Below are 70,333 nucleotides of genomic sequence, written 5' to 3' on the forward strand. Positions count from 1 at the left end.
CACCGGACATGTTGAGGTACATGTCCGCTTAGCTACCCTCATCCTCTTCATCCTCGGTGTAGGTTCTTGGAACGTTTGAGCCACTACCGCCAGGAATAATCTACTCCATTATATACCTTTCATCCCCTTTGGTTCCTATCTCAACTAATAATGACATTAGTTATACACACATGCAATCATAGATAAGATTGTCTCAAGTAGTACAATTAATGTATAAACATGAAATCATACAACAACAACCATGAAATAAAAGAAACTTGTGAAATCTACACATCAAACCATACATTAAATTAAACACATGAATTGAAATATACAATAAATTATATACAATAAACTTTCTAGAATAGAAAAATACACACAAAACCATACATTAAATTATATACACATGAATTAAAATATACACATGAAACCATACATTAAATTAAACACATGAATTGAGATATATATTAAATTATTTACAATAAATTTTCTAGAACTGAAATATACACATGAAACCATACATTAAATTATATACACATGAATTAAAATATACAATAAATTGCAATATACAATCTACTAAATATACATATGGTTGAAATATACACATTTAAACTAATTTTCTAAGTATATACTGATTTATACAATTTTTCTAAGTATTTAAACTAAGTTGTACAATTTTTCTATAAGTATCTAAACTAATTTGTACTAATTTTTCTAAGTATTTAAACCAATTTGTACAATTTTTCTAAGTATTTAAACTAGGTTATACTTATTTTCTAAGGAATTATTCTAATTTATACAATTTACACATTAAACTAACTAAAAAACGCGGCTCGCGTCAGCAAGCTGCGATTGTGGGGGTGGGGGGACGTACCTCGCAGCATGGCAGGGGGGCCGGTGCTGGGGTAGAGCGGTGGACGGTGGGGCGGGGGGCCGGTGCGCGGGGCTAGGGGACGGTGGGGTAGTGCCGCGAGATTGAGATCGATGATGATGACAATGGCCGGCGGCGGCGCATGGCCGGGCGTCGTCCGGGTGACGGACGGGCTCGCGCGCGGCGCCTTGTGGTGGCGAAGAAGCTGGCGGGTCAGGAGAGGAGGAGGGCGGCGGGCCGGGAGGGTGCCGTCGGGGAGCCAGGACGCGCGCGAAATGTGGCGGCCGCCGGGGGCGAGGGGGATGGCACCGGGGAGCCGGGGCGCGGAGAAGACAGCAGCAGTGCTGCGCCCAGGGAGTGATGATGACAGCGGAGGAGATGACAGCGGCGACGGAGGCAACGAGGAGGGCCAAGATCGGAGAGGAGGTGGTGGTGGCGCCTGGTCGGTGTGTGGGGGCGCGTGAGGGGATGCTGGGAGAGGGCGTCGGGGGTGCCGTGGCGCGCGGAGGCAAGGGGTGATGACGACATCGAGGAGGACGGCATGGACGAGGCGGGCCGTAGGTGGTGGTGACAACGGGACGACGGCTGGGAGATGGAGGAGATGAGGCAGCAGCTGTGAAATCTTCTAAGTCCGGGAGGAGAAGGAAGGTGCGGATATTTATACCCCACTTTTAGTCTCGGTTGGTAATACCACCTGAGACTAAAGGGTCTTTAGTCCCGGGTGGTATTACCAACCGGAACTAAAGGGGGGTCTTTAGTCCCGGATCGTTTTACCACCTGGGACTAAAGGGGTTCCCACGCGCGAGAGATGAAAATGGACCCCTCTAGTCCCGGGTGGTATTATAAACCGGGATTAAATTATATTCTCCCTTTTCACTTCCCACGCTATACCAACAGTTCGGTTAATGTGGCAGAACCGCCCAACTTAAACAGGCTTAAGTGCGTCTAATTGCTGTCAGAACAGCTATTATCCAAAACGCACTTAAAACAATGTAAGTCCAGTAGTCCGTCAAGGGTTGTATTCACAGAACTCCTTGAAAACCTCCACGGTGTGTTCCATAGCCATACATTAGGATCGCTTCCACGATAGGATAGCATCAACAAACATTACATTTTTACATACATACTAGAGGTACAATTTATTACAAACCATAGATTGAAAGAAACTTAACAGTGCAAGTTAAACCATTACTAAGAGTTTAAAATATAAACCAGTCCAGGGCAAGTAATTAAACATCGAAGTTTATTCTGGGGTATCATGAGACTCATAAGATACCCTAGTTCTTCGGAGCTTCCTCCTCGGTGGGTCCCTCCTAGGTTTTTGAAAACATCAACAAAGGATCCCCTGAGTACGAAGTACTCAGCAAGTCTGACCCGTCTAACCAATATAAATATTTTTTATACTGTATGATAGCTTTATGGTGTATTGGCTGACTCATATTTTGCAGAAAGAGCTTACTATAAGTGAAACCTTAGTTTTATCTTTTACTTCAGATTGAGTTCGTTACCTGACCAGTCTAGATGATGAAAATATTTTAGCAACCAGATGCAACTAAGTTATACAACATATTTATTCAAAGCAAACGGTTCCCTTCTCTTCATTACACTACGATGCTCAAACAATGATCAAGTGCATTCATATTCAAGAATTGCGGCGATCCGGACCGATTTACATCCTGCAGGAGATACCCGACCACCAGCTATGTACAACTATCCGGGTTGCACATAACGACCTTTCGATTAGCTATACCCAACGATCGGAAATATGACTACTCGAACCCAGGGATGCACCCCCACATGGGACCCCACATCCAGCATGATCTCCAATGTGAGTTTTAGGCTACGCCCCTACCCTTCCACTGCACGCCAAGCACGGGTACGAAATATTTCCGATCAGAGAGCCAACTAACCTACCGGGCTTGCTGGTTCCCATATGGCAGTAAGTAACCAGGTAATATCACTTGATCACTGGTTAAAACAACGAATGGTCCTTAATCAAATTAATCGAGGAGACGGAACTACGGAACTCAAGACTCCTTTCTTGAGTCCATCCAAGCTTCCATCCACTATCTTCCAAAACAGGTCATTTCCTTGATATACATATGTATGACAAGTTACCTTAGGTTGCTGAGTACTATAGGTACTCAAAAAGGATTTAAACTTCCTTTATTTATCCCATTTTAGACTTGTCTTTTTATTTTTGAAAAGCATTTGAATTAATTTCTAATGTAAAAGAAAACGCAGAATTATAGATTAACATTTGTTCAGAATTAAATCAAAGCATTATTCAAAATTTTATTTATTTATAAAGCTTAAGCATTTACTTAAATATTTTAAGGAAAAGCATTAAATAAATACTTAATACTTATATTTTATTTAAATACGTAAGCCTTTTCTTTTATTTTTGAAAAAAATCATAATTATTTTCTCATCTTAAACTTCTAATTACTATAGATTATGGTTGATTTGTAATTAGAAAAGCATTATTTCATATTTTATGTATTTTGGAATTATTAAGTATTTGTTTAGTACCTTTAATTAAAGGCACTAAATAAACACCCAAAAATTTTCTATATACAATTAAGTTTTAGCAATTTTAATGTATAAAGGAGATTAAAACAAACCTAGCAAAATTTATTTCACTATTTTTGGGTACTTCTACGAATTTTGGTGAATTAAATGGTGTAACAGGTAATTAAATCTATTTCTAAAATCGAAAATTCCAAACCTTGTCCCAATAACCTGTGGAACGTTTCCTACCGGCCCTCCCCTACCCACTCTCACAAACACGTGGGGCCAGCCGGCCAGGCCTTCCTGCCTGACACCAAAACAAGGCGCCAGGGCGGGCAGACCAGCGGCTCGCCGGCAACGGGGCCAGGCCGGGGAGCACCCCAAGGCCTGGGTGCACCCGTGGGTGGCACTAGCCCACCCGGAGGCGGCTTGAGCCGGGCCCTCCATGGGCGGCGGCGGCCATGGCTGGTGGCCGGCCGGCTCTAGGCCCGGCGGCGGTGCAAAACGACCGGCGGCGGCACCCTACGGCCTCTACAAGGCCTAGATAAGCCCCGCAACCTAAGGAATCGAGCAAAAGGGGCAGCACAGAGAAACCTACTAGAGGATAGTGGGGGTGGCCGGCGGATTAAAACGGTGGCGATTCGGAGCTTGACGGCGAGGAATTGGAAACCGGATGGGCATGGGGCGTCGCAGTGGGGCTAGCAGAGCTTCTGGCGGGCGGATTCGCGAAGAGGAGCGGCAGAGCGAGGGTGTTGGCCAGCGGCGGTGCTGCTCGCTCGAGCTTCTACTCGCGATGGTGGTGAAAAAGACAGCAGGGTTAAATCGATAGGCACGGGAGCGTAGATATTCAAGCGTTCACCGCGTGCATGGAGGCCACATCGACGAGCTGCAGGTGTGCGTGGCGTGGATGTGGCCGGCGGGCAGAAGTGCCGGCGGCCGGCACGTCTCTGCTCCTCTGCTCGTTTCCCTCTTTCTTCTTCTTCTTTTCCTCCGAATTTCAGACCTCAAAATCGACAAATCCGAATCTAATCTCTTGAATATCCCTTAAGAAATTTTGTAGAGTAATCCAAGCACTTCAATTGATAGATTGGCCTCTACCCGAGATGAGCACCCTAACACCGAGATTTTGAAGCTCGAAGTTCGGCCAAAATTTCCTGTAACTCAACCTCGACGGTTCAGCTTCATCAGGTTCCAAAATAGGGACTTCTGCCCTAATTTGAGCTCGATTTTAATTAGTCAAACTTGTTCCATGCAGCTTGAACCTTGCCTATCCTTATTCTACAACTAACAAAGATTCCATTTTGCACAAGAACCCATGTAACTTTTACACTGGATTTTTCTGAAATTTTCTCCAAACATTGCTAATCGATGCTATTTTTCAGACTTAAGATTATTTCGGCGAGAAGGCTGAAATATGCTCATTTGCTGATTTTGGGCTTCATTTTAAATATTAACCTTCCACTTTATCTAGACAACAATATTTCATTTTCCTTCTCCATAGACCATATTTCACTAATGTCCAAAAACATCTGTTTACTTACAAGAAAAATTCTCCAGAAATTGGTTCCAAAGTTGTGTACTCAATATTATTTTCAGATTCACATGTTTTCGGATGATGCATAGTAACTTTGTCGATTCCATCTTCGATTATATTTCTGAGAGCTTTATGACTTGATTTAGACTTCAAGGTTCATTCCCTTGAGTTCTGAATACTCTCAAGACTCGATTTCATATTTTTATCAAATTTGTCTAAATCTGCAACTCCAATTTGCAGATTTGGTCAAATTCGGCTTAAATTTGACTTTGGCTCAAATCAACTTCCTTCAATCCGAATTTCACCATTTGCTCATTAATGTCATACTTAAGTTGTCATTAACACTGGGTGTTACAGTTAAATTGATTTGGTTTTTTTTTCATATGTTCTAAATTGATTTTGTACTTTTATTATCCAATAAAAATCGTAATATTTGATATTCTGAACATGGAAAAATATATTAAATTATCAAATAATTATTTTTACACTTTATTGATAAAAACTCTTGTAATAAATAATTTGATCATGAAAAATTGTATCCAATTGTTTTCAACCTCATAATAATTTTGAACTTGTTCTTGATGGAAGTCCTAATTTCCTCCCCTTTGCATTTCCCGCACAACCTCACAATAATTTGATCGAAGAATAATAATGTGATGAGCCAAAAACTCACATAAAGGATGATCATATCTAGTGCATTACATAAATGAGTTTTTCACATCACTAAAATATAATAGAAAGGTTCTGATATATGACCGAAGCATTACATAAAGGTTGACCATGGAGTATTACAATGTTCCTTGGTCATGATCGCGGCGTAAGTACGGAGCCTCTTTTTTGGCTAGCATGATGCTTAGGTCAACTTCGACAGCGAATGGAGGCATGCCATCAAACTGATTATAATTATCTTACTAGTTGGTTTTGTCCTTGACTCCCACAATTTTTCTTTACCTAGAGGAACTATGTGGCGTTATGGCTCCCATGGTTTTTCTTTATCTTCTAATTTTTTCTTAGGTTTGCTAGACATGTCCTTCACATAGAAAACCTAATGCACGTCATTGGCAAGGACGAATGGTTCATCATTGTATCCAGTCTTGGTTAGGTCCACTATTATCATTCCATACTGATCTTTCGTTACGCCACCTCCAGTCAGCTTCACCCACTGGCAACGAAATAGAGGGATGTTCAGCGGTCCATATTCGAGTTCCCAGATCTCCTCTATGAAACGATAATACGAGTCCTTCCTTCCGTTGTTGTCTATGTCATCTATACGGACACCACTATTTTGGTTGGTGCTTTTTGGTCTTGGGCTCTCATGTAAAATGTATAACCATTTATCTCGTAACCTTGGAATTTCACGAATGTGCTAGAAGGTCCCCTAGCTAACCAAGCGAGTTGTTCATGAATCGCGGAGTTACCCATAAGGTGTTGACGCAACCAAGCGGGAAAAATATCTATGTGATGATGTATAATCCAAGCATTGGATTTCGTCAGGTGCTTGTGTTCCTCGATATATTGAGCCACAAAGGATGATTGTTGTAGAACCGTGAAGTGTGATTTATGGAACAAATCACTATCATTGCTCAAACTTGATTTCCTTCCAAGGGTGCCCTTTCCCCGTAGCCTCCCCTCGTGGCGTGATACTGGAACCCCAATCGAATTAATTGAGTCAATAAAATCAACATAAAACTCAATGACCTCCTCTGTTCCATATCCCTTGACGATGCTTCCTTCTGGACGGGCATGATTAAGAACATAGTTTTTTAGGATTGACATGAACCTCTCGAAAGGCCACATATTGTGCAGGAATACTAGACCGAAAATAGTAATCTCTTTGACTAGGTGAACCAGGAGGTGCATCATAATATTGAAGAAGGATGGTGAAAATACCAACTCAAAGCTGACAAGACATTGTACCACATCATTTTGTACCTGTAGTAGCTTGGTGGGATCGATTGCCTTCTGCAAAATCGCATTGAGAAACGCGCATAGTTTTACGAGTGCCAATCGTACATTCTCTGGTAGAATATCCCTTAGTGCAACCGAAAGCAACTGGGTCATCAACATGTGGCAGTCATTGGACCTTTAGATTTATGAACTTCTTTTCTTTCATATTTATTGTTCCCTTTATATTCGAGGACTACCCAGACGGAATCTTGATACTATTCATGCAATCAAACATGCTATCCTTCTCTTCCTTACTGAGAGTATAACTGGCAGGACGTAAGTAGTGTTGTCATTTATCTCTCTTTTTCAGATGTAGGTCATCTCGTTGCTTGATACATTTCAGGTTCTGTCGTGCTTCCAATGTATCTTTTGAGTTCCTGTAACAACCCAGGAAGCCTAGCACATTCATGCAAAGATTCTTCATCAAGTGCATCACGTCTATTGCGTTGCGGACCTCTAGGATTTTCCAATAAGATAGCTCCCAAAACATAGACTTCTTCTTTCACATGGGTGCACTTCCATTATTGTCGTTTGGAATGGGTTCGCTACCAAGACCCTTTCTAAAGACTACCCTTACATCCTTTATCGTCTCAAATACACGCTTTCCATTACGGTGTGCATGTTTTTTTACGATGCTCTAGCACCCCTTTGAAATGCATCTCTTTCTTTCTTAACGGGTGGTTAGTAGAAGAAATCAATGATGACCCATATACACGACCTTTCTACAATGTTTCAAATACATGTTGTCTGTGTCACCTAAATAGTAGGCGTAGGCCTGATATCCCTTGTTTGTCTGTCCTAAAAGGTTACTTAGCACAGGCCAATCATTGATGGTTATGAACAACAATGCCCGTAGGTCAAAAATCTCTTGTTTATCCTCAGCCACACACGTACACCTTCTTCCTTCCAGAGAAGTAAAAGTTTATCAACCAATGGTCTTAGTTATACGTCAATGTCGTTGCCGGGTTGTTTTAGGCCTTGGATAAGCACATGCATCATAATGAACTTCCACTTCATGCACAGCCAAGGAGGAAGTTTGAACATATATAGGGTCACAAGACGAGTACTATAACTACTAAACTCACCGAATGGATTGAATCCATCAGTACTTAAATCAAACCTTTGTTCCTTACATCCCTTTCAAAGTCGGGGAATGCTTTATTAATTGATCTCCATTGGGCCCCATCGGCGAGGTGTCTCAGCATGTCATCTTGCTTACATTCTTCTTTGTGCCATCACATGAACTTAGCATTCGTCTTGTTTCTGAACAAACGCTTCAAACATGGTATTATAGAAAAATACCACATCACCTTCACGGGAAGTCTCTTCTTGGGAGGCTGCCCCTCAACATCACTAGGATTATCTTATCTCATCTTATACCGCAGCACTCCACACACTGGACAAGCATCCAGTTTCTCGTATTCATCACCACGATAGAGGATACAATCATTAGGGCATGCGTGGATCTTCTGAACCTCCAATCCCAGAGGGTAAACAACTTGTTTAGCTTCATATATTGTGGATGACAATTCAATATTCTCATGAAGCATGTTCTTTACAATTTTCAATATCCCTTGAAATGTCTTATCGGACACACCATTTTTTGACTTCTATTGCAACATTTCCAGTGTGGTACCCAGCTTTTTATGCCCCTGCTTGCAATCTAGATACAACATTTTTTTATGATCATTTATCATACGCAGCAACTTTTCAGATTCCTTCTCAGTTTCACAGTCTTTCTGTGCATCCCGTAGCACCTGATCAAGATCATCAATAGGTCTATCTTCTACAAACTCTTCTTCGTTAGGCTCGCCCATTGTCGTATCTGCAAAGGCTTGGCCTGCACCCCAGTCCAGAATGTTGTTATCATCCTCCTCTTCTTTGTCATCTTCCATTATAACTCCTCTTTCGTCATGCTTGGTCCAAACTAAATAGTTAGGCATGAAACCGTAACTAAACAAGTGGCTGTGAAGTGTCCGCTAGTAAGAGTAGTCCTTGTTACTGCATTGGAAGTATGGACAACATATGAATCCCTTTTCTGGTTCGTTGGCTTTGGTCACTTCGAGAAAATAATGCAATCTATCAACGAACTCCTTGGTCCATTGGTCCACGTTGTACATCCATTGTCAGTCCATTGCATCGCATTACTGGGAAAATGGACATAGGACTTTGTATTACATAAAGAACTTGATCAATATTAGGTAGGGAAAAATAGAGTAAATGTGTTTATAATATCTAGTCCTTACAATAAACATGAAAGAAATATAATTATTGATAATTTACATCAATCAACCTTCATAAAGATTAAAATAATTCACATAAAAATTACACCAATCAACCTTCGTATCATTCACTAGGCCGACAAAAGAAAATTGCTAGAATTCGGGAACAAGACAATAAAGATATATATACACTAAAGATTACAGACGCTCCATAGCGGACTTCACGGAGTCAAGAATCCTAAAATAATGGTACAACATAGCAGAGTGTTCTCCCTCCAAGCCATCTTTGCACATGACTCAATCTTTTTCGAAGTCTATAGAGAGTCACCTCCGCTCCTCAAGTACCGGAAAATAATGGTAGAACAAAAGACCTTCGAGTTTGTATAGCTGAATATCATAAAGAAATCTCGAAATAATTGTCTAAACATTTTTTGGAACAAGTGCCACATTTTTATAATAGAAATATGGTAGCTTGTCAGGCAAAAGACCTCAATAAAAAGCCGATGGGTCAAGGTAGTAAACAAATCTCTGACTGAACAGACTATTGAGCCACCATACTTCTAATATGAAAATATGGCTCCAGAAGATATTTGGAAAACTATTTCAAGATACTTTTACGAGATTCAGCCATGGACTCGAAGTTCTTCTATTTTACCATTATTTTAGGATTGTTAACTCTGTGAAGTCCACTATGGAGCGTCTGTAGTCTTTAGTGTATATTTGTTGTCACGTTCCACAATTCATTAAGTTGATCGGTGCAATTTTCATGTCACTCTAATTTAACACGCAGACTATCCAAAAAACTATAGCAATGACAAAATTCTATTTATTGCACCTATAATTTATTTACCTCAATTTTATTGCAAGGACTAAATATTAAAAACATATTTACTTTATTTTTTTCCATACCTAATATTGATCAAGTTCTTTATCTAATACGAATCATATATAACAAGCAAGTTATCCATCAAATTTTAGCTCAAAAACATGTATAAATAAAAAATCCTCTCCGTTCTCCTTCATTTTAAAGAACTTATTTTTCTCTACCTTTAAAGCATAAAACAAAGTATAATAACAATAAATGAAGGGAGGATGAAATAGCTAACCTTTACAACACTTTGGATGAGTGAAATCCTAAGAAATGAGGAGAAAAATCGGGCAGCACTTCCCTAAGCTTGCTTGCTCGCCATGGAGAAGGAGCCCGAGCTCTCGGTCTGATAAGTGGTTTGGGCTCAGGAGATTTTTATAGGGTGGGTGTTAAAGGCCACTTATTTAGTCCTGGTTAGTGTTACCAACCGGGACTAAATGAGAGGTCTTTGGTTGGTTTTTACAACCGAGACTAAACATCCCACCAAATTCCCTCATCCATCCTAGCTATTATAACCGTGACTAAAGGGGATTCTTTAGTCCCGATTGATATTACTGACCGGGACTAAAACTCCCGTCGGATGTGGCTATTGGTGGTGGCCGTTTATCCTGGATCAAAAACGAACCTGCTTAGTGCACAGCCCCTGCGAGTGCGTAAGAATGCCGAGGCCGGCAGCGATGGCCGTGGCTCAGAACTTCAAATTCGAGCTCCTGCAGGTTGTCGAGAGCTGAGGATCGGAGCCAGGTGTCAACTGTTGCTGGACAGTATTGGAGGTCTTTCACAGGGATGGAGAAGCGCCGGCCCGGACCAGGGTGCACACCAAGGATCCAAGATATCAAGCTGGATAGTGCCTCCTCGTAGACACCGACGTTACTGAGATCGAGGTTGAGCGGCGCGGAGAGCCAGAGACGGCGCCACCGTGAGGCAAGGGCTTTGGTGCCGGCGCCGTCCTTGGTGGGGAGGAGGGAGATGATCTCGCCGAGGATTTCGTCAGGGAGTCTGCTGATGTAGTCGACGCCGTCGTCCGCCTCTCCTCCCCCAGTGGCGCGAGGCAGCGGTTCTTGGCCGTGCGATTTCTTCGGCTCACTTGTAGGTCCGTGATGCGGCGGCGCGTTCTTTCCAACCAGCGCCGACGGCGGCAGATGCATCTCGTGCGGTGATACAGTTAGGATTCCACCGGCCGGTTCTTACCTCACGTGTGCCTCCGTTCTCCTCTTCTTCGCAAGGGCCATCCGCCGCGTCCATCTCCACGCCCGGCGGTCCGGATGGCAGTATGGCACGGCCCTGCCTTCCTTCCATATCGTGGTTTGGTCTGGACGAGGACTCGATGCTTGTTCTGAGTGGTGACCCATCACAGGCCCAGGAAGCAACGCCCTTTCCAGCCCAGCCCACAACAGCCGCGGCAAGAAAAAGGCTCAAACTAGCGAGACACGGGGCCCGTTCTGGCCCAGGAAGGGGCCATAAAGCAAACCCTTTTGCCAGCCCAGAACGACCACCGCGTGGTGTGACCGCGTCCCTCCTAGGTCAGTGCTGCGCCATCGCACTGATCCGCTCCAATTTTTTCCCGTTTCCCTCTCCACGATTCAAATTCGCCCCCTTCCAAGTCCCAACGCCCAAACCGCCGCACCCCCCCCCCCCCCCCCCCCCCCCCCCGTCTCCTTCCCCGCACCCATGGCGCCCGCCGCGGCCGTCGCTGGCGCTGGCGCCGGCGCCGGAGAGTCCGCCCGCCTCGCGCGCGAGGTCGCCCGGGTGCTGGACGATTGCCGCGCCTCCCACGCCGTGCCCCAGCGGAAGGTGCGGGAGCTCGCCGCGCTCCGCGCCTCCTCCGGGGGCGGCGGCGGCCGCTTCCTCCCCGCCTTCTGCGTCGCCATCACGCCTCTCTTCGACATCGCCCGCCGATTCGAGGGATCCGACCGCGCCGCCCGCTTCGTTGCCGCCTTCGCGTCGGCGTCCGCCTCTGCGGCCGACGGTGGCGGGGACGGGTTCCTCGAGGGGTTCCTTCGATTCCTCATCGTCGCGTCCGCGGCCGCGCATCGCCCCGCGCGCTTACGCGCATGTCAAATCATCTCCGAGGTGAGCTAAGGAAAATTAGCTGAAACTTTGTCTCCATTTTCGTTTTTTTTTTCTCACTAGAGATGGGAGAACTTATATTAGTGAAAATTAGTTTCCTTTAGTACGCTATATAGTTGTTTAGACGCTCAAAGCGGGGTTGCTGTTGTGTTTAATTGTGCTCTGCTTTAATTGAGTTAGGTTCAGCTCTCTTGTGCAATATGCTCCAAGAAATTGCTAATCTGGATGTTTCCCTTGTAGCTAATCCTTTGATTTATTCAGCCTGCATCTTGAAAGTAAAATTCTGATCTAGCTACAAAGATGTCTTTAACTTGACCAGTGCTTCATTCGTATGGTGTTAAGTTGTCCCAGACTGTGAATACTTTCTTCTTGCAGATTATAATGCGGTTACCAGATGATGCTGAAGTAAGCGATGAGATTTGGGATGAAGTGATTGATGGCATGAAGGTTCGGGTTCAGGATAAAATCCCTGCGATTCGTTCCTTTGCTGTGCGTGCATTATCCCGTTTTGCGGGTGATGGAGAGGATGGTGGAATTGTTGATCTCTTTCTGGAGACCCTAGACAATGAACAAAATGCTGTATGTTAGTTCATTCTTAACAACTTCCCAGTTATTAATATTGGATTTGTTCTTGTTGCATCTGATTGTGGTGTTGTTTCATTTTTTAAGGAGGTCAGAAAGACAATTGTATTGTCTCTTCCACCATCAAATGCTACATTGGAGAGTGTTATTGAATCAACACTTGACGTTAGTGAATCAGTTAGAAGAGCAGCATATTCTGTGCTGTCAACTAAATTTCCTCTGCAGAGCCTTAGGTGAGTAGTCATGTACATTTGGAGTGGATCAGACTAATGCTTATGAAACTATGTATGAAATTCACATTTTTACTGTGTGAGTGAATTTATGGTTTTTTGTATTGGTTTCAGCATCAAGCAAAGGACTACTCTCCTTCACAGGGGCCTCTCTGATAGGTCTGCTTCAGTAAACAATGGGTGCCTGAAGATGCTGAAGGATGAGTGGCTTGTTAAGTACTGTGGAGGAGATGCAATTGCCCTTCTCAGGTTTCTTGATGTTGAGACATACGAATCGGTCGGGGAATCTGTGATGGCAGTGCTTCTGAAAGAGGGTGCTTTGCGAGTGCAAGATGGGCAGAGTATTAGGCAGTACTTCACTGCAAATGGTGAGAATGAAGGTAAATCTGAACGAAAGAACAAGCCCTTTAACTCTATTTCTCCCTAATCTTCCTCCCAGCCTATCTCCTACTCTCCAATTGATCTTTTTGCAGAATTTGTTGATCAACTTATGTTCAGTGTGAAATATGAATTGCTGACAAAGGATAAAGCAATTAACTCCAATGAAATAAACAAACCTGAACGACAAGTCCATGCAATTACTGTGTTTTCTTAATTTTCGTGGTTTGGAAATACTAAACAAATCAAGTTATCTCTGGCTATTCCTCCTTTTTCTGCTTGGTTGATATTGGCATCCTGATAACATTTTTCAGAAGAACAACTTTCCAATATTCAACTCATGGATGCTGAGGTTGCTCTTTACTGGAAAATAATGTGCAAGCATTTGCAAGCTGAAGCTCAGGTGACACCAGACTATCTCTGCTTACTATGCAGCATTTTTATGGAATTGCCAGAAGAGTCAGATCATTAACATAGCATTGTTGCCTACTGTTCAATGTTGATAAACACGAAGTATAACTTTTCTTTTGCTGAATTTGACCTTCCATTTTGCGACAATTTTGTATGCCAAAGTGTGGCAGCACTAATTATCTCTAGGATGCTTGGCATAGCAAAGAAGTTACTTATTTTAGTGGACATGAGTAGAAGAAACGATCATGTGGAAATATCATTGATCTTATGTTAAGTTTGCCCAACATGTTGTGATATTTCATAACTAGTGCTATTTCACAACAGTAGCAGCTGATTAGGTGCAAAAGCTGAACAATGTGAGTTGATTACTTTCTTGCTGAAGTGAATTGCCTCTAGGATTTTATTGTTAGGCATCCATTATATACATGATTTCAGACTGAGTGATTTAACAAGAAGATGCTTGGGTGAATGCTGGCGAAAAGCATGTACACAAAAAAAGGAAGCCAAAATCTTCTCTCTTTTTTTCTTCTTTTGAAACCCATTATCAGGCTTTTGCTTTTGATATTCATATCTATATACTATTGCAAAGCTATTTCACTGTTTGATTCACATACCTGAGTCATGTTATTTGTCTCTCCATTAGAATTAGTATTTTGTCCCTAAAGGTTCTTCCTCGGTTCCTCCCAGGCTCCCAGTATATCTCAGTATCTCCTTTCACCTAAAGGTTCATCCTCCCCCTCCTTTCCAGCCAGCTGACCATGCCTTTTTTATGGTTATCCACCTGATAGGATTGTTGGATGTAATCTTGAGCAGGCATGGAAAGATGTATTCTGGTAATTTTTCATAGGATCTATCGAAATTATGGAAGCTTTTTTTGCTATTGATATTGGCTTATTCCTGGGGTGCCAATACTATTCTTTAAAGTTAAAATAAACACCACTACTTTATTTGTTACATCAGTATTTTTTGTGCAGGTCAAAGGCTCAGAGGCTGCAACAACTACAGGTGCAGAAGCAGCAGTATATGCTTCTGAGGCTTCTGATAAGAATGATCTTCTAGACAATATCCTTCCTAGCACAATTACTGATTATGTTGATTTGGTAAAAGCACACCTTTCTGCTGGTAAGCAAGAGTTATTGTGGGCTGACTTTTTCACTAGATAAGATAGAAGTCAAGCATTCTTTGTATGTACTGGCTAATTCTATTGCTTACTTGGCCCATCTCAGGACCAAATTATCAGTTTGCATCAAGGCAACTATTGTTGCTTGGTGAAATGCTGGAGTTTTCTGATACAATGAACCGAAAGATTGCCAGTTCTTTTCTGCATGAGCTTCTGGTCAGGCCTCTTGAACATGAAGTTGATGATGATGGGAACCAGATTGCAATTGGAGACGGTGTGAGTCTTGGAGGAGACAAAGAGTGGGCAAAAGCAGTGGCAGAGTTGGCCAAAAAGGTTCATTCTTCTGTCGGTGAATTTGAAATGGTGGTTTCCACTGTTGTTGAAGAGCTGGCTAGACCTTGCAGGGAGAGAACAGCAGACTTCATGCAGTGGATGCATTGTCTTGCTGTGACAGGTCTTCTTCTTGAGAATACTTCTACCCTACGGAATCTGCAGGTTACGGCAATTGATCCTTCAGAACTGCTTCACTCTTTGTTGATTCCTGCTGTAAGTCCAACTGCTCTACAGTCCTCTGCGTATACCAGATGCTCCCTTACATTCTAATATTATTCAACTCTTGTATATAGTACATTTGCTCTTAAGGCTATTGCATTGAGATGAATGTTTGAAGTTTCTGTCGTTGATCTTGTCTCTTGCAGGCAAAGCAAAATCATGTTGATGTACAAAGGGCCACTTTAAGATGCCTTTGTCTTCTCGGATTGTTAGAGAGTAGACCTAATGCAGAGTTGGTGAAGCAGCTGCGCTTATCTTTCATCAATGGACCTGACCTGGTTAGTGCCATGGCATGCAAGGCCTTGATTGATCTTGTAACTTGGCATGGTCCACAAGAAATAGATCGGGCCATTGGAATTGAATTGCCAGATCCTAGCTATGAAAAGTCTCAGTTCGCTCAAGTTGATCTTTCTGATATGGATGGTGATGATCTAAACATTAGCGTTCTTGACATTCTATTTTCTGGTTTCCATAAAGATGACTGGGAATTCAGCCTCGAGGGTGATAACCATGATAATGTCCCAACCATACTAGGTGAAGGTTTTGCTAAAATTCTTCTTCTTAGTGAGAATTTTCCAAGCATACCTTCTGATCTGCATACTGTTATTTTATCTCAACTCATTAGATTGTATTTCTCGGAGGAAACTAAAGAACTTGAAAGGTTGGTTGCTCATTTGTCCTCTGTTGTTTCAAGGCATTTGTTTGATGCTTATTCTCACGTGTATATTTTTCGGTCCAGGTTGAAACAATGTCTGTCTGTGTTCTTTCAGCACTATCCTGCACTTTCAGACAAACACAAGGCAAGTTGATAAATCGTACAATACATCAGCCTGAAACTATTTTATGTAACTTAATCCCAGATTAAATTTACTGACTGAAACTTCCTTTTCAGAGTTCTGTCTCCAGTGCTTTTGTACCAGCCATGAAGGCCATGTGGCCTGGTTTATATGGTAATTCTGGGGGTAGTTCGCATGTTATTTCAAAGAAGCGGAAACTTGCAGTCCAAGCTTCTCGTTTTATGGTGCAAATGGTGCAAACCCAATTACTCTCAACAGAAAGTACGGACCAAGCTTCTAAGAGTCCTGAAAGTGCTTCACGTTCAGCTGATGTTTCAAGCAATTTTGACGTCGGCGAGGAAGGGCTTGCTATCCGTATAGCAGCAGAGGTATGGTTAAAAATCTAGAAACAAAAACATTTTTCTACTATTGCAGGACACTGAGCTAAACATTCTCACAGCTTTGTTTAAAAGTTATGTCAAAAAAGTTTTAGAGAAAAACTGACAACAAATGCTGGGAATGTTCTAGGTAGCCAGTTGCCCAGATAAGAAGACCGCAGCTGGGAAAGCATATGCTTTGGCATTGTGCAAGGTTGCTGTGCTTCTAAGATTTCGGCAATCAGAACAGAAGGCCATCAAGTGCATGAGAGGCCTGGTTAATTCATTGGCTGCTTCAGTGGCTTCTGATAAGGAGCTCATGAAGGAGCTAGCTCAAATGGCAGCACGGCTTAGATCGCTTGATGCCTCCCCAGATGAAGAATTGCCAAAAGATGAAGCCGAGGCCATATTCAGTAAGTCTGATGAATAATAAGAACCTACATACCATGTCGATGCAACTTCACATTTTCATAAGCTTGCATTTCTAATTGTTCACCTGACACCTTATTTTTGTTGTTCCACAGAGAAACTAGGATTAGATGGCAGCTTCAAGTTGGACACCAATCAAGCAGTGCCTCCAACACCAGCAGCACGGTCAGTCCGGCCTCCGGCTCCCTCCAGGAGAAGGGCAAGACGGGCACCATCCTCTAGCGATGAAAGTGACACGGATGGTGAAGTTAACTTGCCTGCAGCATCGGTGAGCAGGGTTCCAACCACTCCCAGCATGACAGCTACACGTTCCCAGAGAGCAAGCAAGACTGCCGCTTTGAGCAAGATGTCAGCGAAGCCTGCTCCCGTTGCTGCTTCCAGCGATGAATCGGACGACCAGTCTGATGTGACGAGTGACGAGGATTCCTGCGAGGAATCGTCGTAGATGGTTGTCTCAGGAGCCGAAGCTTCGGTTCTTGACCGGAAGAACCCAGCAGTGGCTATTTCTAGTAGGGTGGTGATGTATTGTAATCTCATTATGTATGACATTGTGACTTGTGCTAGTAATCACCATATAATTATGCAATTGACATTTTCATTATTTGAGCTATTAGGCACTACATATCTATGGTTATCTTAACTTTACAAAGTTTTCCAGAGAAGAGGGCTGGATTACTTTTCACTCTTGGAATTTCAAGTTTTCCTTGCTTTATAAAGAGAAACACGGCAGGATATTAAAAAAACCATTGTCCCAAACATCCTTATCCAACTTATAAATCTTAGGACGACCCACATCTCTAAATGAAGTGAAAACTACGGCATTCAGGTTAAGCTTTAACCAATCCATAGTGCAGGAAGGTTCATGTGATCTTCGTCGCTTTTTCCCTATTCAAACGACATTTTCTTGCTCATTTGCATGCATAGTTAGTACCTTTCAGTAAACCTTGGAGAGGTATGTTTGTACACTAAATGAAGTATTTAACAAGTTATTGTTTCCTAAAGGCAACATGTGGCATGATTATAATAGAGTAAATTTCACCGGCAGTCTTTAAACTTGTCCTGAGTTCTCATCTTGGTCTTGATACTCTCAAAATATACAAAAGGGTCCATAAACTTGTCTTGAGCTATCATCCCGATCCTTAAACTTATCCCGAGTGCCCATAGTCCCGATACTCTCAAAATGCACATAGCAATCCTTAGGGTGCGTTTGGTAGAGATCTAGATTCACAAAGAAACATTTTGGATCCAGATTCTCTCTAGAAACGTTTCTTAGGAGAAACAGAATCACTTCCTGAATTGTTTGGCTATTATGAAAAGAGGACAATGTGGTGGAATAGTAGCCTTGGACATGTAATACTTTGTTCTTGGGTAATAACAAGGTCAAATAAGAGTACGAAAAAAACGCCATCTCGCCTCCAGAAGACATGCCGGCCCCGGAAGACGTCCTGATTGCCAAAGCCACAGCTTCAAGGGCTTGGGTGGCTTAAAGCTCGGAGGCATCAGGAGCAGCAGCGTTGAGAGGGATAGCGTCCAAGATTTCAGATGGGGGCGGATTCTCCACCGAAGTTGCCTCAGGAAGAGATCCGGGTACATCAGGCTCGGGGGCTTGCTCAGCGGCATCACTCATCGAGTCGGGTACGTCATGCAACAAAGCAGCGACAAATGATGCAACCCTTGTTTCTGACACCGAAGCCGGATTTTCTTCTGCCGGGCCATAGCAGGCACGGGGGCTGGATCTTCACCCGAGTGGCTAGCGCCATGATTGCAGACTTCGAACCTGATGCACAAAGGCTAAGGCCCGAAGAGGTCCTGCACAGCACAAAGTGTCAGTGACAGAAGATAACCAAGTACTTAACTTAGAATTAGTACTCATACAACAACAAAATGCTTACCTTGTGGATCACCACAGTTTTGGCGACGGTTTCCCCACCAAGCGTAGCGGCTGGACAGTGGGGGCAGACTCTCCTAGCGAGGCACGTGGAGGTACCTCCTGACTACCACCAACCAGGGTAGTCCTGTCTTCTTCCTGCGCGGGTACTTCAGTACTGGCAGGGTTAACTTCAGCAACGGGGAGTTCTTGATTATCTCCGACTTCAACGACCTCCTTGGGGGCTGGAACTTCCGACGAGACGACACCAGCAGCCGCCTCCGTCGCCTCGACTACATCACCGACTACCTGCAAATACAACAAAGGCTTGATTAGTAGCCATGAGATCAACATACATATACAATCATACTCGCACCTCAGGGTTTTGCCCTTCCTTGAAGGTTATTACCGGCGGAGGCGCGTGCTCGACGATGCGAAGACTCCTCGAAGCGTGCGCCTTGGCAACTGTTCATCTCTTCCTCAGCGGTGGGGCCAAATTAGCCTCAAGCTCATCTTTCGTAGGACGCTTTGATGAGACAGAGGATGCCTCGGCCTCGCCCGAGGCACGATGCTGCACAACAAAATCCTCATCGGCATCAGTATCTGAGCTGCTGAGGGACTCGGTTTCTTCCTCCTCCTCCTCCTGGGTGGGCCCCAATACAGCCACATTCCGCCCAAACAACCGCGGCGCGCTTTCAATATCATCAGCGTCAGGCGGAGGAGGGGGTGAAAAGAACACGAGCACATCCTCGTGCACGAAGGGAGACCAGTCGGAACAAGAAGATCAACAACGAATAGGTACTCGGGGGCTACGTCCATGGGTACTTATTGCTCTTGGCGGGTGGGAGGAGTTGAATGCCGAGACTATTTGGGGGATCTCACTGGCGTTCTTGAACATGCGTTTCAGCCTCGCCATCACTTCGTCGGTGGAGATCTCCTCAGGTGACATCCTCGACGGATCATTAAGGCCTGAGTACTCGTAACCCCATGTGTGGCGGAGTTGCAGGGGTTGTATTCGCCTCTTCAGGAAACTGAAGGCCACTCCAATGCCTATCAGTCCTTGCTCCTTCAGATGGGCGATCTTGGATAAAAGCTCGGGTACCTAGAGACTGCTCCCGAATGTTGGCTCATCAATCCACCTATTGTTCCACTCCGGGCGGTGGCCAATTACCTTTGGCAGCTTCGGTTCATGGTCTTCAATGTAGAATCACCTCTCCTTCCACCCGGAGTGTGACTCGATCATTTGGTAGTCCAAATACAGACTACTACTTTTCTCCCGGATCTGAATGCCGGCGCCTCCGACTACTTCAGTGTGCTCCATTCTTGGATGCGGCTTCACCCAGAATATCTTACGGAACAACTGGAAGTAGGGCTGAATCCCCAAGAAAGCCTCACACAAATGCATGAAGATAGAGATGTGGAGGATGCCATTTGGTTTGAAAGTTTGTAGTAATGTAGAAGACCCCGAAGAAAATCAGATGAGGGGACAACAAAACCCCGCTCAACAAAGTGCGCAAAAGTTACTGTCTCGTTAGGGTGCGCCTCAAATGGCCACGCATTACTGTAGGCACACCTCCAGCCTACGACTGCTTGGTCCTTTAGTAGTTTCGCTGACACCAGGGCTTGGATCTCCTCCTCCTTCAAAGTGGACCTCTTCCAAGCCAAGGCATGATTCGGCGGTGTGGACTGGTTCGTCTTCCCGTACTTGGGTGGAGGCAGCTATGGCTCCTTCCCCTTTTTGGATCCCTTCTTGGAACCCTCAGCACCCTTGGCACTAGCAGCTTTCTTCCCCATCCGATTGTTGTAGGCCTCTTCACGCGCATATGCTCGGGGGCTCGACAGGGGGGAAGCGGCGTTAACGATCTAAGATTGGATTGCAGCGATGCTCGAGGGTAGGGTTTTCAGCAAAGGCGAATAGCAGATGCAAATGGCAGAGTAAATGGGAAAGGTAACTTCTCCCGTATATTTATAACAGAGGCGGAGTAAACAGAGGTAATGGCCCGATGTTTTTGCCCCTGCCCGCAAAATTTGCATCTGGCCGTCAGTTACCGAAATTTTCACAAGACATAATGTTACTGTTGGCAAACGGTCACGGTGACTATTGGTTAACCCTTATATCTCCTGAAACTAGTTGGGTAACGGCTCGGGGGCTGTGTGCCACATGCCTGTTAGCAGGAAAGTTTTTTTCAAAGTTCAAGGAAAAGACAAGATCCAGATTGGCCCTCAGCCTGATTCTTCGATTCAACCTAAGGCTCGGGGGCTACTCCATATGGAGTGCGATTTTCATCGCACTTCCATATATAAATTTAAGGATAGATATTGAAGACAGTGTCGGATGAAGCTTGAGCACATTCTAGCCGCATGGCAGTACTCGAGTTACTTGAAGGCTCAACTTCAACAGAGTACTCAAAAGAGCACCAAAAACTAGTCGGATGAAGCCTGTGAAGGTACTCGGGACTGCTGCATTTGACTAAAACGTACTCGGTTATTGTACATACATCTATATGCCCACCAGAGGGTTTGGACAGATCCGCATATAGGGCTGCGCACCGAGACGTGTCAGACATGAAGACTACGCTGCCCTGCAGCGTAGTCTACGTGGAGGACAGGGACTAGTCGAGGACTCGGAAAACTACTCGTAACAGTTAGTCGAATCCGACTAGTATTCCTGTAAGATAACCAACCTGTAACCTTGCTCCCCTGATATATAAGGGCAGGCAGGGACCCCCTCAAAACAAGTTCAATCCAATACAAGAAAATAACACACAAGACGTAGGGTATTATGTGATCTAGCAGCCCGAACCTATCTAAATTTCGTGCCTACGTACACCATCGAATTTCTGATTTCGGCGACACCCATCAACTAAAACTCTATCCCGGGTACTCCCCTGGGTAGGTTGCTGGGTTTAAACACCAACAATTACAACCTACTTTTGTTCATGATCCCACCTTGTTTATCCCGGGTACTCCCCCTTGGTAGGTTGCCGGGTTTAAACGCAGATCCGTTGTTATTGATGAATCCTAGGGGGAACAGATCAAGTAGTAGGAGAAGCTAATTCCTTGAGAGCGTTGGTGTCCAGAAGGCTTGACCAAGACCTAGAGAAGAAGGGTTCAATGTCTACGCTACAAGGAACAAAACCAGAAGTGGCGTGTCAAGCAAGCCGATAAAGGCAAAGAGGTACTGACTGAAATTAATATGGTTTTCATCTTACATGCTGAATTTGGGATTTATCATAGCGATGAAGAGGAGGTTGCCCAATTGGTGCTACCGGCTCAGCAAGCTGTATTTGAGAAGCAAGAAGAGGAAAGACACCATCACCTCAAGCCTTTGTACCTAAAGGGTCATGTTGATGGTCGACCAATGACCAAGCTGCTGGTTGATGGTGGTGCTATTGTCAATATAATGCCATATGCTACTTACCGCAAGCTTGGGAAGACTCCGGAACATTTGATCAAGACTAACATGATCCTAAAAGACTTTGAGGGGCAAAGGTCAGAAACTAAAGGGATCCTAAACGTCGAATTGATGATTCGTAGCAAAACTCTGCTTACTACCTTTTTTGTCATCGATGGCAAAAATTCATATAATCTTCTTTTGGGATGAGATTGGATTCATGCAAATTGTTGTATTCCATCCATGATGCATCAGCTGCTAATTCAGTGGGATGGAGATATGGTGGAAATCGTGCTAGTCGATGAAACTGCTACTATTGTTGCAGCCGATGTTCCTTTCTAGGAATCTGACAAAGTACGATGCCTATCTGGAAAAGTCTAGGAAAAAGATGAGTTCATCGATGCTGCAAGATTCTTGTTCTAGACAAGTTCAATAGATGATGAGGAAATATAGATGCAAACGTTTATGTCGGCTGGTTTGTTAGTTTGTAATTTAGAGGCAATAAGTCAAAGCCGACAGTATGTAAAAGCTGATGAACAACTCATCGCCTTAGATAGCCAATATCTGTTGATATCATCTTTAGCAAAATATATATATATATATATATATATATATATATATTATTCAAAAAAGATTGAAAGCGTTTCATATTGGTACAAAAATTACCTCTCCATCGGACGATGTGTAATCAGGATAGAGCCTTTTGCAATAATGCACCACTGCACGGTTCATCAAATGGCTCTTCCATTCATTCCACCATTGATCAAAGGATTTAGATGATACATCGGTACCAGCCCAATCCGGCAAGTCAAATGAGGGCACCGATGAAGTCAAGGCAGTCAAACTTTCATATTCCAAACTGCTGGTGACCATGTCCCTTGCCTTTACTTTGTCAATGAAAAACAGGCCGATTGGAACTTGACCAAATCTCATCTGACAAAAAAACTGAAGGGTGATAGAATTCATAAGAAGGCTTGTGGGATCGGTCATTGGCAAAGCCAGTTGGGAGAATGCAAGGAGCTACAGCTGATTTGGAAGCCAGTGTGTAACTCCGATGGCTGGTCTTTGGAAAGGCAGGATTCAGCTGATCAGTAAGTTCATATGTGCACCTAGTTATGTCATCCTCCTTGAAGCCACAATAGAAGAGTTTGAAGAACTGGGATGTCTCTGGTGTCAATAGAGAGCAACCTGTGACACTTGATGATGCCTCTCCATAAGACTCACATTGGCGTCGGGATTCTTCTCCTCTTTCAGCAAAATTACCAAGGAAAGTGTAGGAAGAAAGGTCTGTTCCTTGACCCCTGGCCATATAGACGGTGATCCAGAGCTGAATAAACCACCATGGGCGTCCAGTGCCAATGGCTTCACCGGTTCGTAGCCTGACTGATGTCCGATGCATCAAACGGTATATGGTCCCAAGCAGGAATTTTTTGAGGGGGAGTTTATTGTCCTGAGCTAAATGTTTGGCAAATACTAGCATATTTGCCATAGGGACTGCAATGGATCCACAGAAGATGAATTTTTCCAACCACATATTCAGGAAGAGGGCATGTTCTTCGTCAATGATTCTGCCAGTTTTTTGGTTGTATGATGTGATGTATCCGGACCATCCATTCATATTCTTTTATTTGACCCTATAAGAAGGTTTAGCCCTTAGGATGAAAGGGTCAATAGATCTATATTTTGGTATATGTTTTGTTTTGGCCGCAGGGGAAAATCCATGAAGAAGAGGCAGCAGCAAGCGATGAGAGCAAGACAAAGGAGATGAAGGGCGCGTTTGGATCCAGCGGCAATCCTCGCCTAGCCTTGCTTGCACAGAAGTCGGAGCAACAAATGCATTTGGTTTGCTTGACGTGTTGCCTAGGGGCCTGTGCAAGCAAGTTTTTCCTTGCCGAAGCAAGCGAGCTGGAACGGCTCTCCGGTGCCGGCAAGGCAAGCCTTGCCTGGCAAAGCGAGGTTAGGCAAAGCTCTGTCTAAAACCAAATGTGCCCGAAGATGGCAACAATGAGGAGGAGCTTGGGCAATGCTTTCATCAAGCGTACATGATCAAATTCAGAAGCTCAGAACAAAATAAACCTCCAGAGCATTGGCACATGAACACACAAGTAGGCTACATTCAATACATGGAGATATTAAAAGCACCACGAAGGATTACAAAAGATGACATCAAGCTGCATGTACACTTTGGATTCTCACACAGAGGACCATGGCTTCGCATGAACATGATCTAGGTGAGGAGTCTAGCTATATGACTATAACTAAAGCACTTTTCGGGAGGCAAACCGTCTTTTTATTTATTGTTTATGTTAAGATGAAAGTCTATATCATGCTCTTTAATCAAAACCATCAAGTAACTTTGTACCATTGCTCTAACAAATTTTGCAACCACATGTTGTATGCTTTAAATAATATTGAGGGAGCACTTTGTTATTTGATCTTAGAAAACTTATAGACCTTTTTTTGTGTGCTATTAGTGTTTAGAATCTTTTTTATTTGTATCTTTTTTTAGAGAGAATTATGAAGTATGGCACCATCCCTTTGATTCTAAACTTATGGCCAGTTAATTTAGGCTAACTTATATCTTTTGTTAGAACACCATCATCTTTAATCTAGGCTAACTTGCATTGCATTGCATGATTTATTTTGTTTTATAACCTTTTGTTAAAACCCTTTTCCAGCAATGCATTCCTATCAACCTGCCAAATACCAAAGCCAACAGAGGTAGGGTTAGCTTGTGTTGATCAGCTTGCTGCACCATTCAGATTGGCCAAGTCTACTCCTATCCCCTATTCTAACTAAAAATTTTAACAAGCCTACCTAATACCTTTAGTCATCCTAAAACCTTAGGTTTTGTTTTTCATAAAAGTAACCCTTGTTTTTTTTATTTTGAAAGCACCTTAGATAGAATTTCTATACCTGATTTATCTCTTCAAAATTCTTGTTTTAAGCCAAAAATATAGGATACCAATGAACCTACCCTAAGCCTTGTTAGTTTGGTTGTTGGGGCTTTTTTATGAATGATTTTCTTATTGACATTTCTTGACTTCTTATGAAGTGGCTAGCCTTGCTTTGTCATTCTAAGCAATTCTTTTTGACTCAATTAATTGTAGAACAACATCGATAGTCTTTTCGACCATGCTAATCCCTGTTTTTTATAATCCTTTTTGCATTTGCATTTGTTCCTTCATGCAATTCTTTTTGACTCAATTAATTATAGAACAACATCGATAGTCTTTTCGACCATGCTAATCCCTATTTTTTATAATCCTTTTTGCATTTGCATTTGTTCCTTCATGCATACGTAGCTTAGCTTTCTCCTAAAACTTTAAGATAAGCCTTCTATATGATTGTGTTGATGCTCTGCAGAGTTTTCTTCGTGGTAAATTAGGTGTAAACATGGTGTTTATACCTAGTTTACGATCATCATGCTAGCTTTTCATATTGTGTCCATATTGCATTGGTTGGTTTATAAGCTTTGCAATGTCCTTTATTTTTGTTGTGTTGAAAATAGTTATTGATCTTAGGATAAGCATGGTGTTTGACCTTAATTAAGAATTTTTTATGGCTATGGAGATTTTCAGCAACCTAGTTGTAAGCGTGGTGTTTACAACTTGGTGTAAACATTGTCTTTGTTTATGATCCTACCTATAATTTACATTCACACTTGCACTCACATACACTCATTAGGTTTTTATTTTTATTTTACTGGATTAGCTATGCCACAATTTAAAGTCTTAGGGAAGTTGTCGGTTTGTTGGCAATTGCTTCTACTCCCGACAGTTACCCCGAGGGTAGTATATGCACTTGAATTATTTTGCAGGTATGGTGAAGCACTTTCATGAAAGGAAAAGAGAAGAAATTGAAGGACAATAAATGCGACAAAAGTGAAGAAGTATAAAGACAAGCTTCGGACACATAGCACAAGGATTTCAACGATCGTAGAATGCTTCATCTTCTTCTTCTATGACTAGCACAACGCTAAGCATAGGGGAGGACTTGGCGGATGACACAAGGATCACGGTGGCCAGAAGATGCTCATTTTTCTTCTTCTATGCTAAGCACAATGCTTAAGCATGGGAGGCTGTGCTACACTTCATTACAAGCATCGAAAGGACGGTAAATTCTTCCTCAACCTTCTCTTTGTCCATCTCTTTCTAAATGCCTGTGTATATAAGCCTCCAACCATATACTCGATGCAACCTTTGTATATATCTCCCTATAATAACATGGCTACTAGGAGTACAACCTAGTTTTTATTTTCAATAAATCATGATCACCATCACCTTGTGCTCACCATGATATTAATAATTTTGGTATAATCTTGCTTATGGAAAAATGATGAAGGTTGTCGCTTTATTTTACCTACATAATGTTGTATATGACTTGATTAATTGCTCTCTTTTTAAACTGTTTAAGTACCGGTTCTTTTAATTGTGAAGTTTAAATGACTAAATTATAGACCCACAAACTTTATGTTGCTCCTTAATTTAAGTTTTCTGATGACTTGATAACTTGATTTGTTTTTATTTAAAATTACTTCATATTCTATCTACATTTGTGAATCTCTTGCAAAGTTGTACCTACCAGAGCCTATATACATGCATGATCTTTCATGATAAAATCTTTAGATTGCAAACTTATATTTTGATGAGTTGGGTTAAAATTCATTTATGTGGTATGAGACTTAGAAGCTGACCATCTCCTTTGTGCAAACCTTTTTCTTGCTAACCTTTCTATCCATGCATTGTGAGTTTCTACACTAGAAATTTCACAAACTTCACTGGGCATCCAACCTAAACCCAAATTATCATTTTTATAACTACCTCCTTGACCACAACCTATTATTGAGTATGGAAAAATATTTTGACAAATATTCAAAAGATTAATCAGTGCATTTTTAAGAAAATCAAGACCTGGAGGCGTCCACTAGTACGGAGAATAAAAAGTGAAGAAACAGAGGCCAGAAGGGGTCAGGCCGATCGGCCTGAGGTGTTTCCCCCTCTATTCCCTTTGAAATTTGGCATGGAAGTCCCTCTAGAGGAATAAAATAATTTTTTATAGAAGATCAAAAATTTTGGTACTTACATCAGCAGATTATCTTTCTTCCTTTTCATGCTCGAGGACGAGCATCGTCTAAGCATAGGGGAGGAGTCATCCCATTATTTTTTATTATTGCTGAGTAAAGTACTATGTTGCAAAAAGCTCTGAGGAGCAAAAAGAAAAAAATGAGGAAAAAGAAAGAAAGAAGAAAGAACAGAAAAAGGAATGAAAAAGAAATATATATATATATATATATATAATGGAGAAAAAAATAAAATGCTCCTCAATTCTTCGAGCCTCATTAAAGTTCCTAGTGCTTTCAAGATGAAGGATTGATCCATACTTAATTTCTAACCATGTGCAATCCGATTATGAGAACTTCACTTGTGTCTCGCGATCACCCTTTGCCCTATCACATGTCCACTATCTAAACATTTTTGTTTCATCCCTCTCCCTCTCCAACATTTATTTTCCATGGCGTTTTTAACAAGTTTCAGTAATCCCAATAGATCTCTCTCTTAGTTTGACTATTTCAGAGATAATATTTTGCTAGAATTGTTTCTACCTACCAAGCACCACATAAGCCTTCCATTTTTATATATGAGTAGAATAGGTTGAAAATAATCAAGTATAGGCTTGAGTGACTTGATGAGATGAGTGTTCATTTGCAAGAGAATTTCACTTATATTGGATTTGCATCTTTTTGAAAAATTCTTCACGATGGAACAAGATAAAGGTCTGACATTCACTTAAGCCCTCGTTTGGTTCTTCCCCCCTAAACTTTAGCTCCTGTCACATTGAATGTTTAGATACTAATTAGAAGTATTAAACATAGACTTTTTACAAAACCCATTGCACAGATGGAGGCTAAACGGCGAGACGAATCTATTAAGCCTAATTAGTCCATGATTTGATAATGTGCTGCTACAGTAACCATTTGCTAATGATGGATTAATTAGCCTTAATAGATTCGTCTCGCCGTTTAGCCTCCACCTATGTAATTAGTTTTATAATTAACTCATATTTAGTCCTTCTAATTAACCTCCGAATATTCGATGTGACACGGACTAAACTTTAGCTCAAGAAACCAAACACCCCCTAAGTTCAAGAGCATTGTATTTATTTTTATTGTGACATGTTATTTATTGCTAGTCCATCTTCCATGATGAAAAAGTAGCCAGTTACAACTTGAACTTTAAATGCTAAATACTTAAGAGAGCAATGTGTCTTGTTATATATAACTGAATGCAGGGATGACATCGAAGGACAATGCTGATTTCTTGATTAAACAAGTATCCTAGACCTGCTCTAAGACGAGCAAGGTTTAAGTATGGAGGGATTATCGACGCTCGTTATTGACACACTTTTAGTATCATTTAAGTGGTGTTTTCATACATATTCTTATAGTAACCCGCCACTTGCCACCTGAAATAACCCCATTTCTACATATGCATTGTATTTGGAGGATATTCTGTTTTCATAGGAAATTGAACTATATTGGAGCATAATTGAACAATCCCCTGGACAAGCAACAACCCAGAGAAAGACGAAGGCTAACGGACCCAAAAAGGGCCTAGACCGATCGGCCTATAGAGGCCCAAACTGATCGGCCTAGGGTCGTCCTCAGGGCCCCGATCATGCTCACTTTTGGCAAGCACTCCTCCAACATTATTTAAGGGCTAAGTTTCTGAAGATATGGCAAGATGAGTTCGGGATCAAAGAGTATCAAGCAGAGATTTGGAAAGTTATCAAAGATCAATCTCATCCCGAAGCTATCGACGTGCTAGGCCCACATGCAAGTAAAAATAAGTTTTCAAAACATCAGAGGAGACTTGGCGATGAAGTTGGGCGCGAGGGGATAAAAGGAAGGGCATGGCCGATCAGCCTGGAAACCTCCCCTCCCCCAAACTGATCGGCCTGGGGCCTTCCTTGCTCCCCTCACCTTCCTATTCAACAACGTGTGTTCCAGACTATAAGTATGCCCAAAATTCATCGGCACATGGAATCCATCCAGCAAAACTCGACGAAACCAAAGGCATACAACAGAGGGAGTTGAGGGCCGCTGCAAGTCTTCGGAGTTGTCTAGGAGATGGCTTAGGCCAGACCTAGCCGCCATGGCCTCCCTGCACGGTTGTGCAATAGTGGAGATCAGGAGCAGGAGAAGATCGTCGATTGTATGTACTCGGAGGTGATGATCTAAATACATCTATAATATAAGCAGTGTTCTTCATGTCATCCGATCTGTTAGCAACTCAATGCCTCCTTTTATACTTTTTGTCTATCGTGGATATGCCTGTTCCTAGTCTAGATCCGGGTTAGACTATCTAGCATGCTTGGTGTAATTATGGTGATTAGCTCTAGTATGTTCATGCCCTTAAACTTCCTGCGTTGATAGGGGGATCATGACAGGGTCTGCTTCCGTGTAGAGTGGAGGTTTTTGAGATGTTGACCGGAGGCAGTATTTTAAAGATTGGTTTAGATGAGATGCATGATATGCTTGCTTATTAGCTAGATCTACAACCTTGTTACCCATGGTTATGCTATCTCATATGAATCTGTGGATGTGATCAATCTATGCTCTATCATTCATATCTATTATGTTTACCTTTATATGCAATTGATGCTTCATGTTAGGATTAGATCTGTTAATTTAGATAGAAAACTCTAGTTAGTTTGCTGCCGATCCCCGAATTGATAAACCTTGGATAGAATACTCTAAAAAAAGCTACGATGATACATACGCTCGTGGTTCACAACTTGGCGTGTTAATTACCGTCAACAGGTTCTTTTGATGTGAGGAGCGGGTTGACCCGTGACCCTTGTTTATCTCTGACGGGGCAGAGGGGCAGCAACAGAGGCGCTCCGAACCGCACCCTTTGCAGGCTGAGTGATACTCACAATAATCTGTTGCTACTAAAGTTAGCGGTTAGAATACAGAAAGCTAACTAGACTTGATTTTTACTTATGCTCAAAATAATCTATAAAGTACTGTTGATTTTGGCACTTTGGCAGTACCTATTTTGTATGCATATGCCTAGTGAATAAAATCGTTCGTATTGCTTTGGTGTGTGTATATATATATATTCCTTTGGTACCTCCAGCGAGGTGTAATTTTAACAAAGGACAATTTAGCAAAGCGAAGATGGTCTAGAGTAAAAAATGTTGTTTCTGCAATTGTAATGAAACAATTAAACATCTCTTTTTTAACTGTCAACATGAGAAGACTATTTGGATGATTGTTCATATAGCTACTGGGTTAAATGCACCTAAATTAGTATCTCATATGCTTTGAAACTGGTTAACGAGCATAAGCCTACTGATTTTCGTGGAGGTCGTAGCTCTTATATGGGCTATTTGGTGTATGCGTAACGATTTAGTTTTTGAGAAAAAAACGATTTACCTCTTTTGTGCAGGCTGTTTTTAGGGAAGCATATTGGTTGCAATTTTTGTCTCTATTGCAGCGTGAGAAATCTAAGGGAAACTATCCGTTTAGCAAGCAAAGCGTTGGAGATTCTCGCTTTGGATATCTTTATCAAAAATGGATGTGAATGGATGGAGAAGCAATACTAGACTTTACTTTTAATTTGTTTCCCTTTATATGCGTACATCTTTTCTTTTTTCAATCAGCTTTTAAGCTGAGAAAACTATAAATGTGCTATGTGCGGTCGGAAAAAAATGCAGGCATGTATTCTGATGCGTGTGTTATTAGAATCTTGTTCCTCGAAACTAAACTAGTTGTGGTAATTAAAATACCACAAAAGGTAGCACGACTATTTTTGCATGTTTTATTTTAGTTCAAAGTATCCTTGATTGAAATTTGATGTTTTGTAGTTTAGTAGATACATTATGTGCGTGTTGTGTTTTGAGATGACTGTATTTTCTGCTCTAATAATTTTATTCTAGCTATTTATTACTTGTTACATCAAAATTAAAGCTACGTGCATGGCGCAGCTGCTTACCGTCAGCCAGAATGAAGTTTGTGTAAATGTGTTACAAGAGAAACTAGTAGCAGAATATAGTAATGTATTATTAGAATGTCAATATAATGCTCAACGCATTATTATTTATTTTGTTATGTTATATGAAATAAAGGAATAAGTGATGCTGAAATGTCAATGTTCTTGCTATGAGGATAAGGGAATTACTTCCTATCGGTAGGCTATAGTTCATTATTTGGTTGATGATATTAAATACATGTGGCGCTATATGTTTATGTGCGTCCATGTAGAGAGCGTGCGGAATTATCCACAATTTCAAGAATTTTTTGTGGTAATGAATAGAAGTTTTTGCATCTTTTGGAAGAAAAAAGAAAACCAAATTCTTAGTCTTCTTTCTAGTGGGATGTGTACTATGTTACCATTATATACATCGTCCATGCTTATTATTAAGGTTTTGAATCAAGACTCTCTTTTTTTAATGGAATTATACATTTATACTTTTGTGGCTTACTCGGGCTTGTTTGGAACAAAGAAATTCAAATAAGAGGAATGGGAAAAAAACGCAGGAATACGATGGAGTGAAAAGTGACAAATTACAGGATTACAAAATACAAAACACATGAATGTAAAATTTAAGCTGTTTGGATTGCAGGAATTCATAAACACAGGAATAATAAACGTAGGCTAATAGAAATATTGATTAGATTGTGTTGATAACATTAACACGACTGAACAGTCAAAGGTACTTTTGTTACCACGCAGAAAAACAAATGATGTAATTCCATTGCCCCTCTTACACGTGGGCCCTACGGTTATTTTGCCATCTGCAAGCCTGAAGCCACCCATCGTTCTTATCCACACACACGCTCACACCATCGTCGTCATCCTCCCTGAAACAACTAGCTCAGGCGACAGGCGCCATGACCTCAAAGGTCAGCGGAGCACAGTCGGAGGCCAGCAGCCCAGCATCAAGTGGCGAGCTCTCGACCTCTTCGAGCACGCTTGAAGCCGCTCTCCTCTCCTTCGCCAACCAAAGCTCCACCCCCAAATCAAGAGAAATGGGTTTCTCTCTTACTGGGCGGAGTTTTTTTTTTTTGTCTTTTCCTTTATTTCCTTTTATTGCTCAAATGAAGCTTTCCTCCCGAAGGCTCAAGCTGTGTGTGGCGAGGAGGAAGAGCACACCTGGTAAACTTGATTAGCATGTGAGAATGCGAGCGAGCGTTGCAGGAAATTTTTCCCTGAGCTCGGAGCACATTTTTTCTTTCCTCCAAAAGTACAGTCTCCCTTGCCGTTCCTCTGGAAAGTATATCTTCAATTCCTTCGTTCCAAACGTGTAGCTCGTCTTCCTTTCCTATGGAAGTGAAAACTTCATTTTCCCTACGTTTTTCCTCCATTCCAAAAAGGGTCGAAATTGTGCTCATTTCGTTTTGTGAGGACAAGCTTTTAATCAACAATTAAACTATTGATGCATAATTTGTGAAAATAAACTAGCGTCATTAGAATGGTGTTGGAATAGACACTTGCTAATAATTATAATTTTATATAACATAAATAAAATACAAATAGAGTAATTACCGGTCAAAGCCTTTTCAACAAAATATGATTTGTAAAAAATGAAGGATTTTTGGATGGATAAATCTACTGTCCTGTTTTATATTAGCGCTATTATCTGGACTAGTACATTTATCCTCCATCCAAATATGACAGCTAAAATAGCATACGAAGAAGTACAGGTCTGGGTCGTCAAAACAGAAATGATAGCGTTAGGATTAAGCAGATTGGTCAGCAGGGACCGCAGCACAGCGTGACTCAAAGCAAGTCTCCCTATTTTGCCCCTAAGAAATAACGGCACACTTTACTTACTTCCTTGACACAAAGCACCGCGAAAAGTAGCCGGCAAGTTATTGCAAACTGCAAAGCGCGTGGGAGAAAAGAACCAGGGCTAGAACTCGCCGGTAAAGAATCATCAATTGAGAAAAGATTCAGGCAAAAATAGAGGGATTAGATTCGAGTTGTGCCCTCCAAATTAAGCATCCTCTCGGCAGCTGCGTCCTGCATGTTCGAGGCCGCACCAATAGAAACCCCCTAGTGTGGTAACGAGGAATCTGAGCCGGTCGATAAAACTTACTAAAAAGCCACACACATGCTGTCTACACGGATGACGCGAGGACGGCGCTTGTCAAGCCACAGCGAAAAACAAGCCTGATGATGTTCTCTCCAATTGGGGCCGCATGCAAAACCAGTGTCATGCTGTGTAGCTGGCTGCGTACTGAGATCTGCGTGCGATTCACGGCGTCGTAAGCAAAGAGACCTTCCAACCGAAGCAATTGAAAACAGGGACACAGCTGTCGATCGAGAGGGTTGCTGTGAAACGACGCCGTGTGTAACGCCTTCGCTTGCCGGCTAGCGATCGCATCCGGCCCTCCTGCGCACGCGTTATCTATAAATAGTTGTCGCACACCCGCACCTCGCCCTCCATCTCCCTTCCTCTAGCCTCCACACCAACAGCTAGAGTCGCGACCGAGCTCGCTCGTGGTCGGTCTTCAGTTCTTCGTCCTTGAGCCTCTGCGGTTGGTTTGGTCTCGGCAGAGGTCTTGCGCAGAGTCGCAGACATGCAGCCCGCCGGAAACACCACCACCACGACGACGACGACGGAGATCTGGCAGTGGCAGTGCGCCGTGTGCCGAGCTGACTGGAAGATGCTGCGCCAGGTGACCACTCGCTGCCCGCACGGCCACGGCTGCCGCTGCTGCCAGGGTAGTATTCCTCCGCCATCTGCAGGAAACCCTCCACTTCCTCATCACCATCACCACCACCACCACCACCATCGCCGTCACCATCATCTTCCTCAACAGGAGGTTAGTTTTGAGAAAACTTTGTAGCTTCCATCTAACTAGAGTACTAGACTTTAGATTTACAACAGGATATGTCGTTTATTAACAAGAAAATTAACAAGCTTGCCACACTCGTACTTATGTTATTGCATTGCAGGGCACCAGCTGGGCTTTGGCTGCTGACGCTGACGAGGGATCCAAATCCAAGAACGCCGGGCGCAACACCACTACTCTGAGCCCTGCCCCTCCCGCCGTGGCGCAGGTCTGCTGGGTTCCGGACCCGCACCTGATGGTGCAGCAGCTCAGGGAGTTCGAGCACCTCAACGACGAGGTGGTCGCGCTCAGGGTGCAGCTCCAGGAGTACGCGGCGGAGATCGAGAGGAGCATCAGCAGGAGGGACGACGACGCCGGGACGGACTGGTTCCTCACCCTCCCGACCAGCGTCAGGGACGTCCTCGTCATGGCCAAGGACACCATCGAGTCATTCATCGCCATGTCCACTACTGCTCCGGCGAATTAAGCAGCAGCTGTAGTTATATATATACAAATGTTGTGGTTACTCGTTCGACATTAACGACCATCTCTCCTGTGTGCGAGTATGTAACTATGTGAGGCTTTGTCATGCTTGGTTATCTCTGGTACTAGGTGAATTTGCAGGTATTCTGTAGTCTGGTATGAGTATAGTGTGAGAGGATATTGTTGGTGGTGTCGATCAAAGCTATGAGGATATTGTTGGAACGGGCTGTAAACCAGTCGTCACACTGGACTTGCTTGCTATGAGAATATAGCCCCTGACCTGGGCTGCCTTGTTGGGTTCGTAAAATAGGAATACATGGGTTTCATTCAGTCTCGCATACTCGGTTTTGTAACATTTGGCAACACCTCCAACCTGTCACTAACCATTTTGGCTGACGCGCAGTAAAAAATTCTCCAGCAAATTTTACCAGACTGAGCACCACGGTAAGAATTATAGACAGCATGAAAGCAATAACAGCAAAAACCCAACAGTTGAAAACTAGGTTCGTCAATCAGTTACAGCCAGTTCCGATATCATGGGACTAACTCCGTACAAGAAATTAACTGCAGTTGAAATCTAATCCTCCAGCAGAGACAATGAAAGCATGACAGACGTGCACACATCTGACAGGATACCAGCAGACAGAAAACAAGCGTAGCTTCAACCGAGTTCCGACTTCCACGTGCCACGATGATGACGGATTGCCCCATCTTAGTCAACATTCATCGCACCAGAATGGTAGTTGTCAAGCTCCTTGTCCAATTGGTCGGCTGATTTCTCAACATTTCCCTTGCGCACATAGCCACGTCCACGGCCCCTGCCAAAGCTACTACGCCCACGCCCGCGAACTTGTCTTCCCCCTCTTTGAGTAAAACCCCCGCGCACTTGTCCTCCCCCTCTTTGAGCAAAACCTCCACGCTTCCACCTGAACATGACAATGATTACGAAAAGCATGGATTGTGGATGTTAAATCTTGCATTCTACTATGAACAATAGATGCAGGTGTTTTTGTTGACAAGACAAATTAAGTACTTCCGAACATCATACAGTTGTTGTAGTTCAGACGTTCAGGTCACATTGGATGTAGTTGCTGGTTACACGTCCCCGGTAAATACCACAAGAATGTTCCATTAATACAAGACAGACAGACAGGAGCGTACCACACATGGGGAAAAATAAATATCAAATCTGCCACAACCACACATGATTTCAAATATGTTTAAAAATACTCTCGCTTAAACACAACTAACAGTTGACTACTTGTTTGACATGGTTATTTCAGTAAAACATTTTTGGTCACAGGAGGAAAGTCGCGCTATTTGTAATCCTAATAAGCAATAACAAAATATCTAGTCATGAGAGCATACCCGGGAAGTGAATTAGATGAGCCAGCTGTACCTCGACCAAACCCATTCCCACCAGGCCTGAAAAGAAATGTGTCCCAGAAAAAAAGAAAAGGAAGAAAGTTAGAATTCCTACAACATGCCTGGTGAATCCAACCAGCAAAGGCCTCCTTTCGGCCACACGCTGCCAAAGAAGAGCCATACCCATACATCATTACAACTTCTCTCTGTCCTCTTCCCCTTGCACCAGGAACAACACTAATCCGGGGTGTGGCAGCAGCAGAAAGACCCAAATCTGCTCCTATCACTTCAATCTTCATCGCCTTCCCATCAAGGCGCACATTATTATATCGTTTCAGTGCCGCAAGAGCTTCGCTTCTCCTGGTGAATATCACCTCAGCAGAACCCTGTTTGAGAATATCCACGAACAAACCAGTGAACAAATTTAGTACAGATAGCATGTTTCTGTTTTTGTTAAGCAATCAGAACACCAATATATTATAATTATTAATTACAATATGCCAGGAAACAGAAGACAACAACATAAACCAAATTTAAAAAAAAACAGCTGAAATAAGAAAGATACACTTGAAGCCTTGCAGGAACCTCTAGAGAAACAATGGAACCAAAGGCCATTTTGAATGGCTAGTATGGTGCACCAGACTAAATTCAAGTAGGTTATAAATACCCAACATTTCAGCTAGGTATCCGCCTAGCACCTAGGTATTTTTCCTATTTTTTCTCCAATTTTGTGTGTAACATAGAACATTTCCTATTTTCTCCATTTTCCTACATCAATATGGCAAAAGTACAATTTATCACCAACCATTTTTTTGAAACATCGGTAAAATTGTCATAAAACTACAGACCTAGAATAAAAGTACTTCAAAAACTACATATTTAAAAAAATTGTATCACAAAAGTGTTTAGTGTGTAAGGTATCACAAAATTTCAAGTTCCACCCAGCCAAAATATGTATTTATATGATACATTGCACACTCAGTTTGTAATTTTGTGGTATTATTTATCAAATGTGTAGTTTTGTGATACTTTGGCATGTTCTATCAGTTTTGCAATACAACTTCTTAATTCTGTGGTTTTGTGATACAACTTCTTAATTTTGTAGTTTTGCAAATTTTACTCTGTACCTTAATTACAAAACACACATTTGTGCTGCAGAAAAAGAATCAAGCAAGCTTTAGAGAACTCACAGTTGGGTGTCTATTATTGTCATAGTGAACAGCACAGTGCTTCAAATGACCCATTTCTGAAAAAAGCTCCTGAAGCAATATTGTTGATAGACAAACATCAGGCTTCAGAAATGCTGAACATGGATGGGACTGTCAGATATCATAGTACGAAGATGAGGATCCAGCTACCTTTATATCTTCCCTGGTCACCCCATAGTGCAAGTTTGAAATGTACAACTTTGTACCAGATTCTATCCCAGAAAGCCCAGCTGCCACCATGCTATCCTCAAACAGATCATGCCTCCACACAAAATCCTTTGCTTTATTGAATGACTGATATTCCATAACATGCATGACCAAATTGTGACGAGAAAGTATTAGCATAAAATCACAAACTTATCAATCCACGGCACCTGATGAGGCAATTAGCATCAGCAAAATCATAAAACCCTATACCATTGCATAGAATGGTGCTATTTCTGTATAAATCAAAGGCCTTATCCAAAGATTAATATGTGGCCCATGAGCATGCTGACAATGAGTACGGACAATGTTTTCAGTTTGAACTTTGAAGCATTAGCCAGCACAAACCAACATATATCTCGCCGCCCAACAAACTCAGCAGAAAAGAGCCAGTTCTTTGATCATTCAAAATGTGAAACCTGTTGGATCCTCTCTGAAGCTCCACAATTAAAAGGTAGCAGGTATGGTCTGAATTGAAACATTGGGCTGTCCCCTTTTAATAAGTTTATAGCCACTTCTTGTCAGGTACCTACTGTAGTTTGGATTCTTGAAGGTATACAGAAAAACAGTGATAGTTTTGTGCTTGCCTTGGCAATAGCAAACGATGAGGATCGAGTATTAACACCAAGTGGCCTTCGTGAAGGCACCCCAAGTCCCCTTCCACGGAAGGTGCCAGTACCACGCCCACGCCATGATCCACGGGCCAATCTTTGACCATCACCTCTGCCTCGACCCCCTCCTTGTCCCCTGCCTCTTCCCCTTCCCCTCCCATTTCTGCTCTTAATCAAATCATCGAGTGGAACGTCCAAAGATGTTGCCATTCAAACAAAAATTTTAAGGCCCAAAGTTAAGAACAAAACCCTGCACAGGAGAAAACAATTTCAGAAAGTTGATTGTTCAGTTGAACACAGTAGACCAGGCAAGCACACACATGCACAGACAGATAATTGCAGCCTTAAAGTTACCTCCGTTTTTCACTTCTTTGGTATAATTAAGAGATTAATACTATGTCCAAAAGCATGCAACCAAGTGTTTTGCAGTTTAAAGGAAGTTTCCTACATTGGACTTTATACGATTAAGATACATGAGTCTTTTAGTTGTCACCTTATTCTTCAACACTTATCATCATGTTTCTTAAAAACTTTTCTCCGACTTTCCACATATAAACAATTCTATGAGCCAATCACAAGCTCCCAAGTTACCATTTATGAAGGCAAATACAGCATCATGAAAAAATCTCAGTAATGTTAAAATATTGCAGTATCAGGCACCCTCAAAGCATAGAAGTAAAATGGAAAAGGAGTATTTGAATGAAAAAAAAACAGGCTTATTACAATAACCTTTCCAATCCTCTACAGTACCCATTCTATGTTCTCTAATCTGAACACAGAAACAAAATGAAAGCACTCCAAACAAAGAATTACATTATGCAAATGCAATAGCATCTACATTGGTATAGGGGCAAATTTCTCCAGACAATGTAAGTTAAACTCAAATAATACAAGGGAGCTAATCACTCCTTTGGTCTGTGGCGTGTGTCGTCGTTAGGCAGTTAGGGCCTAAATCCTAACATCTTTCTTTCTTCTATTAATGAAAAGATATGCAGCTCTCATGCATGTTCGAGCAGAAAAAAGGGGAGCCAATCACAGTCGGCAGGGTGGCATGATGAAACCATATCTACTTGCTAGCAATGACAGAACCTCATATCACCTAAACTTTGCAGCCTTAACATCATGAGAACCTAGATCACACTGCAATTCACACAAATGCAACCAACCCTAAAAAGTCACACAGCTTGTCTAAGGAGCTAACTAAGCCTGTTCGGCGGATACGCTTCTTTTCCACTAAGGGCCACGCCCGAATTTCATTACTCCATGAAGCAACGAAATTACAGATTTTGTTCAGTAGAACACACGGTTCAGAAAATACGCTTCTACTGGTGAAGTGTGAAATGTCTGACACTCCCTTGTACCGTACAGCCAAAATGCCATAGGTTTTGAACTTTACTTTAGGTCTCGACTTGAAATTTAGTAATATATGCAAGTGAAATGTTTTTTCATGTAGTACTTACCAGCAAAACAAGTTTTGATTAAAACTCAAGTCAGTGAATCTCAACAGAAACAACTACTTCTGTCTTGTGCACTCCTAAGGACATGTTCAAATAAAATACTCAACAGTAATCACTACCTATCATTGACGTAAAACATGACCGACTCCAAATCCCCATGGGCACAAAAGAATGATTTGCATCAAAGCATCAACACACACCAATCTGGCATGTAATTACCGCTAATTGCTCCTTCAAAAATTTTGCGGTTCTACTAGTACCTACAAATCAATGATGGTTCGGCCATGCTGAAATCAATCAAGGTAAAAAAAAAAAAGCAAAAGAGATTCACACACACCTGGGGGTGACAGGACACTGGGGATCTGGACGGGCCGGTGGTGATTTCGTTAGCCGGCGAGGGAGGCCGATGGATCGTTCGCAGAGGCTCCTGGGGCAACAGCGCAAAGTTTAATTCCGGTGGCGGGGTGACTCAACCCAACGCAGGTCAGCTCCGCAGCCGCGGCCGCCAGCAGCGAGACGAGATCCCAGCAGCCCTAATCGCCTGACTGCCTGAGGGCTCGCGCGGCGGCGCGCTGGTCGGGGACGCGGTTAGGAACGAGGTGCGACCCGCTGGATGGGCTCGGGATCGGCCAGTTCTCTGAGGACGCGGCGAGATGGGCTTCTGCCGGCGACTCGGCGAGTCGTCTTCTCGCCTCGTTCGACTCGAGGAGAGAGGAAAGAGGATAGAGGAGAGGACGGCTTCGGTGTGGGGCCAGGGGATTAGGTTCTTTTTTTTGCGTGGTTTTCCTCCGCCGGGTGGGTCCACTTATAAATGAGGACGCGCAGCTCGAGGAAAAGAATCCAAAATGTGAACCTAGGCCCAACGAGCGTCCTCATCTACTACTGTGCCTGCGCTGCCACGGTGGGCTGCCAGCCCATCTTGTAAAGGCCCAGCATGCGAAGACCAAGAAAGCCTTGGGCTTTCTCTCTCCTAGCAGCCAGCAGCGTGCGTATGCACGGACCAGCTTCTCTGCGATCATGGATGCGACAGGTTTCCGACGACCCCAGTGGATGCGCACGTGCCGAAAAGGCGGCCAGTTCCGCGTCGAACGAACCTGGCACTGACATCAGCATCTAGTGGAAGTTTCTCGCCTTGGCTTCGAAGGAACCCGTGGGGCCGCGCGCCCAGCTTCCTACCGCGGCTCTCACCACTCCACACTATGAAAGCGCTCCTGGCTTTTGCTCGTACTTTGCTTGATGCTTTTGTTCTCTCTGCCGGCCTAATCTCCCTCGTACCGGCTCCACATCCCATCGACATGCCCGTATCTGGCTGTCTTCCAAATGAAGCTCCACACGACCGGAGCGACCGAGCATTTCCCAAATATGTACCGGAGCTTCTTTTTCTCTGATCGAATGCTTCATCAACAGCAGTGACTAAAAATGCAGAGTTTACATGCGCCTGTGGCCTGTACATCGAATGCCCTGTCCGTTTAATCCACGAACTCTCGAGGAATTAATCCGTGTTCAGAATTGCGACAGCGACGGCACTAATGAAGCATTGAGGCTAGAGAGTTGTTGGGAATGCCGGTCGCCATCAGCTTCCACATGCTGCACGCGTACGCTTGCCCACGAGGTACCTGTCAGTCAATCCCCTGGTGCCCTGCTGCAATGCGATTACAACCTTGAAAACTACTGGAAGCAACACGCTAGAGATAAGATTGGACGCAGCGATTCAACCGTTTGACCTGATGTCGCTGTCTCCTACTACCCAACCCAACTCCCTCTCGTTTTCGTCATGGCATGCATCTGCACGATAATCCCCCATCGATCAATAATGCAATGCCACGGTGGCACCGAAAGCATCCAAACGGCGGCCGCCAACTGTGTCTGACGGTGCACAAGAATGGGGCCAGTTCATTCTACTTCACAGGAGGCACATTCTCAATTCGCATTAAGCTTACTCGATCAAATACTCTACTACTGATAATCAGTCATCAGTAATAGAAAAAAGAAAGTCAGCAGCTGGAACAGCGACGAGTCCGGGTCAGAAGCTCAGAGCAGCCCGCGCGGCTTCTCAGGCCAGCAAGTGGCAAGTGGAAAGGATGATTGGCTGCAGCGCTATGCACCTACCAAGCATGTGCATTACTGTCAACCACTGGCACAACTGCTCAGCACCGTTGTTTAAGACCAAATCGTTATCCTTGACCTTGCACGATCCGGGTGCACAACCGACCAGTTTGTCCACAATAGAGCTGGGATTTGAACAAATCTTAGTTGAACTCTTGTTGTATTCGTGCTTGGAAACAAATCTGGATGGTACTCTTCCTCCTGCCAGAACAAATTTCGATGGTATCCTGTCAAGGGCATACGCCCGTAGAAAGGAAACTGCTGTATGCCTTCGTTGACCGAGATGGATGCTGGATGCTACCGGCCTACTGCCCTCTCGTTATCTCACATAGCATCTGATTCCGTATTTTCCAAAGAAGTCCTTGTTTACTTCCCAAGTTGGGAGGTGCCAAATTGGCATTTTGCTATAAATGCGACACTGTAGCGTTTCGTTTGTATTTGTGAATTATTATCCAAATATTGATTAATTAGGCTCAAAAGATTCGTCTCGCAAAGTACAACAAAACTGTGCAATTAGTTTTTGATTTCGTCTACATTTAGTACTCCATGCATGTACCGCAAGTTTGATGTGATGGGGAATCTTCTTTTTGCATAGTGTCAAAGTTGGGAGTTTGGAGGGAAGTAAACAAGGGCGAAAGAGATCTGCACCCTTATTTTATTTTATTGGAGTCAGTTTGATCAAAATTATAGAGAGAATTACGAAGATTTATAGCACCCTCTATTCCAAATTATAAGTCATTTTATCTCTATCGGAGAGTCAAACTATTTTATATTTGATCAAAATTATAAAGAGTATTATAAAAATTTATGGCACCAAATATATATGCTATGAAAATATATTTAATGAAAAAATATAATGGTAATATGTTATCTTATATAAGTATATGTTATTACTTTATTGTATAAATTTAGTAAAATTTGACATACTTTGACTCTTCGTGGAATGGAATGGAAGTTGGAACGAGATGGAAGTTGGAATGAGAACGAAGGGAGTACCGTTTTACGCGGTCCGGATCTCACCGTCCACCGGCTTCCGGCGGCCGGACGGCTGCTGATGCGTCCCGCGGCCGCCGCGCCGCCGCGTGACTGGCCGCGTCGATCCGAAAGCGCCGCGAAGGAAAGCGAAGGGCCCCATGCACCGCTGCCCCGCGGGCGCAGCGCACGCGGTGGTCACAAGACAGCAAAGCACGCCGGCCCCACCAGGAGGCCACCACTCCAGCTCGCGGGGCTCGTGGGATCCGGAAGAAACAAGGCCACAAAATCATTTTTTATAATCTAAAGACAACTCCCAAAAAGACGCCCAGTCCAAACCCGCAGCCCCCAGCAGCAGGCCAGCAGCCGGACTCGGAGGCAGCCGAGGAGGCGACCGGCTGACCGCAGCGCGGAGAGCCAGAGACAAGGAGCGCGCAGGCGCGGCGCAGCCGCCACAGTCCGCACCGGACCCCGTGGACTAGGCGAGCGCGCGGGGGAGCCTCGCGGGCGGCGGGCGGCGATGTCGGTGAGCTGCGGGCTGGAGTGGGTGGTGTGCCTGGGGTGCACGCGGTGGGCGTGGAAGCGGCTCACCTACATCGGCGCCTACGACAGCGAGACGTGGCCGGCGGCGGCCCCCGCCGAGTTCGAGCCCGTCCCACGCCTCTGCCGCGTCGTGCTCGCCAACTACGACCCAGACCTCAGCAACCCCAAGTTCGCGCCGCCGGGACGCGGGTACGCCGACGTCGACCCCAAGGGCATCGTCAAGCGCGCCACCTACGACGACGTCGGCAACCGGTGCCCGCCATACCTCATCTACGTCGACGAGGCGCACAAGGAGATCATCCTCGCCGTGCGCGGCCTCAACCTCGTCCGCAACGCGGACTACAAGGTGATGATTGGATTGGAATCACCGGGGAGGCTGTTTTTTACTTTCGAGGGAGAGAGGCGAGACTTGACGGATCTTCTTCGCCGGTGCAGGTGCTCATGGACAACAAGCTCGGGATGCAGATGTTCGACGGCGGCTACGTGCACCACGGCCTGCTCAAGGCCGCCCAGTACATCCTGGAGCGGGAGACGGAGACGCTGCGGGACCTGCTGCGGCGCTACGGCCCCGAGTACAAGCTCATCTTCACCGGCCACTCACTTGGCTCCGGCATCGCTGCGCTCATGACCGTGCTCGTCGTCAACAACCGCAAGGAGTTCGACAATATACCCAGGAGCCGAATCAAGTGCTACGCGCTCGCGCCCGCCAGGTGTATGTCGCTCAACCTCGCCGTCAAGTACGCAGACGTCGTCAGCTCCGTCGTGCTCCAGGTACGGGGTGCCGTTCCGTGTTAGGTTGTTGATTTCGGTGCTTTTCATGAACTATCGCCCTGTTGGAATGGTTTGGGAGAGCCTATGGGGAGCAATTTTGTCAAATGTGCCTTGCTTGTTGCCTGATTGGGAATGTTTGAGAAGGGTGAACTAGTTTGATTGTACAGAACGGTAGGAATCCCATCATTTAATTTGGCTGCAGTCGTGCTCTGAAGAAAGGTTGTTCAGAGGGGGTTAAGTGCTCTCTGCCGATCATGAAATGCAATGTTTAGTTTGAGGAGCAGCAGAGCTTGTTCCCGTAAATCGTACACAGTTTTCCTCATTTCCTGAGTAGACAATTAATTTGTTTTATGCAGGAAGTCAGGTTTTTGTATATGAAGAAACTTCGCTAGCACGCTTGTCCATAGTATATAATTTGTATGTGCTGCAACTGCTAATATTGGTTGTTGCTCTGTTGTTGTCTTGTATATTCTGAATAAGTGAATATAAACTCAACCCATCCTGTGTTGTCAGTTTAACTGTGAAGTCTTTGACTAACTTTAACTGTCTTTTCCAGGATGACTTTTTGCCAAGAACACCAACGCCGCTAGAGTACATTTTTGGGTCTATCTTCTGGTAACCTGACCTGATTCACTTTCTCCAGATGCTTATGCAGTTTGCTTTCGTTCATTAAAAATACTGCATGTATGATCGAATTTTTCACCAGGCCTTTATACTTTGGACAGCTTGCCCTGCTTGCTATTCCTCATTTGCTTGAGAGATACATTTAAACAAGACAAGCGAAAATTTAAGGATCCAAGAAGATTGTATGCTCCTGGGCGAATGTATCATATCGTTGAGAGGAAATTTTGCAGGTAATTGGTGTCTTTAGATAGTACCTGCTATTTACTGTTTTTTCTGTTTATATAGTAACTAGCATAAATAATAACCGACTCTTCTAGTATAAGGAAGCTCTAAATCCTTACACCACTGTGTTTCCCTTTCCCATGATTTAAGCAAGGAATTTTAATCTTTTGTTTTTTCTAGCAGAAGCAGCAAAGCTTTAGTCTGCTCATGCATTAGAGCATGGATTTTCACAGCTAACGAGAATTGAGGAATATGAACTTCATGTATTCTTAGATATATTGTTTGAATGCCAGCCGGGTTTGAAGCTTTAGTATCTTTTATAGGACAAAAATCAGAGGGATGTCTTTCCCTCTGGTCGAGTCCTATTTGTCATTTGAATAGATGATGAAGCATACCCTTGTTTTCCTCAACTTTCTTGTTTGTAGTTTCTGCTGATCAATGATAACAAGATAAAGTGGACTAGGAATCTAATAAAAAATGAGGTAGGGTTCAGAAACCTAGTACAGATAGGGTATCTGAAAAATGTGGTCTGCATATACATGTATAGCCAGAGAAAATCATAAGAAATCTTGCAGATGTTTCCTTAGAATTTCTTCATTGTTGCGCACAAAAGTTATCTTTTCACATGTCTAATCACTACATTACTACTCATATGTAGATGCGGAAGGTTCCCGCCTGAGGTCAGAACTGCTATTCCTGTGGAAGGACGATTTGAGCATGTTGTGCTATCATGCAGTACCACTTCTGATCATGCCATTGCTTGGATCGAGCGAGAATCACAAAAGGCTTTAGAGGTATACACATGTTATACTACGTGTTTGCTGGTTTATTTTCACAATTTTCCATAAGCCTTCTTTTTTTGCACACTGTAGTGTCATATTGACGGCGTGTCTGATTGCTAAATCTAGGTGGTCTTATACTTATGTTTGATATGTCAATAATTATACTAGTTTACCAGAAACAGAAGGGAAGATCCCTTCTGTATATACATAGATATCTAGTTTTCTTGCATTCACCTCTCTTGTACTAGAAACCGAAGTTGTGTTTTCTATGTAACATTCAAGAGGCCTTGGGAGTTGGGATCTTTCGTTGATCAATTAAGATGGAACGGACATGCTGTCAAAGGTCTCAAAACCATTACTCCCTTTCTGTTCAAGTAATGCAAAATGCTGCTAGAGGTGAGCTGAGAAGTGATTGCCCAGAGATTGTATCATATAAATATGGATCTAGCAGGTTTAATCAAGTTTCATGACACTACTGGCCAAATGGTGCTGTGCTCGTATGCCCTAGTTGTGTGATTTTCAGATGTGGTTTCCACTCAGAAAACTGGGCCAGCACTCAAAGTTTTTGCCGTCCTTTTGGGGAAAAAAAACACAAATGGCGCTGTGTTGTTGTAATAATGTACTTATCACATGTTCATACTTCACACCAAAGCAGCCACAAGCTCACAGCAATGAATGGACTAGTCTGATGTAGGTTTGGACCTATGGTTAGGTCAAAGCTTGCTGCCTCTTCCTCCAAAATTTCCTGAGCTCCTGACTAATATTAAGTTTCCACTTGCTAATTCCTAAGTAGCACATAGTAAGTCAGGCGCCTTTGGATGGTGGCTAGTAGCCTTGTAAGATTTAATTTTGTATGTGATTTTTTGAATACTCCAAAATTAGCCATACATGGTAATTTTGTAAGGAACCATCATAATTCATAAGTTGCAGCCTTCTTTCATAAGAAAGATCACATGCAGGATAAGCCTGAATTAATCTCCTCATTATATGCGTTAGCATTACAGTATAACTGCTTGATAAATGAAAAGGATGTGCAAAATCCTGTCAAATGTTAGGTTTGGTTCCATAGGTCTGCAAGTCAACAGTGCAAAAATTTTACTTGGAATATTTTTAATAGATTTATGCGGTTACTGCCCATCTTTCCTTTTTTTTTTTTGCTTCTGTTATTTCTCTTTTCTGCATATTTTTCTGTGTTATGATTTGCATGGAAGATGCTCTATCTTTTCCTAGTACTGAATTGACTTGGAAGAAAACGGAAAATTTGTTTGCAAACAAAAATTTCAGAAATGCACATCTGCTGGAACTTGCCATTGGTTTTTGCACCGATTTGTTTAGTTCGACATAGTGAATATTTGTTTATGACTGCATGTCTACATTTATATATTTGTCGCAGCTAATGAAGGAAAGTGAGAATGCAATGGCTCCACCTCCACAACAAAAGATGGAGAGGTTGCAAAGTTTTGAGGAGGAGCACAAGAGTGCCCTCCAGAGAGCGAAGACATTGGATGTTCCTCATGCTGCTGATCTGTCAGAAGAGGAAATTCAGGAGGATGGTAGCACTGCACCACCCTCTGATACTCATAGCGAGACGACTATGGAACCGAAATCTGCAGGAAGAAGCAGCTGGGACGAACTGATGGAGAAGCTTTTCACCAGGGATGAAGATGGGAAACTCGTCGTGAAGAAGGACATGGCGAAGGAGATTGTTGTTGAGTAATGATGATTATAAGACTACTCTGCACATGGTAGTTCATTCTTTTGGCTGGATGTACAAAGGAGTAAGTTGTGGCCGCGATACATCTATACTATTTTGTTTTTTGCTAGTCTGTTGAAACGTCTTTTTGAGGTCCATTCATTTTTCAGTATAGAGAAGAGGGGTAGTGCAAAGGGCTATATAGTTCGCATTTGTGTAGAGGCTTCATCTATGTGCATTCTTGGACCTTTGAAGTCTTGTAAATTTATCAATACAGGCTTTGTACTAGTTTGTACATTGTTCTCTGTAATGGATCGCAAGTTAAGAATTTATTTGGGAAGTTAAAATTGTTGCATGATAATTGATTACACCATCATGCTTTGTTCCAATTCTACAGTCCATCAATAATGGATCACAACCCATAAGTGCAATCTATTTTTTTCATTTTAGTTTGTTTTTTAATCTTTTTATCCCAATCTCTATAACAAATCATTCTTATTGCATTATGATTATAAACATGTGCACATTCTTCAACATTTTCTAAACTTAATTCACCAATCTGTGAAGCATTAACATTTTAGATAAAAACTAGTTCAACATTTTATGTATAAATTTAGAAATTAATCTATAATTATATTTTCAGTGATGGCCTGTAGGCTAGAACTGACTGTACAGTTAGCAGTTATTGAAGATTTGAAGTCGATTCATGGCTAGAGCTAATGTTAATTCTTGACATAGGACTAATTTTGATACGTTCTGTCCGTCAGTTTTACAAAGGACTGATTGTGATAATGCTACTATGTCTTGATAAATTTAGCACATCCGACTGCGATATAAATAAGTATAAATTATACATGTGGTTTTTATTATAGTAATTAGTAGTGGACCAGACCTATGGTTCGACCGGTAAAAGATTAAACCAGAGTATAACGGTTTGGTTCGATTAAGAGACCATTCCTGCAATCGGACCGTTAAAACCGGATGAACCGGCGGGTTTTTTTTGAACCGCCGAACCGGACGGTTTTATCTCTTGCCTGGATTTGCTCTGGTCTCTCCCACGTTGGTCCAACCAAATGCCCAGCCCAAGCACCCTTCGGCTCCGCTCCGCTCAGTTGCTCGCACACGCACGGTCACACGGCGGCGGGCGGCGCATCCGGATTCACGAGCAGAAGGGCGGCGGGCTGGCGGCGCATCGCATCGCGATCAGGCGACGAGGCCGCCGTTTCTCCTCCCGCGTCCCATGCGGCCCTGTTCTTCGCCGGCAGAGGGCCTGTCGTCCCTCAGTCCCTGATTCCGTAGCTAGCATTCATTTCCCGTCAGCATCCCTCTAATGCAACGGCGGCACGGCGCGCGCGTGCAGAATGCTTTCCCACTCCCTTTCCACCAGACCTTGCAGAGGCTGCCTGTAAAATAATCTAGGTCTTGTTTAGTTTACCCCAAATTTCAACTTTGACACTATGAAAAAAGAAGATTCACCGTCACATCAAATTTGCGGTATATGTATGGAGTACTAAATGTAGACAAAATTAAAAACTAATTGCACAGTTTTGTTGTACTTTGCGAGACGAATCTTTTGAGTCTAATTAGTCAATATTTGAACAATAATTCACAAATACAAACGAAACACTACAATGTTGCTACAGTAATTTTGGCACCTCAAAGTTGAGCAACTAAACGAGACCCTAATGGACATGACTAGCTAGTAGCACACGCTTTGTTTGGAGATGCAAGCTAGCCAGCTAGGCAGCCCCTCCAGCCCAGTCCCAGCCTCGGCAACAAACTCATCCGTTCCCGTTCTTCACCAGCAGCAGGCCGAGGGCAAAGGTGAGTATCCAAATCCCATACTCAACGATTCCATTTGTACATTGTTGGGCTGCTTGTGTGGATTGGACAATCGAGTGGAGGTCCAGCCAGAGTTGGATCTTGGCAAGATAGAAATTTTTTATTAGTTATGATATTCTAGTGATATATTTGCCGTGCTACTCTGGACTCTGAAGAAAGCCAGTAGTATTTATGTCAACTTGGAAATTTGAATGGAGCCGTTATGGCCATATATTTTTGTTATTTATGTGAACTATATTGCTAATTATCAATTATAAGTGTATATGGCACCGGTACAAAGTTTTTGTGACCGGTTCAATTCAACTGTCTAAAATTATTGAACAAGTGGTTCAACCGGTTCCTAACGGCTGAACGAATGAATCACTAAACCGATACCCTCACCAGTTCAGTGACCGGTTCCTAATTGGGTTGTCTGAACTGTGATGTCTGAACGTCATGACTTGAGGTTTAGTATCATGGAGGACGATAAAAAGATCGACATGGTTGATTTGTGGGTCTATGTTATAACAGGCTAGAATAATCGGATACACTGGAAATTTATAAATATAACTTTCTAGAAAAAAAATACAAAAGTTATAAAGCAAATACAATGATACTTTACTTTTACTTTTATTTTTTGGCTTCCAAAATCATTACCGGCAGCACCATGACACCATCTTCGCTGACTTGAGAATTACATGCCGCCCAGATGGATGGCAAACCATGGACGCAACGGTGGCCCAAAATGCCAGGACGAACGAGGCAGCACTGACCGCGTAGAGGACCGGATCATCTGCTATCACATCGTTACCTTCCGGTGGCATACCACCTGCTCCTGAACCATGAGACGACGAGCATCCGTCTCCCTGTGACATGTCGTGGAGATTACTATTGCCTTGGTAGCTGTCCGTGGTGAATGAGCCAAACTGGCCAGAGTTTGGTATGCATCCTGACAAGTTGTTGTATGCCACGGAGAACACCTCCAACGTCCATAGTTTGGTTAGCTGCAATGGAATTGATCCAGTCAACTCGTTGTGTGACAGGTCCAAGCTTTCGATCTCACTCATGTTTGCAAAGCTCACAGGGATTTGGCCACTGAAGAAATTGTTGGACAGATTGAGGGACTTGATATGGCTCAGATTCCCGAGCTCCCGTGGAATTTCCCCAGACAGCATGTTCCCAGATAGGTCGATGCCAGACATCAAATCAGAGAAGTAGAAACCATCATATGTGTATTGATTCCCTTTTGTACCAAAGGTGAAGCCTCTTGTGTCTTTGACCAGTATGTAACTCTCCACTATAAGTTTGATAAGAAAGAAAAGACCGGTCACTTCCACTGTTTTATGGTCACAAAAGATTGTGCCAATACATGGTGACAATGAACCTGACAGCTTGTTATGTGACAAGTCAATTATCCTAGGGCAGAGCTTACACAAGTTGGGAGTGACCTGCCCTTCAAACTCATTCCAACCCAAGGAAAGTACAGTAATGTTATCAAGATGATCTAACCAGCTGAGGTTACCAGTCAACTTATTGTATCTCATATCCAGTTTCATAAGATTTGGTGTGCTGAAAATACCATGAGAGATATCTCCTGACAAGGAATTCCCGGACAGGTTAAGTGAACTCAGAGATGTACTGCTGCATCTTGGAATTGGCCCGTTAAAGTTGTTATCTGAAAGATCCAAAATCTCAATGCTTGTCAAGTTGCAAATCTTTGGATGAATGTTGCCGGTAATACGGTTCCCGGAAAGATTCAGGACTCCTAATCTAGATAGATTCCAAAATGAAGGGTCGAGTTCACCAGACAGCCTGTTATCATACAAACTCATGATTACCAAGCTTCCTGATAAAAGACGAGGCAGTGCTCCTTCAAATCTGTTGTTGCCTAGGTGCAATGCAAAACCGACAGACAAATTATTCATCCCACCAAACACCAAACCTCCAAGCTGGTTGTTTGAGATACTGAAGATCCACAGGTCAGGGAAATCAGTGAACACACAAGGCGGCAATTCACCAGAAAAATTGTTGTTTGACAGGTCGAGAAGTCGCATACGATTGATGTGGCATAATGACATTGGTATTTGTCCATAGAAGTTATTGTTATAAAAATCCAGAGTGGACAAGGATGGAAACATTGAGCCAAAGCCCACGGGTAACTGCCCTGTTATACGGTTGTTAGATATGGTCATAGCTTGCAGAGCAGTTTGGGGGTGCCCTGTTGGAAGTAGTGATCCGGTTAATGAGTTATTGCCAAGGTTTAGGTTAACCAGAGTTGCTTCTTTTGTAAACAGCCAGTTTGGCATGCTTCCTGACAGGTTATTGTTGGACAAATCAAGCTCCTCTAAATGAAGCTGTGTGCGTAGAAAGTGTGGTTCTTCAATCATGTCTCTGTCAACATCACAACCTGAGATTGCTAGCTGTTTCAGTTGGAATGGAGGTACCCATCCAGGTATATTCACATGAACAGCTAATTTAGTGTTCCCAGACAGGTCAATCTCTTCGAGTTTAGTGAGGTTACGCAGCCAAAATAATGATAATTTGCCGCTCAGATTATTCTCAGAAAAGCGAAGACTCTTGAGAGACAAAGAAAGATTTGAAGATGGACTTATAGGGATAGGTCCTTCAAACAGGTTTCCGGAGAGATCCAACCGTTCAATATGTGGAAGTGAAAACAAGAATGCCGAAAGGTTCCCACTAAATTGATTTGAACTCAAATGCAGTTCCCTTATGTTTCTGAGGTATCGAAATGCTGTTGAAAATATGAAGATCATGAAACAATTCTGAGGTATCGATTTCAAAATTCGGACTCAAATTTGCAGGAAATGGTCGTTTTTGTACCTTGTTCTGTTGGAAGAGCTCCACTCATATGGTTGTTGCTGAGATTTAACACTTCCAGCGAAGCCGGCTCTTCATCTGAAGACGAACTAATTGGAATACCTCCTACTAACGAATTCTCTGAGAGGTCTAGGATTTTAAGGTGAGGAAGTTCAAGCAAAGTCTTGGGGAGGCTTCCGTTGAACTTATTGTCGCTAAGATTCAGTTCCCGCATGTTCGTAAGGTTTTGGAAAACTGCAAAACATGCAGTTGTTATACCAATATAATCAGCACAAGCGAGGTGCCAATTCTTGATTCATCAATATATGTCAAGTACGAAGTGTTTGTTTCTGTACCTGCAACAGGAAGAGCCCCGCGCATGCCATTAAAGTGGAGATCTAACACTTGTAGCGAAACCAGTTCCCCAAGAGGTGCAAGGATACTTTCTTCCAGCCAGTTGCCACTGAGGTTAAGATACTGGAGCTTCGTCAGGTTCAGCCCTACTAACCCTGTGGAGGTTTCCATCAGTACAGATTACATTGCAAAGACAAGATGGTAAAGGTATATAGTACAAAAGTATCTAATTAGAACAGAGAAGTTGATTACGTACCATCAGACATCAGTGAGCAGGGATAATTGCTCGACAAATCCAGGAACTGAAGCTCAGAGAATGCAGAGAAGACCGTCGTATTGAAGCTCCAAAACGACCAGCCATCATAGAGCTTCGAGAGGTAGAGATGGGACACTCTCCGTGTCCTGCCGCTGCCGCTGCAATTCACGCGCTCCCATGAGCAGCAGTCGCCGCCGCGCCCCCAAGAACGCGGCGCCGTGACGTTTGCTCGCACCAGGAAAGAGCGGATCTCCATCAGCGCCGTTCTCTCCTCCACGGAGCAGCCATGTGACGTTTGATGAAGATTGGAAAGGAGCAGGCACAGGACATGCAGGAACAAGAAGAATCGTCCCCATGGAATGTGGTAGCCCATAGCTGAGGGAAGCTCCACCTTCTCCTGCTGCTCGCATACAGAGGGTTTGGATGATTACGAGTTACTATATTAATTAGTCCTGCGTTGCATGGCTGGTGAAGAGAATCGCCCATGGGTTTAAGCTCTGAAGTCTGAACTTGCTACTCCAGTTTCCATCAACTTGCGTGTGTCTACTCGGTTGGCTATCATGGACCGTGACTTGGCTTTTGACCTTGGTTCTAGAGGCACTTGGAAGTTGGAGCATGACTTGACTCATCATGTGAACACATGCTCGTGCCATTATCCCCGGTAACCGCGCGGTGGACTGTGGGCATGTGGCTAGCCCTGCTAATTAGATTGGTTTAATGGTTTTAATGAATTGGATTTCTTTTGAAGGTTGTTAGATTGGTTATTAATAGGCTGATTCATCAAATGGTTTGGTTTGGTTTGGTTTGGATTCCTCCTAAGAGGAAATAGTTTGAGAGTGGTTTAGAGTGGGTTGCATTGGTTTGATTCACGAAACAATTTAAGGATCCGATTCTTAACGTGGGTCCACATATAAGTCCAACTATACTTTTTCGCATGCAGTAGCTAATTATTAAACTAAATTATTTTCAACAAATTTCAATCATTGTTAAAATTTTAAAGTGTGAAAGGGAGGTTTTAGTTCGAGGGTACGACTCTTGATGTGGGACCATATATATATGTCTAGCTATACTATTTTGCACAAAGTAGCAGACACTTAAATTGAGTCATCTCCAACAAATTTTGATGAATTTCGCTAAAATTTTAAGTGTAAACGCAAGGTTTTAATTCTAGGGTCCGGCTCTTAATGCGGGGCCCAAATGTATGTTTAGCCATACTATTTAGCATAAAGTAGCGTGCAGTCAAACCTGTCATCTCCAACAAATTTCGATCAATTTTGCTAAAATTTTAAGGTGTGAACACGACGTTTTTGTTTTAGAGTCCGACTCTTGACGTAGGACCTATATGTCGGACTCGCATTTATTTCAAATATATACGAGTTTTTTATATGAACCCATAGTTTTATACGGCAAACCATGATTTTTATAGCAAATTCATGGGTTTTATCACCAGTAGGTGGAAGGTTTAGATAATATAAATATGAGATAAGTTAGGATAGGTGTGGGTTAGAGTTGGATTACTGTCCAATTGGCAGGCTACCTTTGGCACTCAGGCCCCGGAAGAACGGCACAAACGTATAAAAAGATGTCGCTGCAGGGGCACTTTCTTCTTATTCAATTCTTGCTTTTAGTACGGACGCTTGACCAATCAGTCGTCGTTAAATCCAATCAAGGCTGGCCGACGTCTCATGCCTGGATATCGTAGGACCAGCGGTGGAGCTAAAAAGGCGCGCCCAATACCCGCCGCTTGTAGCGCTCTGTTCCAATTGTAATAAAATTTACTTTTGTAAGTTAAACTTTTTAACTTTGATCCAAATTATAGAAAAAACTTACAACAACTGATTGGTTTTATTAAACCTATTATAAAATATATCTTGAGCAGTTTAACTTAAGATAAAACAAAAGTGAATTGGATCACATGGATCAAGATGTCTATATTTTAAGACGGATGCAGTAAGCATCTAAAACTACTCACTAGATGATCAGAAACAATTTTCATTTGCAAAACAAATTGAAATGCACGTTATTAAGTGGCTGTAGCATTCCGTCGATCGTTATGCAAGAAGAAAAATATGAACCGAACCGAACGGTTCTTCGGTTTTTGAAGAAGTTCGGTTCTCAGAAAATAAGAACCGTTCAGTTCCTGACCAAATTGAGAACCGAGTAGTTTCGGTTTCAGTCGGTTCAGTTTTTAACCGAACTCACTGACTAGTCTCACGGGCAATAAACACATCAAAATGAGAAAAAATGGCAAAGTTTGGGCTAAGATTTAACATTAATCAGCAGCAAAAATCACAGTATAACAGCATGCCAAAGACGAGCGGGGAGGGGGCGGCCGGAGTAGGAGTGGCTCAAGACGGTCGGATTGGTGGGCGCCCCGTGCGCCCGCTGCAGATCTGCAGCGCGCCGTGGATAGTCGGGGCCGGAGAGGAGTGGGGCTGAGGTCGCCCGTTGCCGCTTGCCCGCCTTGCCCGACCTAGGGTTCGGGCCGCCGCCTCGCCCACCTCACTCAACCTGGGGATTGGGCCACTGCTGCCTCGCCTGACCAGGGGATTGGACCGCTGCCGCCTTGCCCGCCTCGCCCGACTTGGGGTCCAGGTCGCCGTTGCCTTGCTGGCCTCGTCCTGCTGCTGATCTGGCCAGCACGGAGCGAGTGGGGCAGGTCCGGCATGGGGTGTCCGGTCGTGCGGCGGTGCGGGGCACCAGGTGTGGGCTGCGGTCGGCCAGCTGCTAGGCAGCCTGTGGCGGCGGCGGGTGGGGTGGGGATTGGAGCGGGCGCGTGGCGACAGGTGGGTGAGGGTGGGGGATGACTGCTCCAGTCAAGTGGTTATATACGACAGGGTTAGAGTGTCTATTAGGCTAGGCAGTACCGGTCCTGAGTTTGTTTGGACCTGGAGCCCAACCCAAGCTCAGGGGCCCTTATAAATATGATAAAAAAATCTTAACATGTATATATAAATTTTTTGACACTCAACATGTATTGAAAAGCAATATTCATACGAAATAATTATACATATTAATTTACCTTAAAAATTTCTTCTAACATTTCTCGATGCGAAGTCGTTGATGATGGCATCAGTATCAATCTCATCCCATAGTGTCTTCTCAATGCATAATGTTGCCAAACCATTTAACCTCTCTTGAGACATTGTAGATCTCAAATGGTTCTTCAACAATTTCAATTTTGAGAAGGTTCTTTCAGCTGATGCCATAGTTACAGGCATAGTAAATAAGATACGATAAGCAATGGAAGTATTAGGATAACAATCCACTTCAGTGACAAACTCAAAAATCTCCATAGCCGACATTGGTTTATTTGGCAAAGTAAGCTGCAACATACTTAACTCAGAGATTAAATCATTTAAATCAATGTCTGATATACCATCCATAGAGAAAGTTGCGGCCAATATTGTGCAACACTCTTTTAGTTCAGAACTATCCAATGACTTCAAGTTTGCTGAACTCATTAAAAACCCAAATATTTCTCTGAATGCTTCGAGTTCTTGAAATCTACTTTTCAATGAACTTGTTGCCATATCAACCATAACTAAAAAATATTCAACTTCAAAGGCTTTCTCAGCTTGCAAGATAGCTTCATTAGAATCAATTTCATCGAAGTGCTTCTTTTTGAGAGCACGGCGCTTTACTGGAAATGATGGCTCCACACCCAATTCAGATGCAATTTCTTTGGCAATGATCATACTAGAAGCAAACCCTTCATTTCTATAGGTATTAAAGTAATTTATCATGCCTTCGATATGCTGTAACGTAGACTCTATGGAGATGGATGGTGATTGCACATTCTTGCTCACTTTATTCACAGAAAATAAAATGTCATGCCAAATAACCATGCCAAATATAAACTCAAAGCTGCCAAGCACTTCATATAAATTTTTTGCATCACTTCTATCCTTAGCTTCAGTATCACTATTTTCACTTAATTTAAGAAGAGCTAATCTTAACTGTGGTGCTTGATATCTAATTGCTGTGACACTTTTGATCCGACTCTCCCAACGAGTGTTGCACAAAGATTTCACAGATAAACCATCAACATGATCAAGCAAAATTTTCCATCTTTTGGTAGAACCAGAAAATAATACATATATCCGTTGCACAATTCCAAAAAAAGTGACAGCTTTGCTACAAGATTTAGCCATATCACAAATAGTGAGGTTAAGACTATGGCAAGAACATGGCATATACAAAGCTCTTGGATTTATATCAAGCAACCGCCTTTGAACCCCCTTGTGTTTTCCTTTCATATTAGATCCATTATCATAACCTTGTCCCCTAATGTCATCAATATCAAGACCAAAAGACTTGATGGAATCAACCAATACACTAAAAAGTCCTGAACCAGATGTGTCTTCTACCTTCAAGAAACCAAGAAAGTACTCCTCTATTTTAATTTTACCATCAGTCATATTAACACATCGAACCAACAAACTCATTTGCTCTTGGTGACTAATATCTGGGGTACAATCAAGGATAACAGAGAAATATTTGGCCTCTTTAACAATCTTGATGATAGAATTTATAATTTCAGAAGCCATAAGAGAAATCAACTCATTCTGAATTTTGTGGCTGAGATAATGATAATGAATCTCTTTATTTTGAATACGTCTAAGATGGTCTTGCATTACCAAATCAAATTCTGCAATCATCTCAACACAGGCTAAGAAATTACCATTAAGATTATTGTAAAGTTGCTCATTGGATCCTCTAAAAGCCAAATTACGCCTACCAAGAAATTTCACAACAGCAACTATTCTTAATAATACTTGCCTTATGCGTTCTTTCTCTTTTGAGATTTGCTGTTGTAACTCTTTGTCAACTGTCTCTTGTTTTTTCAGCTGAGTTCTCAATTCATTCCATGACTTCATATTGGTCATATGTTCAACACTAATTTCATGTTCCTTCAGCCTATCACTAACATGTCTCCAATCTCTGAACCCATCTTTCCCCGATGAACTCTTGCATTTGTTTGAATTGAAAAGCTTACAACAAAAGAAAAACAATTTGTCCAAGTGTTTTGAATAAACTAACCATTTTCTATCACGTACCTCTCCATTGCTCAATTTTCTGGAGTAATGATCATATGAAAAATGTCTTGAATTAGCATCCATAGGAAAGACAATATTCTCTTCTCTTATGGGCCCCTTCTCAACTAATATGTCCCTTGCTTTATTGTCAAGTTTATCCCAATTCCTTGGATCATAAATATCCATAGTACAAACTAGGTCCTCATCATGATCACTCGTGATGTTCTGATCCATGTTGATGTCAACATTGTCTTCTATGGGTCCCTCATCTTCTGGATTGATCTCAACATTGTCTTCTGTAACATCTTCTGGAGTAACATTAGTTGCCTCATCCACAACAACTATGGCCAATTCATCTGGATCTCTTGAAGTGCTTGTGTTACTCTTAAAAAATTTATTTATAGACCCTCTTTGTGATTCTTTCAACTCATTTACTCGTTGTCTCTTTTTCCTTTTTGCACTTCCAGAAGCATACTTTCTCATACTGCTGAAATTAGAAGAAAAAAATTAGTGCGTCCTAATCCCTAACGAATGAATTTGATTCTCAACTGAGAGATTAAAAGGAAGTGAAGACTGAAGAGAACCTACTGATGGCGACTATGACAGTCTGACAGAAGCCGGGCCCCGGGCAGTTGGCGATCAGGCGATGGCATAGTCCGGCCTGGCGTCTAGTGATCTGCGAAACTCGGCCGTTTGCAGTCCGCACTCCGCAGTCGGCGAATCGTCGAAACTCGGAACGAAAGCCTATATCACGCGGCGGCGGCGGCTGTCGAACCTGTAACGTCGCTGCCTCGCTGGGCATAGCAGATTCGTAGGAGGCCTCCTGGGCTGGGCTCTAAGCCTATTTGCTTCTCAACTAACGTGTTGCTGACCTTTTGGTGTTTGGGTCAAGTAAATAAATATACTATGATTCCTAATACTAGTAGTATACGTATATGGGGAGGGGCCCAGCAGCATCGGGGGCCTGGAGCGGCCGCTCCGTTTGCCCCCCCTCAGGGCCGGCACTGAGGCTAGGCTGGGCTGAAAGTATTCGTTATTGGATCTTATTTCAGTTAGTTTGGTTAACTGAGGAGTAGAACCGAATAAACCGAGATAGTTCGGTTAGCTACTAACCGATCCTTTTGAATTTGATTTTTTCGGTTCGGTCCTCGGTTCTTGTTCAATTATCCCCCCATCCTACGCATAGCAGCACACAACACCCTCACCCCCTTGCATTTTGAAAAGACCCATCTGTAGCCCGTGGTTCTCTTGTGCGACATTGTCAGTGTTTAGACTAACAACCTATCGAGAAATACCTCGAGGTAGCTAGTAGATTAGTTGGTGGAGTTTCGTCGAGATTAGTAACTTGATGGTAAATGCGAGACACGATTTAGACTATCTTGAAAACATAATACCCTACGTCATGTATGATATGTTGGCTTGCTTTGGGTGTTGGTATATTTTGGAGGGGTCCCTGCCTCATCTTATATACACGAGAGCAAGGTTACAGTCAGCTTGTACATATTTCCTGGTCGGTTACAACAAGAAGAGGCCCGACGTTATTACAATTCGAAGAATTAATGTTTGCTCAACGAGCAGTTAAACTAATGGATAAGATTTATTGATTTTGGTCTTGGTCATAATTTTAGCAACCTTTGAAAGTTTTGTACATCCAAGAAACTCCTTGTTTCTTCTAACACGAAGGTGGAATTCTTTAAGTTGACTCTGTAACACCACAATATGACCGGGATTGAAATCTTGAGCATATATTTCAACAAGTCTCCCAAGCTATCCACATCAAAATTAGAGAAGAAGTTTCTTGAATTAAGAGAAGCCATGACATACCTACAACGCTGAACTAACTTCACAAAATCGATGATTTATCTCTGACAAAAAAATGACATCAATAGCTGCAAGGAAAATCTCAACATGATAGAAATGCATATTTGTTATCTTTTACCTTCTAAGTGTATGTCCCTCAAGCATTTACTTCCTTATTCAATTCATATCTGACACTTTAATCTCTTTTTTCACATAATTACTTCACTCTTTTGAATAATGCCTTCCAACCGTTGTCCCTCATATCCTGCCAGCGTTCTTTCACACTCATGATCAAATCTTAAGCTCCTCCAAGCTAGACTCCCGGAGTACCAAAATACAAATCAATATTTTAAGACGTGAGCCATATCTTGTATCTCTAGGCCTAGCAAGGCTACTTTCTTGTTTTAAACCTCTTCCGGTGGCAATTTCACAGTTTCTCTACCTTTTCTAACAAGATATCATGGTGCTTTGCTAGAGAATATCCTTTATCACTGGAAGCTGGATTGCAGGAGCCCGTGAGCTAGCTGAGCTAGGAATTGCAGGATGTTGGATTGGGGAATTGGGGCTGCTACTGTTCTTTCCAGCCGAACTGCCAACAGGCACTACGGGAAAGCTAAAAATTGCCGAGTGTATTTTTTTTGCCGAGTATTTTTTTTCGAGCACTCGGCAAACAAGCTCTTCGCCGAGTGCCAAGTCAAAAACACTCGGTAAAGAAAAAATACTCGGCAAATCGGGGCTTTGCCGAGTGTCAAATAAAAAACACTCGGCAAACCACCCTCTTTGCCGAGTGTCAAAAAAAACACTCGGCAAAGAGGGGGGTTTGCCGAGTGTTTTTTTTGACACTCGGCAAAAAAATAATTTTTTTTCCTCTTTTCACCATGAAATTTTTTCTACTCCCCACATACAACATGTGGTACTCCATGTTAAAATTTGGTATATTTTTTGATTTATTTGCTATATTTCTTTAATTAATTGCATTTCAAGGAACTTTTTGGTATAAGTCAAATTTGAACTGCAAGTGATTCAAATTATGGAACAAAATGAGTAGAAAAATGATACTCATGTTATTTGGTCCAATTTGAGATCAGACCCATGAAATGAAAAGAAATTTCGAACATCTGGTTCAGGAAACACGACCATGAACGTGTGGCAGTAGTATTTTTAAATTGTAAAAAAAACTAGCAAAGTCTGAAAATCATGAGATTTGCCATGATGTGATGATATAATACGTGGAGGCTGTGGAAAAAAATTGAGAAGGTTTTGCACATTTCATCATGTACAATGATTACAAACCGAAGCATCTCAGAAGAAAAATACTAACTTTGAGAGGATTCCATAAGATTTAGAGTCGAAGTGACGATCAAGTTTGGTTTGACTACCAAACTTTTTGTATAGTCAATAGAGAACATATATTGGTTCGTGTGAAAATTTGGTATTTTTTTGAAACTGTTGGATATTTTTTTAATTTTTTTTCAAAAAAACTTTGCCGAGTGTCCTACGTTGGACACTCGGCAAAGAAACCCTTTACCGAGTGTCCACGTAGGACACTCGGCGACCAGCTGGCCCCCCCTCAAAATTAAACACCCGGCCGCAACATCCACCCCCCCGGCCGCCTCTTCACGCCCCCCCTCTTCACGCCGCACCCCCACTAGCTCCTCCTCACGCCACCCCCCTCCCCTGCACGCCGCCGCCCCTCCTCCTCCCCTCACGCCGCCGGCCCCCTCCTCCTCCCCTCACGCCACCGCCCCCCTCCTCCTCCCCTCACGCCGGCCCCCTCCTCCTCCTCACGCCCCCCCTCCTCCTCCCCTCACGCCGCCGCCCCCCTCCTCCTCCCCTCCTGCTGGATGTCGCCTCCCCTCTCCCCTTCTCCCCCCAGATCCGGCTCTCCCCTTCTGCCCCGGCGGAGGCCAAATCCGGGCGGCGGGGGCTAGATCCGGGTGAGGATGGGAGGCGGCCCTCCCTTCCCCAGCCGGATCCCCTCCCCGGCGACGCGCGGCCCGCCACCGTTGTCCTCGTCGACAAGGTCGGCCGCCGGAAGCTCCGGGTAGCCCGCCCCTCCCCGGCGGATGTGGCGGCGTGGCGGGCGGCAGCCGTGGTGAGGCGGCGTGGGGGGCGGCGGCCGTGGCGAGGCAGCGTGGCGGGCGGCGGCCGTGGCGAGGCGGCGTGGCGGGTGTCAGTTGTGGCGGTGGTGGAGGCCGGTGGGCGGCGGCCGTGGCGAGGCTGTGGTGGTGGAGGCCGGTGGTGGTGGCCGGCAGTGGTGTCGGTGGTGGTGGCGGCTGGCGCTTTTGTTTTTTTTATTTTTTTCGAAAAATATGTTTGCCGAGTGTCTTTGGTCACTCGGCGAAAGCTTCGCCGAGTGCACGACATAAAACACTCAGCAAAGTTAACTTTGTCGAGTCAAAATTTACCGTGTGTCGTTTGCCGAGTGTTACACTTGGCAAACGTTTCGCCGAGTGTTTTTGGGCCTTCGTTGAGTGCCCCAGGCACTCGGCGAACTGTCTGTTTCCCGTAGTGAGGTGGAGATAAAGTCATCATCTACATCGACCTCTCCCATTCTTCATCCATGATGTCTAAAAATTGGAGGGTGAGGAAGGGCTCCATAGTCAACCCCCCCCCCCCCCCCCCCAATAGATTCACCGCTGTACTGAAATGTTGTTAGTTCTTTGACAATAACATGTACACTATGGTCATCTTGAGTATTAGCTTCACTGTGCTACTTCTTGCTTCGGCGACCAGCATTATCCATGTGATTGGAGACTCTTGCTAGACTTCCAAATGTTCTTGAATGTCCCGTGGAGAAACAGTCAAGAAGAAATGGTGACCATGCATGATACACTTCTTGATCCATGTGACCAGAACTCTCGATCAGTCCAAAACGATGGCCATCCTAGCACACTACCTAGACAAGAGTAACCCCCCTCCCCCAACAGTTCTAAACATCACAGATTCGTTGAGAGATCGAAATGAAAGCATTCAGCATCTCTTTTGACTATCGATTTGCAAAGCCAGCTTGGAGAATTGGAGAATTTTGAATATTTCTCTTGGTATACATAAACCTAGGATTATTTTATCTAGGATACGGAATTGGCTTATGCATTTTGGGCTTACAAACAAGAAAAATATATTAGTCGTAATAGATGTTGGGCAGTATGGTTTTGACGTGGTGATATTGTTATGAAAAAAATGACCATGGCTATCCGCCAAGAATAGGTGGAGAAATAGTAATATGCTTTGTTTTGGTTATATACTACAAGAAATGTGTTGATCTATGACGAAAATTTTATGACACATTTATTCTTGCTATAGATTTATGGCGTTTCTGGCTTAAAACGTCATAAAATTTTACGTCCGAGCAAATTTAGTGATAAAGTTACGGAACGTCATAAAATGTGCCACTATAGCCAAAAAGAAATCGTCACTCACTGTTAAATGATGGTTTTGTGATGATATAAGGTCCGCGAAAACATCATAAATCAACCAGGGTCCCACATGCAAGTTTAAGCTGATAAATAGGGCGGTAAATAAAAAGAAAAACGTGCTTCTCCCGTGGGTCGAACCTGTTACCGATCGAATGGAAGTCTTTATCGCAAACGGGTCCCACATATAAGTTTCAGGTGAGTTGGTGTTGACGGCTCTTAAGTACCAAATCTAGGCCGTCAACTCCTGCATAAATACATAAAGAATGAGCATCAACGGTAGTGGTAAAAGTTATTACTAATGAATTCCTCAAGTGTTGGTGAATATTTATATGCAGGTCCATTAAGAGAGAAAACACACCTCAAGAGTAAGGAAACACACTCTCAACCAATCAGGAGCAAGCACACGGATCCATGAGCCCACAACCGGGAGGAAATCGACTATATTCACCGCCAAGCACCCTGTACCCATATGAGGACCCACAGGGCAACGACCTAGAGCAAAGGCGGTGCAGGAGGCGGTTGTGGGGGGCGGTGCAAGAGGCTAGTGCTTAGTATAGGGAGAGAGAGGGAGAGTAGATTGGAGGAGTGCTAATTCTTCAACACTCCACTCCGATCATGTACCTCTACGGATGCTGACTTCCTTCTGAGTAAAGTAAGTGAGTATTCGTGATTCCTTATTGAAAGAGCATCTAGGCTCCTAGTGGGTTTTGGTGTATTGAATGACAATGTGATTAAAAGTCTAATGAACTTATTAAGTTTATGAGCAGGTTATTTATATTGATGAACACTTTGTGGGAAGAATTGTATCAAAAGGCTCATACAATGTAAAGGACAAAGTGGAAAACTTATGTAAATCACATGGTGGTTATATATGATAGATGACAAGCAAATTAAAAGGAAAGAATGAGGCATGAGAGCATTGGCATTTTTGTTGGTCTCTAAATAAAATGAGAAGCTTCTTGAACATAATTGGGATGTAAAAAAGTCAAAAGAAGATATGATCTCAAGTAAGTTTCACTCATGATGCCAAAGCATGGCTAATCAAATGAGGCAACTATTGGATGAAGAAATCAAGCAAGTGATTAGCAACGAGGCACTAGGTAAAGTATGGTCAAGTGGTGACTTGGGCCACGAGCTTTGCTTGGGTGGAGGGGCTAGTACTTGGAAGATTTGAGGTATCAAGTTGAGCCTTGCTGAGTATAATAATGGGATGCATCAAACGATTATTGAGTCATATGAAGAAGTGACTTGTGATCTAAGAATTGGTTTTCATTCATATGTGATTGAACATTGATTCAAGTCACTAACTCAAGGTTGAAGTGCTCAAATCAAAAGAGACCAAGGTAGATGCAGCTCTCAAAAAGACATGGTCATCAAGTATGGCATGGTTAAAGGAAATGAAGCTCAAGAAGATGAACACGGTACATTTAATTTTAATTTTGAGTGTAGGTGTGCCGTACTATCAAGAGGAATGTATTACATGGTCATTTGACATAGTCTCAGTGATTAAGTATCCTGAGTGAGGAAAGAGTCACAAAAGTCACCGTACACACTAATGATCAGAAAGTTCTAGAAGTTTCCAAAAATATCATCGAAAAAATTTGGAACTAAACTCGCAACGGCTAATTGGTTTGAAAACTGGAAGTTCCAATTTTGGGAAATCAGAAGTTTCGGTTTTGCTCTGACATGTCTAACGGCTAGTTTTTGGGGAGTGGAGTACTTATACTCCACGACCCCCTCAGTTGCAAGGTGTTGTTTTTGCAGTTGCTGGTGTGCTTCTTGCCTATTCTAACCTGAGCTAAAGCCAAATAGCTCTCCCCAACCCCTCTTTGTGAGGTAGTGTGATCTTTGCTAAGATCTTGTGAGTTGGGTAGTAGAGAGGAGTTATTTGTGAGCACTAGAAAAGCACCAATATGCTTGAGCATTGTTTCACCTTGTCAAATTTCAAGTGAAGCATTTGTTACTCTTGGAGGTGTTCCTCCTAGATGGCTAGGTGTCGCCCAAGAGCTACCAAGGTGTGGTGAGCCACAGGACAATTTGTGCAGGTCAAGCTTCGCCTCCGAAAGGGAAGAAGCTAACTAGTGAAGTTGGGAAAAGGTTGAGTGCAACCCGGCTTCCTTGGAAGCACCAAACGGAGATGTAGAATTCGCCCGGTTATGAATCTGAATTTCGGTGAAACAAATCTTTGTGTCACCTCACTAGTTTGCATACATTTGTCTTGTACTTCTTCTTCATTGTTGATCTCCTTACATTGGTTGATCTACTCAGGTGTTAGTGTTTGTGAAGTGCAGGAACTTTGTGTTTCTACCAAGGATACATCATCTGAGGATACTCTTTAGACTAGTTTGATCTTCGCATCTCTTGCTCAACATAAGGTTTAAGGGGTTGTCATTGCCAGGGACAAAACCGAAGGTTCCAGTTTTCCAGGCAGTGTGTTCTTCTTCCGCTGTTTAAGGCGTGTGCTTCATATATTGAAAAATTCTGGAGAGTTTTTCGGAGATTCCGAAAATTTTGGAATTCTCTGGAAGTATTTCTGAAATATTCCGAAAGTCACTGATTAATTTGTTTTAAGTGGCGACAATTTCAGATTACACCTATTCACCCCACCTCTTGGCGACATCAAGATCCTTTCAATCGGTATCAGAGCGAGGACTCACATCCAAGCTTAACCGCCGTGAGAAAAGATATCGACAACGTATGAGGTAACCTTTGACTTCGAGCCACTCGCATGTGATGGCTCGAACTACAACTCTTGGTCTGCTCATGTACTTGATATTTTTAGGGCCATGGGTCCTCAAATCGAACAGGTTGTAGTTGCAAGCATTTCTCCTTAATATGTTGACCGGTCAAAATTAACCGGAGAGGAAGAGAAATGCATAGAACTCAACGCTTAAGAATCTTATGTTTTAATTTGTGCTTTTAGTGAAGATATATTTGATGCTATCATGGACGAGGATGACGACTATCATACAAGTCAAATGCGCATCGTATATGGATCACTCTCAAAAACTTGTATGGTGCTTGTGAATACCATGGTCAAGAAGCAAGTGAGTCAGAAGAAAATATTCAACCAACTCAACAAATAGATCCCAAGAACTCTCCTTCTTTAGCTGCTGAAGTAAAACCAGAGGTTTCGATTTTGGAAACCGAATGTTCTGGTTTTGTCAGGGAGTTGGCCATTAAATGCTCGATTAGTAAAGAAGATTTACGTCATCGACCTCATGAAGAGTCCACTTCTCCAAATCACTTATCTTCACCTCAGTACACCCATAGATGCTTAATGGCTAAAAGTAATAGGGAAGATAAAAGTGAAGATGAAGAATTTGAGTTTGAGTTTGACAATATGTCCAAAAGAGACAAGAAAATGATAGTGAAGCTCATGAAGACTGTGTGGAATCAAAGAAAAGAGCTTGAGATACAAGAAAATCATCTTAGTGAATGAATCAAGAAACTCGAGTCTCTCAACGAAGAAATGAAGAAGCTCAATAAATCCAATGTGCCCTTACTTGGAAAATGTGATAAACTTGAAAAAGGATATGCTTGTGCTACTAACTCTCTTTCATGTGTAGCATCATTGGAGGAAGCAAATCAAGGGCTCAAGGCTCAACATGAAGAGCTCACTAGCAAGTATGTGAATTTGCAAGCTACTCACAAGGAACTTGAGTGTTCTCATGAGAGGCTTGTGGATTCACATACTATGCTTGAAATGACTCATGAGGTTGTGATTACTAGGGTAAAATTTTTAGAACCTCAATTGCACAAGAGTACAAGCTCAATAGCTTAAAATGATATATCTTGTGCTAACCCTTGCAACTTGCAAGCAAAAATTTCTTGGTATGATCAAGTTCTTATAGAATCATATCATGAGAAAATGATACCTTCGCTTAGAGGAGAGTGTGATCGATAATTGGGAAGAGCTGAGGGATAGATTTTGCTTCTCCCTCTTTCCTCTATTCCGCATCACTTCTTTGCGAGTTAAGGTCCTTTGCTTCAAGCAATGAGAGGAGGAATTGCTAGGCGCAACATGGGTTTGTTTCTCTGTTCTTACGGAGATTTGCCTAGTCTTATCCATACCCGACCATGTGTTGCTACAACACTTCTAGTTAGGATTATTGGAGGACGCTGGTCTGCAACTTGATGCCCTCTCCGAAGGCTCATTTTTTTCTTGAGGATCCAACAGAAGGGAAGGAAATCTTGGAGCATATTTGAGAAACTATTCCCCTGATCGATCTGCATGACGATGCCCCATCACAAGGAGAGTACATTGAGCAACTGAGGATTATCGTCAATAGAGTTCGAGCTTTCATCTCAACTATATCTAAACTTCTGCTGAAGATACCTCTCCTGAACTGCAGGAATCTTTGGGAAAGAACGCTACATGCGAATCCTACCCCAGATTCCCTTATAGTGTTTTCTTATGAATTTTCCTCGACACCATGTCTCGAGGGAGGTTAAGGAAGGAGTGGTAAAAAGAGGAGGATCATTCCTAATGACTCGTCTATTTCAACCACAACTTCCTAGAAGAGGTATCGTAAGAAAGCCTATTTCATTCCCGTGTCAAAGTAACATCCAAGGTGTTTCATATACACCAAGGAATATGCTCTGACATTGACCACCGTATCATAGTCCTTAGGACTCATACTTTTTGGTCAAGGGATCATAGGGGCCATACTAATCAAATCGAGTGAACCAAACTCACACCCTTATCCTCGACTACCGATTGATGCCAATCAAATCAAGTGATTCAAAACATATCTCATTCCTGATTTTGATTGATGACCAGTGTTGCGGAACCACCCAAATTAACCTGACTAAAATGCATTGAAGTCGCCTGACACGCAATTATGCACTTTAAGCAAGTCAACCTAGTCGACCGTGGATTTCATCCGATGAACCACATCAACAGGATTGAGAAGCATTGCTCACACGAAGGTGAGTAGCATAGAGATTACAACATTCCATCACATTAACTTAGTCTCACAAACTATTACATCAGAGTTTCTGAAATTCAAACAAGTTGTAAGGTTCGAAAAGTCGGATAAAACAAGAGGAAGCTAAACGTCGATACATGACATCATGACGGAGCCGATCATGACATCAAAAATCCCTTCCCTCGCCGTCCGAGGAGGGATCCCACTCAACTGTCCAGCCTGGAGGGAGCTAGGTAGGCCAAGTGGTACCAGCAACCAAACTATTGACATCACCTGAAAAGATTAAGCCACAACAAGGCTAAGCAACTAATACTCAGCAAGACTGACCCGTCGAGTGAAAAGCTTTACCAAGACCTAGACATGCAAGGCTTTCTGGCTCTAGGGTTACTTTGCGAAAAGCATCTACAGTCGGTCCTTACTTTCAATATTTTAGCTCAAGTTCTACGTTCTTTAACCAGTCTAGATTAGCAACTAATACTAAACAAGCAGAATTTCCAAGCAGTTAAATAACAAGCATCAACTTAATCTCGTAATCATGTTTCATCGTTACTCAGTGCAGAATAGCGATCAAGTAGTCCCAAACTGTGAGAGGCAGACGAATCGATTCGAATTTATTAACCATGCATGACGAACTTAGTCTCACGACATCCGCGCACCACGAAGGGTCGCTTCATTTGTCAGCTGTCCCCATCGATCCCTTAGGCACGTGTAAGGGCCAAACTGCCTTTGGCGTGCAATGCTCCACAATCCCGACCTCTGCCGTACTGTGGCCACCACTGCACCCACATGATGCACCATGGGAACGACGTTCCAAGGACAGCAGGAGTATAAGCCACAACCCAGTTCAATCAGGTACTAGGCTTCCCCATCCCATACTAGGTATGAGATTAGTACTTTCAAACACTTGATCACGAATGCCGACATGTTTCGACCTTAGTCCAATTTCATTTAGATAGACGGGGAAAACAACCAAGTATCGAACATAAGCCTGACCCCGTCCGTCGTCCTTATAGTTGCAACATAAATAAACGTTCAACTCCTATAACTCACGAGTGATAGGAAGTCACTCGACTTTTACCGAAACCTATTAAGCATTGCAACTACTCGACTTTAGCAACTAGTATTCAAACAAGGTACTAAGTTCATGCATCTACAGTTTCAATCAACTCCTACACCCGTAAATGCACGAACATAAGCATCAACAAGTTGCATAAAGTAAAACAGGGAATTCATGTACCGGGGCTTGCCTTCAGGAAGAGTTAGTGGGTCCTCGGGGCCTTGATCCGGTTCGGGCTCGCCTTCCAAGTGGTGAAGCTCTGCAGCGGGGTCTTCCTCCGATGCCGGGTGGAGCTTGTAGGTTCCGTCGGCGAGATTTGCTTCTATACGACATGCACATGCAAAAGTTTAGTTGGACTCGCACGTTTATTCGACGACACAAGGCTTGGCTTAAGACAAGGAGTTGCAACAGCCACATTCACTTTGATGAGGTTCAACTTTCATGCAACTTCAAACGGATGTGATTGGTTTAAACTTGGGTTCGAGTTGAATGGCGATTGTGTTTATATATAGTTTTCTTGCACTTAGAGTTGCATAAAGAGAATGAAAAGTCGTGTTTGGGTGGTTTGGGTGCATTAGTATAGTTACTTACTTCTGAATGTTTTTATGTACCTCTTTCAATTTCCACTTAATTATCGTATTAGAATTTGTGCTTTCCTTTTATTCCTTTAGGTAGATTAATTAACCAAAATGACTTCATATCCAAACAGTAGTTAAAGGCACTGATAAAATTACAGCACCTCACTTAAGCCATCACTAGGTTACTGTAAAAGTTTGGGGGCCAAAGGATGACTTAAAAAGGAGTTGCATGCATTTTATTATTAAAGGTAAAATGAGCTTAACTTTTTCTATCTTCAAAGTTACTGTGCAACAGAGGGTGAAACTTAACCAGTGTGTTAAGGGTATGTTACAGGAGCTTTGGTGAATTTTTCATAAATTTTGGAGAAGGCTAACTATTTACTCTATTTCCTTTTTAATTAAACATACTTAGCAAGGAAGGTGTTTTTCTTTCTGATTTGCACAACAATTTATATTTTTCCTGCAAACTTCATAGCAAAACAAAATTAACCCAACTAGTTTCACATTTTTCTGAGCTTTGGATCAAAACTTATGCAAAAAGGAAGATTTATTCTTAGATTCCCAATTTAAAGTCAAAATAGTGACTTACAGTGCTAGACCAGAGCCCTAATCATTTTTCTGAGCTTCTACACATAGAAACAAGCATAGCAGAGTTGGTTTCACATTTTTCCCACTTTTCTTCTATTTATGAGGATTTAAAAGGCCTACAACATGATTAAAAGCATAGGATATTATTTACAACAGTAACATGGGCAAACTTATTTTTCTTACAAACTAGACAGAGCAAGGATTTCAACAAAGTGGTTTGGCATTTTTATGATTTTTCTACGATTTACTGGGCATTTCCAAAGTTCAACTATATATCTGCCTATTATTTAAAAGAAAAGCCATGGCAAACTTACAAGATAGCCCCTGGATCTATGGTTTAACTATGCTAAGGTCCCTGAGTTTTGCGCCCAGGCTCCTGAAAAGAATGGGGAAGACGCAATGTAGTCCCCGGGGCGCGCGCGGCGGCGGTGAGGAAATCCCCGGCGGTTCGCCGGCGGGGATGGGGCAACAAGTGGCCAGAGGGGTGTGGGGGCTCATCTGAGCTCGGTTTGGCGGGATTGGGGTGACGGAGATGGCCGGCGGGGATCGAAATGCAGCGGCGGCGATAGAGCTCGGCTGGCAGCGGTGCAGGCGGCGTTCCGGTGCACCGGCGGCGTCGGGGAGGCCATGGGCTGCTCGGAGACGTGTGCGGAGGGGTGGCGAAGCGGG

The 70,333-nt window shown here is 43.0% G+C and overlaps 6 protein-coding genes across 8 annotated transcripts; 3 read left to right on the plus strand and 3 right to left on the minus strand.

Moving 5' to 3' along the window:
* Positions 1-11,582: 11,582 nt before the first annotated feature.
* LOC117853229 (uncharacterized) lies at positions 11,583-17,458 on the plus strand. Its single transcript, XM_034735605.2, has 12 exons — positions 11,583-12,005; positions 12,378-12,581; positions 12,672-12,817; positions 12,929-13,194; positions 13,507-13,595; positions 14,578-14,725; positions 14,830-15,269; positions 15,422-15,936; positions 16,015-16,075; positions 16,168-16,440; positions 16,580-16,841; positions 16,953-17,458. The coding sequence occupies exons 1-12, from the start codon at positions 11,604-11,606 to the stop codon at positions 17,300-17,302; spliced, it is 3,156 nt and encodes a 1,051-aa protein (XP_034591496.1). The 5' UTR covers positions 11,583-11,603; the 3' UTR covers positions 17,303-17,458.
* A 16,091-nt stretch (positions 17,459-33,549) lies between these two features.
* LOC117853413 (uncharacterized) lies at positions 33,550-34,707 on the plus strand. The gene is made up of 2 exons (XM_034735783.2): positions 33,550-33,954; positions 34,088-34,707. The coding sequence occupies exons 1-2, from the start codon at positions 33,709-33,711 to the stop codon at positions 34,448-34,450; spliced, it is 609 nt and encodes a 202-aa protein (XP_034591674.1). The 5' UTR covers positions 33,550-33,708; the 3' UTR covers positions 34,451-34,707.
* A 211-nt stretch (positions 34,708-34,918) lies between these two features.
* LOC117852621 (THO complex subunit 4D) lies at positions 34,919-40,053 on the minus strand. 3 transcript variants are annotated; one of them, XM_034734790.2, is made up of 7 exons: positions 39,629-40,053; positions 37,811-38,084; positions 37,170-37,313; positions 37,002-37,070; positions 36,001-36,197; positions 35,815-35,871; positions 34,919-35,372 (listed from the first exon to the last, which is right to left on the minus strand). In XM_034734790.2, the coding sequence occupies exons 2-7, from the start codon at positions 38,042-38,044 to the stop codon at positions 35,159-35,161; spliced, it is 915 nt and encodes a 304-aa protein (XP_034590681.1). In that variant the 5' UTR covers positions 38,045-38,084; positions 39,629-40,053; the 3' UTR covers positions 34,919-35,158. The 3 variants fall into 3 exon arrangements, with proteins under 3 accessions (XP_034590681.1, XP_034590679.1, XP_034590680.1); XM_034734788.2 differs by having other exon boundaries at positions 35,995-36,197; positions 39,629-40,051; XM_034734789.2 differs by lacking the exon at positions 39,629-40,053 and adding an exon at positions 39,411-39,551 and having other exon boundaries at positions 35,995-36,197.
* A 2,619-nt stretch (positions 40,054-42,672) lies between these two features.
* LOC117853086 (uncharacterized) lies at positions 42,673-47,365 on the plus strand. The gene is made up of 6 exons (XM_034735451.2): positions 42,673-43,258; positions 43,348-43,683; positions 44,240-44,298; positions 44,409-44,537; positions 45,188-45,323; positions 46,705-47,365. Exons 1-6 carry the CDS (start codon positions 42,890-42,892, stop codon positions 47,026-47,028), a joined length of 1,353 nt encoding a protein of 450 aa, XP_034591342.1. The 5' UTR covers positions 42,673-42,889; the 3' UTR covers positions 47,029-47,365.
* Positions 47,366-49,363: 1,998 nt separating this feature from the next.
* On the minus strand, positions 49,364-53,291 carry LOC117851884 (uncharacterized). The gene is made up of 4 exons (XM_034733793.2): positions 52,253-53,291; positions 51,999-52,151; positions 51,667-51,897; positions 49,364-51,577 (listed from the first exon to the last, which is right to left on the minus strand). The coding sequence occupies exons 1-4, from the start codon at positions 52,623-52,625 to the stop codon at positions 49,479-49,481; spliced, it is 2,856 nt and encodes a 951-aa protein (XP_034589684.1). The 5' UTR covers positions 52,626-53,291; the 3' UTR covers positions 49,364-49,478.
* A 1,984-nt stretch (positions 53,292-55,275) lies between these two features.
* Positions 55,276-57,774, minus strand: LOC140222560 (uncharacterized). The gene is made up of 2 exons (XM_072293404.1): positions 57,313-57,774; positions 55,276-57,222 (listed from the first exon to the last, which is right to left on the minus strand). Exons 1-2 carry the CDS (start codon positions 57,772-57,774, stop codon positions 55,276-55,278), a joined length of 2,409 nt encoding a protein of 802 aa, XP_072149505.1.
* Positions 57,775-70,333: the final 12,559 nt, after the last annotated feature.

The sequence above is a fragment of the Setaria viridis genome, chromosome 4 (genome assembly GCF_005286985.2).
Source record: "Setaria viridis chromosome 4, Setaria_viridis_v4.0, whole genome shotgun sequence".
Taxonomy (NCBI): domain Eukaryota; kingdom Viridiplantae; phylum Streptophyta; class Magnoliopsida; order Poales; family Poaceae; genus Setaria; species Setaria viridis.

Coding starts and splice junctions, on each gene's coding strand:
- LOC117853229 (XM_034735605.2), top strand. CDS start 11,604: ATGGCGCCCGCCGCGGCCGTCGCTGGCGCTGGCGCCGGCGCCGGAGAG. Junction 12,582..12,671: donor TAGACAATGAACAAAATGCT/GTATGTTAGTTC, acceptor TCATTTTTTAAG/GAGGTCAGAAAGACAATTGT. Junction 13,596..14,577: donor ATTTGCAAGCTGAAGCTCAG/GTGACACCAGAC, acceptor TTTTTTGTGCAG/GTCAAAGGCTCAGAGGCTGC.
- LOC117852621 (XM_034734788.2), bottom strand. CDS start 38,044: ATGGCAACATCTTTGGACGTTCCACTCGATGATTTGATTAAGAGCAGA. Junction 37,314..37,810: donor CATCGTTTGCTATTGCCAAG/GCAAGCACAAAA, acceptor ATGGAATATCAG/TCATTCAATAAAGCAAAGGA. Junction 37,071..37,169: donor TGACCAGGGAAGATATAAAG/GTAGCTGGATCC, acceptor ATATTGCTTCAG/GAGCTTTTTTCAGAAATGGG.
- LOC117851884 (XM_034733793.2), bottom strand. CDS start 52,625: ATGGGCTACCACATTCCATGGGGACGATTCTTCTTGTTCCTGCATGTC. Junction 51,898..51,998: donor CGGGGCTCTTCCTGTTGCAG/GTACAGAAACAA, acceptor CATGTTTTGCAG/TTTTCCAAAACCTTACGAAC. Junction 51,578..51,666: donor AGCTCTTCCAACAGAACAAG/GTACAAAAACGA, acceptor TATTTTCAACAG/CATTTCGATACCTCAGAAAC.
- LOC117853086 (XM_034735451.2), top strand. CDS start 42,890: ATGTCGGTGAGCTGCGGGCTGGAGTGGGTGGTGTGCCTGGGGTGCACG. Junction 43,684..44,239: donor TCAGCTCCGTCGTGCTCCAG/GTACGGGGTGCC, acceptor TGTCTTTTCCAG/GATGACTTTTTGCCAAGAAC. Junction 44,538..45,187: donor GTTGAGAGGAAATTTTGCAG/GTAATTGGTGTC, acceptor ACTCATATGTAG/ATGCGGAAGGTTCCCGCCTG.
- LOC117853413 (XM_034735783.2), top strand. CDS start 33,709: ATGCAGCCCGCCGGAAACACCACCACCACGACGACGACGACGGAGATC. Junction 33,955..34,087: donor ATCATCTTCCTCAACAGGAG/GTTAGTTTTGAG, acceptor ATTGCATTGCAG/GGCACCAGCTGGGCTTTGGC.
- LOC140222560 (XM_072293404.1), bottom strand. CDS start 57,774: ATGAGAAAGTATGCTTCTGGAAGTGCAAAAAGGAAAAAGAGACAACGA. Junction 57,223..57,312: donor GAAAATTGAGCAATGGAGAG/GTACGTGATAGA, acceptor AACAAATGCAAG/AGTTCATCGGGGAAAGATGG.